The sequence below is a fragment of the Gracilinanus agilis genome, chromosome 4 (genome assembly GCF_016433145.1).
Source record: "Gracilinanus agilis isolate LMUSP501 chromosome 4, AgileGrace, whole genome shotgun sequence".
Taxonomy (NCBI): domain Eukaryota; kingdom Metazoa; phylum Chordata; class Mammalia; order Didelphimorphia; family Didelphidae; genus Gracilinanus; species Gracilinanus agilis.
The window spans coordinates 166,712,437-166,783,151 of record NC_058133.1 but is presented as its reverse complement, the minus strand read 5'-3'; the positions used below and the strand labels follow the sequence as shown (position 1 = coordinate 166,783,151).

The 70,715-nt window shown below is 41.7% G+C and overlaps 4 protein-coding genes across 4 annotated transcripts in view; 3 read left to right on the top strand and 1 right to left on the bottom strand.

Moving 5' to 3' along the window:
* Positions 1 to 20,175: 20,175 nt before the first annotated feature.
* Positions 20,176 to 37,104, top strand: SLC25A44 (solute carrier family 25 member 44). Its single transcript, XM_044673633.1, has 4 exons — positions 20,176 to 20,242; positions 26,087 to 26,724; positions 29,923 to 30,050; positions 34,646 to 37,104. Exons 2-4 carry the CDS (start codon positions 26,100 to 26,102, stop codon positions 34,832 to 34,834), a joined length of 942 nt encoding a protein of 313 aa, XP_044529568.1. The 5' UTR covers positions 20,176 to 20,242; positions 26,087 to 26,099; the 3' UTR covers positions 34,835 to 37,104.
* Positions 35,618 to 58,092, top strand: PMF1 (polyamine modulated factor 1). Its single transcript, XM_044675038.1, has 6 exons — positions 35,618 to 35,643; positions 37,267 to 37,509; positions 43,366 to 43,471; positions 47,358 to 47,458; positions 50,849 to 51,044; positions 58,063 to 58,092. Exons 1-6 carry the CDS (start codon positions 35,618 to 35,620, stop codon positions 58,090 to 58,092), a joined length of 702 nt encoding a protein of 233 aa, XP_044530973.1.
* Positions 58,093 to 66,327: 8,235 nt separating this feature from the next.
* LOC123245749 (bone gamma-carboxyglutamate protein) lies at positions 66,328 to 67,929 on the top strand. The gene is made up of 4 exons (XM_044674754.1): positions 66,328 to 66,427; positions 66,853 to 66,891; positions 67,186 to 67,252; positions 67,612 to 67,929. Exons 1-4 carry the CDS (start codon positions 66,367 to 66,369, stop codon positions 67,739 to 67,741), a joined length of 297 nt encoding a protein of 98 aa, XP_044530689.1. The 5' UTR covers positions 66,328 to 66,366; the 3' UTR covers positions 67,742 to 67,929.
* Positions 67,930 to 68,338: 409 nt separating this feature from the next.
* The window catches only part of PAQR6 (progestin and adipoQ receptor family member 6), a 9,375-nt gene continuing 6,998 nt past the window's right edge, over positions 68,339 to 70,715 (bottom strand). The window contains exons 3-4 of the mRNA XM_044675037.1: positions 69,757 to 69,778; positions 68,339 to 69,619 (exon numbers count right to left, since the gene is read on the bottom strand). Of these exons, the coding sequence (XP_044530972.1) occupies positions 69,345 to 69,619; positions 69,757 to 69,778 (297 nt within the window). The 3' untranslated portion in view covers positions 68,339 to 69,344. The remainder of the gene's footprint in view (positions 69,620 to 69,756; positions 69,779 to 70,715) is intronic.

Below are 70,715 nucleotides of genomic sequence, written 5' to 3'. Positions count from 1 at the left end.
TTTCTTTCTTTCTTTCTTTCTTTCTTTCTTTCTTTCTTTCTTTCTTCCTTCCTTCCTTCCTTCCTTTCCTTCCTTCTTTCTTTCTTTCTTCAAATGGGGTTAAGTGATTTGCCCTGGTTCATACATCTAGGAAGTCTCTGAGGCCAGATTTGAACCCAGGTTCTCCCAACTCAAGACCTGGCACTCTGTCAACTGTGCCACCTAGCTGCCCCCATGCTACTTGGTTTCAACTATTTGGCAATCCTTCTATTCATCCTTCTTCCATTCCTCAGAAAATCCCCTATGGTGGTTTGCTTTAACTCATTTCTACATTCTCCTCCCTTTCAGAAGATGGAAAAGATCAAAGCCATGAGTTATTAATGTCAACAAGCATTTAGTAAGAGTTTGCTATGTACGTGCCAAGCACTGTGCTAAATACTGTGGATACAAAGATAGACAAAAAACATTCTCTGTTCTCAAGGAACTCACTTTCTAATGAGGGAAAACAACATGCAAACAACTATGTACAAATGAGATCTATAGGGGGTAAATTGGAGATAATTTCAAAGTTAAGGCATTCACATTAAGGGAGTTTGGGAAAGGCTTCTCTCAGAAGGTGGGATTTTAGCTGAGTCTCACAAAAGTGAGAAGGCAGAGATAGTGAAGAGAATTCCAGGAATGGGGGTCAGTCAGTAAAAATGTGCAGAGTAGGGGAAAGGAGTGTCTCATAGGAGGAACTGTAAAGAGGCCCAATGTCACTGGAACACAGAGTATTAGAGAAAGGAAGAAAGACCGGAAAGGTAGGAGGAGGGCAAGTTAGAGCTTTAAAAGACAAATGGGATTTTCTATTTGAACCTGGAGGTAATAGGGAGCCACTGGAGTAGCTATTGAATGGAGGGTGGGGGAAAATGACATGGTCAGACCTGAAGTTTAGAAATATCCCTTTCAGAAGTGAGTGAAAGTTGGAATAGAATGGAGAGAAACCTGAAGCCAGAGAGACGACTATTGCAATACTTTAGGTGTAAAGGGGAAAGGACCTGCACCAGGTGCTGGCAGTGTCAGAAGGAAGGGAGGATATTATGAGAGATGTTGGGGAGGCAGAAATCACAGGACTCGCCAACAGATTGGATATGGAAAGGTAAATGAGAGGGAACAATCAAATCTGACACCTATGTTACAAGCCAGGGTGACTGACTATAGGTGTCTTTGATAAACAGGGAATTTTGGAAGAAGGGAGGGTTTGGGGAACAAGGATGATGAGTTTAGTACGGTAGTTCCCACCTTATCCAGGGTTTCACTTTCCATGTGGTCAACCACAAATTATAGGAGGAGGGAAGCTGACCATGGTCTCTCCCAAGGCAGTTCTTTTTTTTTTTTTTAATTTGCATGTGTGTGTGTGTGTGTGTCTTATAGCCATGTGGATGGTTTCAGTCATACACTTACAACATATTCCCTAGGGGCCCTGCCATATTGAACATACAGAGTTTAAGATTTCTAAGGGACATTTAATTTGAGATCTCTAAAAGGCAGCTGGAGATGCAAGACTTGATGTCTGCAGAGAAGTTGGGACTAAAATAAATAGATCTAAGAATAACCTATAGAGATGATAATTGAATCAATGGGTGCTGTAGCAAAACAGCACAGAGGGAGAAGAGAAGAGGGTTCAGGACACAGCCCTGGGAAACACTCAAGATTAATAGGCATAATCTGGATGAAGATTCAGCAAATAAGACTGAGAAGGAGCAATCAGACAGGCAGAAGGAAACCTAGGAGAAAGCAGTATCATCCCTCCATCCTCAAAATGTCTGTCCTTAGGGAGCAGCTAGTGTAGCTTAGTGGATAGAGAGCCTGGTCTGGAGATAGGAGGTCCTGGGTTCAAATGTGACTTCAGATAGCAATTCATCTAACCCTCATTGCCTGCAGGAAGTGTTAAATTTAATGGTTTGGCTAAATATATGAAAATTATAAATCTTTTATTTATAAAGTAGAGAAATACAAAAGGGTAGAGAAGACATTAGCCTATCTAACTAAATATTGTTCCAGCACTTGGCTCAGCCAGGACTTGTTAACCTTCAATCAGAATTAAACTATCTTCAGAAGACAGGAAGGGAAACCAGCTATCCACTCACCCAAGACAATGACTTAAGCTCAAGGTGACTCCTGAGGAGTACTTTCTTCTTTGAGTCAACCTTCTTCTTGAAGCCAACTTCCTTCTTGGAGTGACTCTCTTCTTGGAGTCCACCCTCTACTAGCCTCCTTAACCAGACCTTCACCAGCTTCCTTCCTCAGGGATTTTTATGACTTTTATGTTGGTTTCCTGTCACTGCCCCTTTCACTGGGGGCCAATCAGAGTTTCCAAATTGTCTGAGTTCTCACCTTTGGAACCACCCCTTTCTGAGTGTGTGAATTCTTAAATTTCCCGTTTGTTCTCACCTAGCATCAAGTAAGGTATGAACTCACAGAGAACCAAGAATTCTCTTTCACATTACCCCCTACCAATGAACAAAGAACAAATGCACAGTACTTAGAAGATAAGGGTTTAATTTTTTTCCCCTATCCTTATATTCATCTTTCTCTCCTCCCCTGTCTCAAGGAAATAGTTCTCCTTTAAGTTGGTTAGCCTTTCCACTTATGCTCTGACCCACTCTAGAACTTTGCTCCACCAATTTTCTTCTTTCTCCAGAATCTTTAACCTCATCCTCTGTAAAGGCTCCTCTTCTACCTTCAGACCTACTAAAGTCATGTTGGGTTGCAAAAGAGACTGTAAACATATAGAGACCAATTCACAATATTCCCATTATTTATTTAATAGAGTTCAACTACACACAAGCAAGCATGTGCACACACACACACAATCACAGAATTCTCTAAATGGATCCACTAGAGATAGCTATTTTCCAATAATTAATAATAATAGCCAGAATTTATATAGTCCTTTAAGATTTGCAAAGTGCTATACATATCTCACTAGAGCCTTACCCTATGAGGTTAATGCTATTATTGTACCCATTTTACAGATGAAGAAACTGAAGCTAAGATGAAATGAGTTGCTTAGTGTCATGAAGCTAATTAGTGGGTATTCAGGAAAGGAGAGGTCCAGCTTCAGCCCAATGAGGAGGCTTTATCCAATTCATCTTATTATCTTGTTTTTCTAGAAAGTTTTATCAGTTCTTTTTGTTTTTTATATCATAGTCATTTCCCAGATATGCCCTGCTTCCAGCCCACCCACCCCTCCAAATGGAACACAGGGGAAAAAACAGGGTTAAAGCAAAACCAATCAACACAGCAATTGCATTCAATGGCATATGCAACATTTTGCACCCACAGTCTTCCATCTCTTTCCTGAGACTACTCATCATTATCCCCAAGTTTGGTCTTTAAGTGTTCTCTTCATTTATATTAATGCAGTTATTTCAATTATTCTCCTGGTTGTGCTTATCTCACTCTTTATTAATCCATATACAGTTTCTCATGTTTTTCCGAATTCCTGATAGTCTTTGTTTGCTTTTTGGTTCAGAGCTGGGATTTCACTGGCAAAGGGGCCTTTTGAATAAGGATTCTCTACTTATATGGATGAGCAATATGTCTGTAACTTATAGAATTTGAGAGTTGCTTGGGGTGTAGAGAATGATCCAATTACAATAATAATAGCTAACATTTTGTATCCTTCTTATGCTATATCAGACACTGTGCTAAGTGCTTTATAAATACTGTCTCATTTGATCTTCATATGAGGTAGGTGCTATTATTCCCATTTTAGAGATGAGGAAACTGAAATGGACAGAGGTTAAGTGATTTACCCAGGGTCACACAGCTACCAAGTGTCCAAAGTTAGATTTGAACTCAGATCTTCCTGACTCCAGAAAGTTGGAGGACACTTTATTCAGAGCACCACCTAGCTGTCTATTACCTCAATTTGTTCAGCTAGTCTGCAATTAAAAGGCATCTCCTTCCTCCCTCTCTCCCTCCCTTCTTCTCATTTCTTCTTTTTTCTTCCCCCTCTTCCTCCATTCTTTCTTCCACAGAAAAGTGCTTCTATGAATATTTTGGGGGCGGCTAGATAGCACAATAGAAATAGATTGTTGGACTTGGAGTAAGGAAGACCTCTAAGTTCAAATCCAGCTGCAGATACTTATTGTATGACCCTGGACAAATCACTTAACCCTGTTTGCCTCAGTTTCCTCATCTGTAAAATGAGCTGGGCAAACCCCTTTAGTATCTTTGCCAAAGAAAGTCCCAAATGGGGTCATGAAGAATTGGACATGACTGAACAACATGAATACTTTGGTTCATAAAAGGTCTCTCTGTCTTTGACCTCCTTGGGTTATACACATAGTAGTGAGTTGTCTGAATTCTGCTGTCTGTGCTCTTTTTCTCCATCTTCTTTAGTACTTATTCCTGCAGGATGAAAGTATCTCTCATTGAGTTTGATTTCTAGGTTTCATTGAAGTCTAAAAATTATTTTGGGTTTTTTTCTTTAATGAGTCTTCCTCCTGATCTCTTATCAACCAAGGTGTGTGTGTGTGTGTGTGTGTGTGTGTGTGTGTGTGTGAGAGAGAGAGAGAGAGAGAGAGAGAGAGAGAGAGAGAGAGAGAGAGAGAGAGAGAGAGCGCAAGAGCCATGTGACATAGGTATAGGTTCTGGAGAGAGGAAGAAGGTGAAAGTAAAAGTTGTTCCTTCTTGAAATTCTACTGAATGCAGGGATACACTGGAAATGTTTAACAGCTGTCTCTTGGTAGTGGTAGAGTTGTTTGAAGAACATTTTAAAGTTTAATCTGAATTACTGACATTTTCTTAAACTTAGCCAGTCAACTAAACAATAAGTTAAGTTCCATGATTTGCAGCATTTTACCAATAGTGTAAATGCTCACAATCAAAATTTAATAATCAACTATTCTGAGCTGGTTTGAGATAGGTCTGAGCAGAAGGTTCTTCCTGGTTCAGTGGCCAGTCCTCTAACAGAAGCCCCCTTTCTGTTGTCACAGAGTCTAAGAAACTAACAAGATTACTTTGTTATCCCAAAGCATAAGTCCTTTAGTACAAAGCCATCATCAGAAGTGTACAGAGGAGTCTAGCTCAACTCCAGGCATCATCCAATGGGATGTGTTCTAGCTGAAGCAGATGATAAGCCCCTATTACCCAATCAAGAACCACTTTCTGTACTTCTGCATTATCAGAACTACAACCAGTCACATTTATAACCTAAGTTGCAATGTCTTACAGTGGAAAGAAACCTTAAAAATTATCCTTTTCCCTACCTGAGGCAAAAAATCTCTTCAAGGCATCAGATAAGATGTCCTTCAAATAGCCTCTGTTTGAAACTTCCAGTCATTGGAACTCACTGCTTTCCATCTTGGCTGGGCTTTGGTTGATAAGAAATTCTTCCTTATGTTGAACAAATCTACTTTTCTATAATTTCTGCCCTCTGGAACCAAGCAACTACATATAAACCCTCTTCCATATAACCTACTAAATATTCAAAATAATAATACTTTTCCATTTGGATATGGAGAAAGTACAGTTTACAAAGCACTGTCCTAAGAAGCTTGAGAGGAAGGTAGTACAAAAATTTCCATCTTACACATGAAGAAACTGAGGCTTATAAAATACAAAGCTAGTGTCATGGAGGGATCAGAACCTAGACCTTATAAGTCCAGATCCAGGGCTAGTAGTATTATCTGGAGACAATCATATGCTCCCTAAATCTCCAGAGAAAACATGCTAATTCCTTCAACAGATCCTTATATGACATCACCTTGAGGACTCTTACCTACATCAGGTGACCTCCTCCAGTTTGTCAACACTCTTATGAAAGGTGCCTTGAACTGAACAAAGATAAAAGCATTACCACTCTGGTCATACCATTGCTTTTTGCTTTTATTTTTAAACCCTTACCTTCTTAGTTTCAATTCTAAGACAAAAGAGTGGTAAGAGCTACACAATCAGGGTTGATTGACTTGCCCAGGGTCATACAGCTAGGAAGTGTCTGAGACCATATTTGAACCCAGGACCTCCTGACTCCAGTCCTGGCATTCTATCTACTGTGCTACCTAGCTGTCCCTGGAAGTTATACTATGGTCAATTGTCCTAAGACCAAATTAACTTTTGTGGCTGCCACAGCACACTCTTCCTTAATGACGTCATAGACTTTCCTCAGTCCAATTATAAACCTTATGTAGTTGACTCCCAAATCAATATTTACAGAGTTTCAGCCCTGAAATTCCAACTGCTTACATGTCATCGCAACCCTGAACTTTCTCAGCAGCCTAAAACTGAGTAATTAAAAACACAACTTCTTGTAAAGGTGAGTGTTTTTACCTCCACCCAGTTAAGGTAATCACACATATACACACAAAACAAAATCAGCCAGTTTTATCTGATCTGTCAATCAATTAAGCATGAAGACTGAAAGGGAACAAAAATTCATCATTTGAGGAGGAGTGAAGTGTTTTGATCATTAGATGAAGACAGATGACTTGCATAGGGAATGTCTTGTGATTGGTTGCAAGAATAAGATAAATCCTTGCCCTATCAATAACACAGCAAGCCAATTCTGAATTATGCATTCCAGCATCTGTAAGTTGTTGTTATTGATGTCCAGTTGTGTCTGATTCTTCTTGACCTGTGGGACCCATGGACCATCACACACTAATAACATCTAAGGGGTTTTCTTGGCAAGGATAGTGGAGTGTTTTGCCATTTCCTTCTCCAAAGGCAAACAGAAGTTTACCAACTTGCCCAAGATTACAGTCAGTAAATGTCCCAGGCTAGATTTTAATGCAGGTCTTCCTTGATTCCAGGCCCAATGTTTTATCCACTGATCCATCTAGCTGAGTCTATCAGTGAGTAGAGTGGTGGTTAAATCCAATAGTGAAGAACTCCTGAGAGGGAATCTCCTCCTCCCCAACCCCATTTAACAAGTGACGATCTTGTGTGTATGAACTTGAAAGATGAGAAAATCTGGAATCCCCATGAGTGTTGTTAGGAGTTTCCCCCAGAGTAGAGACGTATCAAGGTCAGACCAGACATAAAGAAGTTCTATGTCTCTAGAATGGCACTGATCTTCAGAGGCTAGAAAAGAAAGAGCTGCACTAAGTGGAGCTTCATGAGACCTTGAAAAGGGGACAAAGGGTCTTCTGGTAAATAGGAAAGGTGAGTTTTCCCTTTGACCACATGTACTTTCTCCTTTTGAGCACTTTTTTCCCCTCTCTCCCCAGGGACTTCATGTATATAGGGGGAAGATGTGTCTCTGATTTAGGTCAATAAACATTGATTAAATGCTTACTATGTGCCAGGATCTGTGCTAAGCAGGAGATAGAAAGAAAGGAAGAAAACAATCCCTGCTTTCAAGAAGCTAACATTTGAATGGGGTAAAACAACTCATTAAAAAAAGAAAAAGCTGAAAGGTGGGAGGAGATTAGGGGAGAGGAAGAGAGAAAGAGGGAAGGTACCTAGCACAGAGGCATGATGCATTCCAAGGGAGTTCAGCTGATTAGGGAGAGAGGGGCTGTTTTTGTAACTGTACATGCCATACTTGCTTAATAAATACCTTCTATAAAAGCTAATTCGATCTGATGATCAATGGAGACTATACTTGTGAGGGCTCATGAGCAACAGTGCAAGAATAACCCCAGATCTTCCAGATTACCCCTAGAATTCTATGGCATGAAGTAGTAAATAGGCACCCTTTGAGCAGTTGGCCTGCCAATATGAATTGAGAGTTGGCGAAGTATTCCTGGAGGAACTGTTATATCATCTTCCTCTGCCCAATCTATGACTAGCAGTTATTTCACACAACTTATTTTTGTCAGGGGTAACAACACTGTCTGGTCATTTGTATTCAAAATGTGAGAATTCAGTCAGAAATAATTTCTTATCCATTATCTCTTGCTGTTACTAATTTTTCAGTTGTGTTCAAGTCTTTGTGACCCCATTTGGGGTTTTCTTGGCAAAGACACTGGAGTGGTTTGCCATTTATTTCTCTAGCTCATTTTACAGATGAACTGAGGTCCTGTTTAGGATTAAATGACTTGCCTACGGTGACACAGTTAGTAAGAGTCTGTGGTCATATTTGAACTCAGGAAGATGTCTTCTGGACTATCCACTGTGCCACCTAGCTGCTCCATTATCTTTTGCAGCACCTCTTAAATTTGTCTCTTCCGTTCCTTTTCTTGGAAATAGAAAGACTTGACTAACATTTACTGGTTTTATGAATTTGAGGAAGTTCCTTGACCTCCCTGGGGCTGTCATAATTTGTAAAATGGTGATAATTCCTGTAGTACTTACCTGACAGGGTTGCTGGGAGGCTCTAATAGGATGTGTATATAAATTGCTTTGGAAGCCTCTTGAAATGTTAGTTATTCTAACTATTTCCCTAAACTACTACTCTACTCCAGGTTTTTTGACCTTACATCTAGGCAATTATTGTCAATGTTTTCTAACTTGTCCCCTCTAGTTTATCCCCACTCCCCATAACCCATCTTAAATTCAACTGGCTAAATAATTTTTCAAAGAGACTAATATCTTCTTGAATAGTGGTGCATAACTATTATTAGTCCTATTTTACAGACTAGAGAACTGAGACTCAGGGAGGCTAACCCAGCTGCCAAGGTCACATAACCTTTATCTTCTGTCTTCATATCAATTCTGAGACAGAAGGGCAAGGGCTAGGCATTCAGGGTTAAGTGACTTGCCCAGGGTCACATAGCTAGTAAGTATCTGAGAATACATTTGAAACCAAATCCTCCCAAACTTCAGGACTGGCCTCTATCCACTGTGCTACCTAGCTGACCAGAAAGCAATAGCAATCTAACTCACACCTTCTGACTCACTACTACATGAGGAGGTTGCCCTTCTTCCTTCAAAGCATAGCTAAAGTTCTACTCCCTCCATGAAGCATTTCCTGATCAGTCTTGTACTGAATGATCACTTCCTTGCCTTAATTCCTATGTTGTATCTCATCATAAATGACACATCAGACATTTCTATAAGTTACTTTCTTTTTCTATATTTTATCTTCTCTGTGTCTTTTATCTTCCAAACTTGACTGTGAATACTGAAGGGTAAGGACAGGTTCTCACATAACTTTGGATTCTCTAGTTTCTAAAGCAGGGCCCTACAGAAAGCATAGTTTTAAACATAACTTCATGTCTAAGTCCTCCCAAACTGAGATCTACAGAGGTGACATCCTGTCCTCTGAACAAACCAGAAAGGGATTACTACCTGTTGCTTTCTTACTCCTTTCTTTGCCTCCTATATTTCCTTTCCTTTTCAGTCTTTCCTATTGCCTAATGTTCACCCCTCTGGTTACATCATTAGCTTCTACAAAATTGAGCAAAATATCCTCTTTAGAGCTGGGCCCCTGATTTTCTCTTCTCCAAATACAGTTCAGTGATGATCCAACAAAAATATGTATTGACTGCCCATCATGTGCCATCCACTGCTTGGGATTTTTCAAACAAAAATGAAAAAATGATGGTTTTTCCCCTTAAAGAGCTTCTAGTCTAACAGGTGAGTATGTGAAATGTGCACAGACAAGTATGATACAAAGCTGATTGCAATGGGGTTAAGTAAAGATCCAGAAAAAGTTTATGGAGACATTTGAAGAGAGTAGGATCACAGAGGGCTTCCTGAGGTTGGTGGCACTTAAGTGCAGCCTTTAAGAAAGTGAAGGATTTCAGTAAGTAGATGAAAATGAATTTGTTGCAGGTATGTGGAATTAGGGCAAGATGTAATTAAGCAGCTGAGACTTTGAGGTGGTGGAGGGGAGGAATATTTACTGGAGAGGTACAGTTTGCTCTCTAGTTCTCCTCTTTGCCTTTTAAAAATATCTAATTTGGGGGGGCAGCTGGGTAGCTGAGTGGATTGAGAGCCAGGCCTAGAGACGGGAGGTCCTAGGTTCAAATCTGGCCTCAGACACTTCCCAACTGTATGACCCTGGGCAAGTCACTTGACCTCCATTGCCTAGCCCTTACCACTCTTCTGCATTGGAACCAATACACAATATTGACTCCAAGACAGAAGGTAAGGGTTTAAAAAAAATAAAAAATAAAAATATCTAGTTTTTATTTAATTTTTTCTCAATTCCACGTGCACATAATTTTTTAATAGCCTTTTAAAAAATTTTCAGTTCTGAATTCTCTCCCTTATTCCTCCCTCCCTACTTTGAGAAAGCAAGCAACTTGATATAAATGTATATGTGCAATCATGCAAAACATTTACATATTAGCCATATTGGAAAAGAAAATGTAGACCAAAAAACCCCAAGAATAATAAAGAAAGTAAAAAAGGATGATATAATCTGCATTCAGATTCCATCAGTTCTTTCTCTGGAAATGAATAGCATTTTTCATCATAAATCTTTCAGAATTGTCTTGGATCCCTGTATTGATGAGAAGAGCTAAGTCATTCACAGTTGATCACTGAACATTACTCCTGTTAGTATGTTTGTCATTTTTATAGTACAATAGCATTTCATCACAATCATATACCACAACTTGTTTAGTCATTCTCCATAGGCTTCCACCCACTTTTTATTATAGTGCATCACTCCTTGAGGTTTTATAGAATATCAGAGATTAGAAGTTCAGTCCCCTCATTTTTCAACCAGGAAAGACTTCTTGTAATAGGTGGGGTTTTAGCTGAGACTTGAAGGAAACCAGAGAGGCCAAGATACAGAGATGAGGAGGGAAAGACTTCCATGAATAGGATGGACAGTCATTAAAAATTCCTAAGGTAATGACTTGTGGGAAGACCACCAAAGAGACCAGTGCCACTGGATCACAGATCATGTGGAACAAAGAAGGATGACTGGAAAGTTAGGAGGGAGGCAGGTCAAGAAGGACTTTAAAAATCAAATAAAAGGGAGTCAAGATGGCAGAGAAAAGGCAATGGTTCACCTGAACTTTCCCCAATTCCCCTCCAAATGTCTTAAAATAATACCTCAAAATGAATTCTGGAATGACAGTAGCCACAATAATATGGGGTGAAAAAATTTTCCATCCCTAAACAATTTAGAAGGTCAGCAGGAAAAATCTGTCACACCATGGTGAGAGTGGAGCACAATCCAGTTCAGGCTGAACTGGGGCAGGTCCTGCCTTAGCAAGTCAGAAGCAGGCCTTGGGGACAATTGAATCAACAGTAGCTGTTTCCAGACCTTTTAGCCCAATGATGGAAATGGGGCCAGACCACTACTCAGAAGGAAATGACAGGGGTTCCTTTGCTGGCACTGAGTACAGGACTCTGTTGCATTCATTGCCCATACTCAGATCTAGGTCAAAGTCCCCAGTCACCGTCCCAAGGTGAGGAGGAACATTAACAGACTAGAGTATTTTGGCAGCAGGGGAGCAGGGATCCTAGTCACAGTTCCAGGATGGAAAAGAGTGTTTATGGTTGCTTACCAGAACACAGACCATGAGAGTGGTAAACAGGCCTTTCCTTAAATCATACCATCTTGGGAGAATTGACAACTTATATACCCCAGAACTAGCTCTAGAAGCAAGCTACACAAAGAACCTGAAGCTTGGGATAGTGCCACCCCGGGATAGAGCCCAACTTTAACAGTTGTTTTTTAGTTGAAGTTCAAGAAATATGAGGGCAGCTAGGTGGCTTAGTGAATTGAGAACCAGGTCTAGAGATGAGAGATCCTGGGTTCAAATCTGGCCTCAGATACTTCCTAGCTGTGTGACCCTGGGCAAGTCACTTAACCCCCATTGCCCAGCCCTCACCATTCTTCTGCCTTAGAACCAATACACAGTATTGATTCTAAGATGGAAGGTAAGAGTTTTTTTAAGAATCAAGAAATAGACTAGGAAAGTGAGAAAACAATAAAAAAAGAAACTGATCATAGAAAGTTACTCTGGTGACAGGGAAGATCAAAACAAAAACTTGGAAGAAGGCAACAAAATCAAAATTGTTATATTTTTTTAAAATGTCAATTTGTATCAGGCACAAAAAAATATTCCTTAAAAAAAAAAACAAAAAGGATTTTAAAAATCGAATGAGAGAGGTAGAGGAAAAATTGGGAAAAGAAATGAGAGTGGAGGCAGTTAGATGGCTCAGTGAATAGAAAGTTGGACTTGGAGATAGGAGGTCCAGGATTTAAATCTGGCTTCAGATACGTCCTCCTTATGTGACCCTAGGCAAGTCATTTAACTCCCATTGCTTAACCCTTACCACTCTTCTGCCTTGGAGCTAATACATAGTACTGATTCTAAGCTGGAAGGGGTTTTAAAAAAAGAAAATAAATAAGTCATTAAAAAAACATAAAAAATAGTTGACAGCTTGTTAAAGGAGGCACAAAAAATACTGAAGACAATAACACCTTACAAGATAGAATTGGTCAAATGGGAAAAGATATCCAAAATTACTGAGAACTCCTTAAAAATGACCAAATGGAAAAGGAGATACAAAAGCTCACTGGTGAAAATAGTTTAAAAAAAACAGAATTAAGTAAAAAGAAGCTAAGACATCAAGAAACAGCAAAGCAAAATCAAAAGAATGAAAAAAAGAAGAAAATGTGAACTATCTCATTGAAAAAATAACTGACTTAGAAAATAGATCCAGGAGAGATAACTTAAGCATTACCAGACTTCCTGAAAACCATGATCAACATAAGAACCTAGATATAATTTTTCAAGAAAGTATCAAGGAAAACTGCCCTGATATTTTAGAAACAGAGAGTAAAACAAAAATTGAAAGAATCCAACAATCACCTCCTGAAAGAAATCCCAAAATAAAAACTCCCAGGAATATCATATCAAAATTTCAAAGCTTCCAGGTCAAGGAGAAAATATTGCAAGCAACCAGAAATAAACAATTCAAATATCATGAAGCTACAGTTGGGATAACACAAGAGTTAGCAGCTTCTACATTAAAGGATTGGAGGGCTGGGAATATGATATTCCAGAGGGCAAAAGAGCTAAGATTACAACAGAGAATTATCTAGCCAGCAAAACTGAGTATATTTTTCTTCATGGGGAAAAAAATAGATATTCAATGAAACAGAGGATTTTCAAGCATTCCTGATGAAAAAAAGACCAGAACTGAATAGAAAATTTGACTTTCAAATATAAGATTCAAGAGAAGCATAAAAAGATAAACAGGGGGGGCAGCTGGGTAGCTCAGTGGAGTGAGAGTCAGACCTAGAGACAGGAGGTCCTGGGTTCAAACCTGGCCTCAGCCACTTCCCAGCTGTGTGACCCTGGGCAAGTCACTTGACCCCCATTGCCCACCCTTACCATTCTTCCACCTATAAGTCAATACACAGAAGTTAAGGGTTTAAAATTAAAAAAAAAAAAAAAAAAAAAAAAAGATAAACAGGAAAAAAAAACCAAGGGATTCAATAAGGTTAAACTGTTCACATTCCTATATTGGAAAATGATACTTATAACTCCTGAGAACTTTATCATTATTAGGGCAATTAAAAGGAGCACCCATAGAAGGCAGGGATATGAATTGAATATGATGGGATATCTAAAAAAATAAAATTAAGGAGTGCCAAAGGGGAATGCATTGGGAGAAGGGGAAAGAAAGAGGTAGAAGAGGGTAAATTATATCACAATAAGAGGCATGAAAGAGCTTTTATAGTGGAGAGGGGAGCACTTAAACCTGATTCATCAGAATTGACTCAAAGAAGTCATAACAAACACTCTCAGCTGGGTATAGAAATCTATTTTACCCTATGGGAAAGTAGGAGGGAAAGGGGAATAAGAAAAGGTGGGAGCATTGTTAGAAGGCTAATGATCTTTTCCTCAAACAGGGGAAAAAATAGGATGGAGGGAAATACACAGTAGTCATAACTGTGAAAAAAATTTCCCAGCATGTTTCTCTGACAAAGGTATCATTTGTCAAATATATAGAGAAGTGAGTCAAATTTATAAGAATACAAGTCATTTCCCAGTGGATAAATGGTCTAAGGATATGAATAGTCAATTCTATGAAGAAATAATAAAAAATATCTATAAACATATAAAAAATGCTCTAAGTCATTATTGACTAAAGAAATGAAAATTAAAACAACTCTGAGATACCACTCCATAACTATCAGATTGGATAATATGACAGAAAATAAAATTACAAATGTGGGAGGGGATGTGGGAAAATTGAGACACTACTGCACTGTTGGTGGAATGAATGGATTTAATCATTCTGGAGATTAGTTTAGAACTCTGTCCAAAGGGCTATCAAATTGTGCATACCCTTTAACACAGCAATGCCAATCCCAAGTCTACATCCCAAAGAGATAAAAAAAAAAAAGGGGAAAGGACCTATATGTACAAAAATATTTATAGTAGTTCTTTTTGTGGTAGCAAAGAATTGGAAATTGAGGGAATGCCCATTAAGTTGGTAGTGGCTAAATAAGTTGTGGTATATGATTGTGATGGAATATTATTATGCTAGAAGAAATGGTAAACAAGATGCTTTCAGAAAAACCTGAGAAGACTTACATAAATTGATGCAAGAAACAGAACAAGGAGAATATTATATACAATAACAGTAATATTGTACAATAATCAACTGTGAATGACTTCGCTATTCTCAGAAATTCAATGATCCAAGACAATTTTGAAAGATTTACAATAAAAAATGTTATAAACTTTCAGAGAAACAACTGATGGAGCCTGAATCAAAATCAAAGCATAATTTTTAAAACTTCCTTTATTTGGGGGAGGGGAGGAGTTTGTATTTTCTTTTATAACATGACTATTATAGGAATATGTTTTGCTCGAGTGGGAATGACCATTCCCATCAGGGCCAAGCCCAAGCAGAGTGACTCTTCTTGTTTCCAAAAGCCTTTCCCACTGTATCACACCCTACTTTCGAGGATTGAACTCAGGATCTTCATTTTACTTACAAGACAGACCAGTGCTGCCACTTTAATGGCTTCTTGGAGTTGTCATCTAGCTTGGTGGCACTCCCAGTAGTCTGGTGACGGGAGCTACCAGAGTCTGGGACTCTATGTGGGTTGATAGTGCTCAGCTCTTCGAGGAGGCCTAATTTTAGTGCTAAACTCCTTTCCTTAGTTAAAGAGTGGTTTTTCTGACTATTTAATAGTTCTGTATTTTTTTCCCAGTTGACAACCTTTAGATCTAACAATAGGTGGGTAGATCTATAGCTATTTCTCTATCTATCTATAGATATGTGATATAGTTATCTCTTTATATCTCTCTATAATTATCCATTTAGATAGACATGTCTATATAACTAACTTTAGAGAGATCTCTAAAGATTTAGACATAGACACAGATATAGGGAAGATATGATGATAGGATTGAAAACATTTACCAAGAGATTAAATATTGGGGGGTGAGTGAGAGAGTGAGGAGTACAAGATGATACCTAGGGGACTGGGAGGATGGTGATGCTTTTAACAATAACAGAGAAGTTTTGAAGAGGAAAAGATTTGGGGGGACGGGGAAGATACAGTGGATTCAGTATTTGAGTTTATGATGATTATTGAGTATTGAGTTTAAGATGTCTGAGGAGGATCCAATTGGAGATGTATAATGGACAATGGAGATGGAGATATAAGACTGGAGGTCAGGAAAGAGGTTATAGTTGGATAAGCACATCTGAGAATGATCAGTCTAGAGATGACAGCTGAATCTTTGGAGCTGATGAGATAAACAAATGAAAAAGTATAGAGGGAAAAGAAAAGAGAACTCAAGACAGGTTTGGGGGACACCAGCAAATAAGGAATTCTGATAGAAGGAAAATTAGAAGAAAGCAGTGTGAAGGAGAGGGTCATAAATTATCAAAGACTGCTTGTAAAAAAAAAAAAAAAAAGAATGAGGATTGAAAAAAAGGCCGTTAGATTTGGAAATGAAGAAATCATTGGTTTCTTCAGAAAAAAGAATTTTACTTGGATAATGAGTTTTGAAGCCAGATTGTAGAGAGTGAAGAGGGCAAGAAAAGCAAGTGGGAACAGTGACTGTAGATGGCCTTCTCAAGGTTATCCATGAAAGAAAGGACAGATATAGACCATTGCTAGCAGGGAGAGTAACATCACGTGAGGTTTGATTTTTTTTTTTTAAGTTGGAGACATGGGTATGTTTGTAGGCAACAGAGAAGCAGATTATAAATAAGGAGAGATTAAAGATTAGTGAAAAAGTAGAGATGATAGAGGGGACAATCTTCTAGTAAAGACTAGATTGAATGGGATCACTTCTATATATAAAGATTTCTGCTTTGGCAAAGAGAAGGCTTTATATGAAACTGGAGGAAGAAATTGTACAGAAAATGTCTGGGTGACATGAGATGAATATGAGGGGGAAAATGGGGAGCTTTTGACAAATTGCTTCAATTTTATAAGTCAAATATAAAGCAAGATTCTCAGCTGAGAGGGTCTGAGGTGGGGGATTGAGGAGGCATGAAATAATAAATTGATTAGGAAGGCATAAAAAATTGCTTTGCTATAAGGAAAATCCAGGTGAGAATATAACAGAAATCTGTAATGAAGCCAATTGGCATAATTTCATGGTTTTCTCCAGACCTGTTTAGTAGTATCAGTATTGGAAAAGGTGACCAGGTATGCAAAGTCATCAGGAGGGAGTCAGGGCTCAGGCAATGTCAGAAAATGGAAGGATCGAGGAAGAAAAAGGTTTATAGCTACAAAGAAAGCAAGTTTATTCATTATGGAACAGGTATTCCAGAAAGCACAGTGGAAGAGATGGAATTGATGGGGGTGGGATATTTTGAGTTGGGTTGGAGAGGGATGGGAGTACGGAAAGAGGCAGTTGGGGACAGAGAAGAGACTTTGGCACTGTACTTTGGCAGCTGGAGGGCCCAGAATCAGCAGGATGAGGAGAATGTTAACCATTGACAAAGGAGTCCAGATAGAATACCAGTTATTGGAGAGAGGTCTATTGAAGAAGGCACGGGGTGAGATGGTTCTAGGTTCTCATGGCAGGTGGTGACATTAGATTCTACAAAGGCTTGGGAGGCCAATCTCACAGCAGTCAAAGGTGAGTCTAGTATGGCCCAGGAAAGTCCAGGTAGGAGACAAGAAGTGGAAATGGGAGGTGGGTCAGGTACTAAGATGGCCCCTGGGGCAATGCAAATGTCCCTAGAGCACAGTCAGTGGTCTGAAACTGAAAAAAGGCCCTTTGAGAAACCCCAAGGGAAGGGACCTTTAGGTGAATAGCTTAAATCTTGGGCCAACACAGAATCCTCTGAATTGAATGACACTGTTGCTATCCTTTTCTGGATACTCTCTCCACTATGGATTTTTATGACATTACTTTCTCCTGACTCTCTTACCAGTCTTCAGTTTCCTTTGCTGGTTTATCATCCATAACCTGCCCATTAATTGTGGGTATTCCCAAGTCCTAAGTGTGTCAACTCCCCGTAGATGACTATGTCTAAAAATATATAACATACATATACCTAGACATGGACACATACATACACATATGCACACATGTACATATGCACCGCTTAGAAAGAACCTAGGTATCTCTCCTGGGCTTCAGTTCTGCATTGCAACATTGTCTATTGGATATCTTGTAGGTAACTCAAATCCAATATTTCCAAAACTGAATTCATTACCTCGCCTCAAACCTTCTTTTAAACTTCCCTATTTCTGGTATCAAGTGATAATACATGTATAACCCATTGGAATTGCTTGTCAGCTCCAGGAGGGGGCAGGGAAGAAGGGAGGGAAAGAACATGAATCATGTAACCATGGCAAAACCTTTTAAAATAAATAAATAAATGAATATAAGAAACTGATGGAAAAAAATAAAATAAACTTCCCTATTTCTGTTACAGGCACCATCATTCTTCAGATCTCCCAGATTTAAATTGTTCTCACCCCATAGATGCTATCAATCGCCAAATCTTGTTTCTACCTCCAAAACACATCTTGTATCCATATCCTTCTTTCTACTCACACAGCAATCACCTTAGTTTAGGCCCTTAATCCCTCTCACCTAGATGATTACAAAAGCCTCCTAATTGGCCTCCCTCTGCCTGCAGTCTCTCACCACACTAGTCCATCTTAACCACTGCTGCCAAAATAATTTTCCTTAAGCTGTAGATTTGACTGTGTGATTTCTCAATCAACTTTAGTGTCACCTTGTTGCCTTTAGGATAAAATATATACATTTCCATTTGGTCGTTAAAGCCCTTCATAGCCTGACCCCAATCTATCTTTTAGTCTTGTTGGACATTATTGCCCCTTCTGTTTTCTTCTCCCGCCAACTGGTCTCCTCTGTATCTCATACATAGCTCTGCACTGTCTGTCTGTCCTTCATAACTGGAATGTACTTTCTTTCTACCTCATCTCCATAGAGTCTTTCTCTTTCTTTTAATTTGCAGCTCAGATATCATCTTCTGCATGAAACTTTTCCTGATCTTCCCCAACTTCTCCTGAACTACCTTGTACTTAACTCCTTTGTATATAGTGTTTTCCCAAAGTCTTAGAGGAGTTTTAAGCTTTAGCTATTACATTAGCAGTTTAAAACTGCTCTGGACTTTTTTTTTTTAAACCCTTGTACTTCGGTGTATTGTTTCATAGGTGGAAGAGTGGTAAGGGTGGGCAATGGGGGTCAAGTGACTTGCCCAGGGTCACACAGCTGGGAAGCGGCTGAGGCCGGGTTTGAACCTAGGACCTCCTATCTCTAGGCCTGACTCTCATTCCACTGAGCTACCCAGCTGCCCCTGCTCTGGACTTTTGAAACATTCTGCATTTGTATTTTTTCTCTTTGTATTTACAAATTTTGTATATATTTATAAACATTCTTGTCTTTCTCTTTAGAGTATAAGGTCCTTGTTTCGTTCTTTTGTTCTTATATTCCCAAGCTTGCACAATGCCTGGCACACAGCAGGTACTTAAATATTTGCTGATTGATTGAACCAGTCTATAAGCAGACTGATGACTGAGCATTTGCCATCTCACAAAGTAGTAAAGATTTGCATGTGGAACTGAGACTGACTGCCAGCATGGCAGAGAGGATAGATGGAATACATGACTTGGTCAGGAAAAAACCAGCTGATTCTATTCACATACAGGCTTATAAAATACTTTGCATATATTATCTCATCTGAGCCTCACAGCTACTCTGTGAAGCTGGAACTATAAGCATTATACCCATTTTACAGATGAGGAAAGGAGGGCTCAGATATTCTAATGATTTGTCTATGACTACACACAACTTCTGAGGGCCAGAGACAGTTCTTCTTGACTTTATGTCCAATACTCTGGTCACTACATCACTGCCATTCTTTTAAGAAAACCTGGTTTCAGATCCCACTTCTAACCCTAATTAGCCTTGTGACTTCATTCCTTTGACCTTGGTTTCTTCATCTGTAAAATGGGCACCTGTAATACCTGTCCTCTCCTTCCTTGTTGCAGAGACCTCATTATCTTTACCACTTGTTTGCCCTTTGATTTCTGTGACTACAGCAACTGAGCAACGAACAGAAATCACTGGTCAAAGACCAACTGTTGTTGCTGTTGTTGAGGCTGCTAGGTAGATAGAGTACCCCGCTTGGAGGCAAGAAAGACTTGAGTTCAAATCCTGCCTCAGACATGTATTAGTTGTGTGACCCTGGGCAAGTCCCTTAACCTTGTTTGCTTCAGTTCCTCATCTGTAAAATGAGGTGGGTAAGGAAATGGCAAACCACTCCAGTATTTTTGCCAATGAAACCCCAAATGAGGTCACGAAGAGTTGTTCACGGCTGAACAACAACAAAAGCACCTTTTAGTGTCAATCTTTGTTATTTTAAATTAATTGGCAAAAAAAACCCCACAACCCAAAGCACTCTTTCAGAAGCAGGATTCGAACCTCTAATTGTTCAAGTCACAAGGTGACCCACGAGCAAGAGGCTTTTTAAGAAACGTTCCATGACTCGACCTCCGAACTGGAAACGAGCAAAACGAATAAGAAAGGCAGATGCAGTTGGAGCTCGCTGAAGCGGAAGGGGGCGTGGCTTATGCCCTCTCCCAAGATGGCCTCTGAATCTCCCCATCAACACTGTCCTTGGAACCACGCCCGAACTCATCGACTGCATATAAACTTCAGCACACATTGGCTACGTCATCCGTCAATCAGCCCCACCTCTTTTCACTCACGGCAGTGGGCGGAGAAGGTCGATGACAGCTTAACTTCCGGTTCCGGCGGTGTGGGGAGCCGGGCCGATATGGAGGAAGATGCTGCCAGGTCCCGGCTGCCGGGAGCTGAAGCCAAGGCAGGAGCAACAGCCTAGGAGTGCCGGCCGGCAGGACGCCTGTACTGTCGACGGGCTGTCCGGAGTTCAGGAGGTAGGAAGCGGCTAGTGTACTGGAGCCAAGGCTGCGGGTGAGAGAGTTGGGGGAAGGGCGGGCTGTCTCTGAGGGCGGGGCGAGCGCCTGGGGCGGGGATAGGTGGAAGGCGGAGCCTTTGGGTTCCTAGGGGGTTGCCTTTGGGGCGCTAAGAGGGTATAGGGGGGGTTGAATCTGGGGTGTCAAGCACGGTATATATCTTTTGAGGGAGGGTGGCTGGACAGGATTCAGCTTTCCGGTCAGTATGAGGTCGGAAAAGGTGGATTTGGGGAAGTCGTGTGGCCCCTGCAGAGCAGGGTCATTTGGCATTTGTTTTGTGGAGCGGGGTCTCGGACGGGTGGGGGGTGGGGACGAAGAGCATGTTAAGAGCTGCGTTGCATTGTATATAGGTAATATTAGAGGAGAGAAGTTTGCATGGATGGTGTATTACTGAAGAGCTTGCATAAGGTAGTTATATAAGGGCTAACAGAGAGGCAGAAGCCTACTCATAAGGGTAAATGAGGTCATCTAGAATCAATCAATCCCTTGTGTGCCCATAACTGACTTTGTTGTTGGACTAGTAGAGGTTGGTGGAAGGAATTCGAGCCCCCTCACCATATTCCCCAGTTCCAGGTGTCTAGGGGAGACCGGTCATCAAAGAGAAGTTATGACTTGTGAGGCGATTTGAGAACTCTGCCCCAGTCAGTGACATCAAAAGGACTGAAGTTATAGACCTGGGCAATGATGATTTCCCCTGGGACCAGTCCTAATGAAATTAGGATGGAGTCAGCCATATCCTTTTGGTAGACTTTACTGGGTGGTTTGACTTTGCCACTCTTCTAGAGTATGACTTCCCAGGGCCAGAACCTTACCTATTCTGGGCTTTCCATTTCAGCTATCAACTTTTGTGCTTCTCCATAATGTGGAGAAATTGGAAGGCATTAGGCCATGCACACTATTAAAGAACCAGGAAAGAAACAAAGTAATTGGGTTGGTTGAATTTGGAAGATAAGGTTGAAGGGGAGTGGCTCTTTTAAGGGAAGTTCCATAAAGGAAAGTATTGGGGGCACCATCATAGCAGAAAGTATGGAGGTTTGACAGAAGGAAGAGATAATTCAGATACAACTGATTAACAATCACTGCCTGAAGGAACTGGGGGTGCTGGGTGCTCTGTGTGTCCCTCATTTTCTTCATATTCTTCTTCCCAAAATATTGAATCACCTCTGAGGAAAATCCTTTAGCTGCCTGTTAGCTTGGAAATAGTGTGAATCAGTAGCCTTAGGGTTCCCTTCTCTTTCAGAGAATTTAAAATAGACAAATGCAGGTGAAAGTGAAAGAGGAAAAAAGTGAGACCATAAGACCAGGAAACATAGGAACTTTGAGAAAGGTAAATTAATTAAGATAGTCTGGTGGTCTGTGATTTGTCATAAAGATTTTCAGGGCCAATTCCTCCTTTATCTACCTCTCCTTCTAAAATTGAACTCTTGAACTGATCTCACCCTCAGCCAGATTCTCCTTATCTCCTTTAACACTTTGTTCCTATCCCTCCCAGTGCATTGTGAGGTTTGCATAATTATAGCAGGAGGCCTGTCTTCCAGGAACCATGTTGATTTGTCCTAGGGAAACAGCATATTCAGCTACTCAGAAATTGGATTGAAAAAGCAGAAAAAGGTATTGATTTTTCCAGGGCAAACTGAAGCAGTGCCTGAGCATCTAGCTAGTCATCAGGGTCACTAAAACCTGGTGGCCCAAAGATGGAATTTCCACTCTTGTGCTTCCTGTTCTTGAAAAGGAACTCACAGTAAACATAGCATTGGGTGAACTATTGTGGAATCACCCACTCCCCAGCACAAAAAATCCTAACTCCTAAGGTTAGAAATGTATTGGGCACATTCCTGTGTCTATAATCAGGAAAATGGTAATGGCCTCCTTCTCTTCACACTCAGAATAGAAGACACTAAAACCAGGATGGGTGAATATCCACTCCAGAGAAGGAAGAAGAAAAAAGGAAGTGCCCTTCACCCTTCCCAGGCCCTGTCTCAGTATTGCTGTTTCTGTATTATCAATTTCAAGTAGTTATTCTCTTTGATCTCAAAGTCTTACCAATCTTATTTCTTATGACTTGCTACTCTAGCCAAGCCAGCCTGTTTCCTATGTTTTCATAGTCTTCTATTGCCAAATTTTTATTTAGGACAGTGATGGCAAACCTATGACGCATGTCAGCACTGACATGCATGGCCATTTTCACTTACAGAGAAGTATGGGGCCGAATGCCAAGGATGAAGCATTTGCTGTAGTGTAGTATAGACACTCTGTGCACTATAGATGACAATTCTACCTATGTTAATTTACCTATTTTGGTTTATTAAATACAGTTATATATTACAAGTATACAGTTTTGTTATTTAAACTATAAATATTGCAAAATTATGTTTTTTTCCCCGAAATGACACATCACCTGAGTTATGCTTGTTTTTTTTGACGAATTTTGACACAAGTTCAAAAGATTGCCAATCACTGATTTAGGCTGTTCTCCACTTAGAAAGGAATGGAAAGGGTGTTTTTGTCAAACCATGCCCCAATCCTGTGTTCAAAGTCTGCTTTATATCCTTTTCTTCCAAGGAAGAAAAGTATCCTGATGGAAATAACCCTTACCATTCATTTACTTTAAATAATTGACTCAACTCTCAACTCTTATGTACTCAGTTTGCTCTACAAGTATCCTTTGTTTCATGAAAGATTTGTTTCGTTAAGTTAAGTGAATTTCTCTAAATTGACTGTTACTTTAGTACAAAGTGACTTCTATTATAAAATCAAAAAGTTGTCCTCTGAAAAACATCTGCCAGGGGATAGTGTTGAAACCTTTAGACAAAGAAGAGATAAAGATACAGATCAGGCATTTGTAGTACTGGATGTTATAATACTGAGGATGTTTTTGCAACATTTGTCATTTTTTCAGCAGTCTGGATCTTCCCATTCATGTTGCCACTCCCTTTCCATAAAGCTTAAGAATTTTCCCCATTCCTCAGGATCCCCTGATTTCATAGTCAACTTAGTGTACAGGTATTTACAGTGCTAGAGTACTATTACATTATGACATAGAGCTATTAGAGATTATTGTATAATCTGTGATAGACCTCAGCCTAAAAATTCCTCAGACCAGAATTTCAGTCAAACCTACCTAATATACTTTAAGAGTCGGTTGTGTGTGGGGCAACTAGGAGGCACAGTGGATAGAGTGCCAGGCTTGGAGTCAGGAGAACCTGGGTTCAAATCTAGTATTAGACACTTCCTGATGGTGTGACCCTAGGCAAGTCACTTAACCTTATTTGCCTGGCCCTTACTTTTCTGTCCTAAAGCTACAACTAAGACAGAAAGTAAGACTTTTTTTTTTTTTTTAAAGAAAATCTACTGTGTGCCAGGCACTGTGCACTATAAGCTCTGGGAATTAAAAAAAAAAAAAAAAAAAAGCAAAAGACAGTCCTTTTATTCAAGAAGTTCACAGTCTAATGGGGAAGGGAGAGGAATCATACAAACAACTATTTACAAATAAGCTATATACAGAATAAATTAGAAGTAACCAATAAAAGGAAGGCATAGGAATTAAGAGGGGTTGGAAAAAGCTTCCTACCAGAGGTGAGATTTTAGCTGGACCTTGATGGAAAGTAAGAAAGTCAGGAGTCAGAGATGAGATAGGAGAGGCAATAGCCAGAGAAAATGTCTTGTTCAAGGAACAGCAGGGAAGTCAGTGCCACTGTATTAGAATGTATTTAGGAAACATGTAAGAAGTTAGAAGACTGGGAAAGTAGAGGGGAGTTGTTTACGAAGGGCTTTGAATAAATAGGATTTCATATTTGATCCTAGAAGTGATGGGGACCCTCAGATGTTTACTGTGTAGTTGGATGACCCTTTAAGAAAATCACTTTAGCTGCTAAATGGAGGATAGAGTAGAGTGGGGAGAGATTTGTGGCAGGTGGACTAATGAACAGGCTGTTGCAGTAGCACAGATGTGAGGAGCTGAAGTTCTGTCTGCACCAGGGTGATGGTAGTGTCAGAAGAGAGAAGAAGGAATATTTGAGGGATGTCATTCATTTGTTTTAGTTGTTTCCAATTCTTTGTGATCCCATTTGGCAAAGATACTGGAGTGGTTTGTCATTTCCTTTTTTGGTTCTTTTGACAGATGAGGAAACTGAAACAAACATGGTTAAGTGACTTGACCAGGATCATACAGGTAGTACATGTGTGAAGCCAAATTTGAATTTAAGTTTTTCAGGACCCAGGCTTGGCATTCTATCCATTGCACCACCTACCTGCCCTCTTAGAGATGTTACAAAGATGAAATAAGTCTTGGCAGTAGGCTCAATATGGACGTGAGAGATAGCAAAGAGTTAAGAATGGTACCTAGGTTGTGAGCCTGGGAGACTGTCAGGATGCAGTTATGCATAACAGTAATAGAGAAATTTAAAAAGAAGGAGGGGGGGCAGATAGGGAAAATAAGTTCATTTTTAAACATGTTGAATTTAAAATATCTATAGGATAACTAGTTCTAGATGTCTTATAGGCAGTTGGAGATGTTAGACTAGTCTGGATAAGTAGGTTTGAGAATAGTCAGCATCAAAGATGCTAATTGAATCCAAGGGAGCTGATGAGATCACCAAATGAAGTGATAGAGAGAAGATAAGAGTACCTAAGTACCTGGGACAGGGAAAAGCACACACAATGGGTTTTCAGGCCTGGGAACTTGGGAGTGAGAGTCTGACAAAACTTTAAGGAAACCTAGTCAACCTTCTCAAATAGGTGCTCTTTTCTTCCTTTTCCTGAAATGTATTCTCATAATTAAAGGGACATTTACCTTTGGCCTAGCTTTGTTCCTCCTGACTATCCAAGAAAATCTCTAATCAACTTGTCCTGTCAGTGGTGAGGATGTATGTGAGTGTGTGCTTTTGTGGGTGTTTTTCCGATTCTGTGTGCGTAGTACACTTTACCCCCCCCCCCCCCACCTCCAGCCCTCATTATTGAGAGAAAATGTGATCGATCCACTGAGTGATGTGGTGATTAAAAAGCAGGAAGAGGAAAACAGGATATGAGGATTCAGAAGGATTGGCATAAGGGACTGGAAATGGAGAGGTTTACTTATCAAAGAGGAAGAACTGACACTCCAGTCGTGAGGGAAAAGAGAGAGCATCATGCCAGATGGACCATTTAGCTTTCAGGAGGTAACTACGATAGGAGGAGCAATGACTTTGGGTCTCTGTATTTCCCTGTCTTGCTCAAGGCCGTGGGACAAATAGAAATTGAACATCTTTTGCCAGTCCCTAGAGACCTCACCCACTGGCAAATAGCCAGTCTGCTTCATTTTGGACCTTACTGGGAAGACTGAGGAGAAAATTACACAGCCCCTGACCAGGAATATGCTACCAGAGTCCAGGCAGAAATAAGGCAAATTATTCATGTATTTGGAGCTTCAGATCTAAGAGCTGCTTGTGGGCAGAATTAGAAGTGAAGCCAAGTGAAACAATTTAAGAACTTCTTAAAGTACAGGAATGTTTAAATTATTTGGAAGGGGCAGGGTGGGCAAACATGAGAGTATCAGGAATCTCTGTGGTTGGAAGGTTCAACCATTGTGAAGATTCAGAGAGTGGAAATGGACAGGGATGAACCTAAGACAGGGAGAAGTTTATCAGGCTAAAGTGGTGTTTGACTGGGATTCCTAGAAGGTGAAGGATTAGCTGGGATGCCTGGGGATATAATCTCAGAACTCAAATTGAAGAGATATTGGGCAGAGGAGTGCTGACCTTTCCCTTTGTACTGTTTCTCTTCCTCTTTTTCTCCACCTTGTTCCACTCCACTCCCTGCATTGCCTAGGCATTCAGGCACAATGGAGGATAAACGCAACATCCCAATCATTGAGTGGGAGCATCTGGACAAGAAGAAGTTCTACGTCTTTGGTTTGGCAATGACAATGATTATCCGAATCAGTGTCTATCCCTTCACCCTCATCCGCACTCGACTTCAGGTACAGAAGGGCAAGAGCCATTATCAAGGAACTTTTGATGCCTTTGTCAAGATTCTGCGGACAGATGGGGTGTTGGGCTTCTATCGGGGTTTCATGGTCAACACACTCACTCTGGTCTCTGGCCAATGTTATGTTACTACCTATGAGCTCACCCGAAGGTTTGTGTCGAAGTACAGCCAGAACAACACTGTGAAGTCCCTAGTGGCTGGTAGCTCAGCTTCACTGGTGGCCCAGAGTATAACAGTGCCCATTGATGTGGTCTCCCAGCACCTGATGATGCAACGCAAGGGTGAGAGCATGGGCCGATTCATGGTGTCTCAGCGTTCAGATGGCCGGGGTATACTGGCTTTTGGCCAAACCAGGTATATCATTCAGAAGATCCTGCAAGTCGATGGAATCCGGGGCTTCTACCGAGGTTATGTGGCTTCTCTGCTCACCTACATACCCAACAGTGCTTTATGGTGGCCCTTCTACCACTTTTATGCAGGTAGGCAAGGGTGAGGTGGGTAGTTGGTGAAGAGTGTAATACTGAACAGTGGTTGTAGTCACCAACAGTATGTGGGAACAGAATCAGAATTAGCTAGTGGAATGGGACATTGGAATGAGAAAGAAGCAATTAACTGTCCAGGGAAGGAATATTGAAAATAGGTTATAAATCCGGTGTAAGAGGGGAATTGCAAGAGATCCCCTGAGTTCTTTAGAGATCAGAGATCTTAGATATAAAGATGACAGGGATTTTAAAGAGCATTTAGTTGAAGCTCCTCCTCACCTCCCCCCACCCCCCCAATTGAAAATGGAAGCCTAGAGAGGTGGCAGAGCCTGAATTTAAACTCAGGTTCTCTGATTCCAAGTCCAGGACTCTTGATGCCTTCTTAGGGTAGGTATCTATATTTAGCATTGCTTCTGTTGTGAGATTTTAGGTGAAACTGAACCCTCAGAATCTCTTAATTTCTCTCTTTAAGGTGTAAGAAGTGTTTCTTTCCTAGCCTATAATTGCTTCCTTCCAATTAAGCTTCTGCTTTCCTTGCTGTATTGGAACAAATCTCAGAAGTTACCAGTGACATTCTGACCATTAGATTCAGTTACCTTTTCTCAGTTCTCCTCTTTGACCTGCCTGTAGCATTTGACACTGACCCACCCATTCCTTCTTAAAAGAAAACTTCTTCAAATGTTACCCCTTCCTTCATTTATCATTTTTCCTCTTTCTTTCTTTCCTTCTACTGCAAAATTTCTAGTGAGAAAAGTGGACAGCATACAAAGGATTCCTACAATACACAGAAAGTTGGATAAGATGATTTTTAACATATTGCCAACTCTTTAGATTCTAAAAACAGTCTTTATTCATTGCCTTCTTTACCTTCTTGAAATTTGTTTTTTTCATTGGCTTCCATAATCATGCACTGTTCTGTTTTTTCTCCCAATTTTCTACTTGTTACTTTTGTTGGTTTCTTCACACTCTATTTGTGAATGATCCTCAAAGTTCTGTCCTTGGTCCTTCTCAGTTTATTATTGTATTCCTTGGTAATTTCATTTAATCTCACATATCAATGACCTCCCAATCTATATTTTCAGTCTGGACCTCTCCATCTGTATGTCTTGCTGACTTTTTAAACTCAACAGGTCCAAAACTGAACCAATCAACAAAGCTATTTCTATACATGGAACTCTCTCTATGGAACTATCTGGGTGTGAATTCTCAGAGACATCTTTGGCTCCTTCCTGACATCCAATTGTCAAGACCTATCAGTACTACTATCTCTGTAGTATTTCAAGTACTTGTCCCTACTATCACATTTTCAGGATCATCTGAACTTCATTATCTTTTCCTAGACTCTCCTAACTCATATTAGTCAAAATTCCATTAAATCCAACCTGCACACTACTGCCGAATTAGTCTTCCTAAAGGGAAGGATTATGTCTCTTCATGGATCAGGAGACTTCTTTAAAAAAAATAATAATAAAATAAAAAAGCCTGTTCCCCTTCACTTAATTCCACACACCAGCCAAACAAGATATTTTCTGTGCTTTCCCACATCAGTGTGTTTGTGCAGTACCCACTACCTTAAATTCCATTTTTTCTGATTGCCAAAGTCTTGTTTCAAAGCCCATTTTAAATGCTACCTTCTCTATGAAACCTTTCCTGATTCCTCTTTGCCCAACTAGAAGTAGCTTCTCTGTCTTGTGAATGGTCCTGTATTCATGCCTCTCATAGTATCATTTTGAAGATGATTACTTCTTTTTCAGGGGTGTCATGTGCTCCTTAAATACAAGTATTCTTTTATTTTTGTATCTCCCTCAGTGCCTGGACATAACAGGTACTTAATAAATATGTCTTGAATGGATGAAATTGGATGGTTGCTTCGATTTTTGCCACCTTCTACTGCTTCCTTTCCATTGTTTCCCCTTTCCTTTCCTCACTCTCTATCAAAGTGAGAAATTGGACCTAGTTCATGTTGTAGCTTGCAGGTTTAGGGGCCAGTCCAGACAAGTCCATTTTGCTTGGTGTTGCCAATCTCAACATGTTCTGCCAGTTGCATAATTTCTATCCTCTGCCTTTTGGAGAGAAATAGAACATTCAGAAAGGAGATAGTGTTGCCAATCCAGTTTGCTTTTGTTGTCTCACCTTCAGCCAGAACTTTGGATTATCTACTGTGCTTTTGGGGAAAAGAGAATTAGAAACTGGAGAACCGAATTATAGGAATTTTGCCATATCAGTTGTGGTTTGTTTACAATGTCCTCAGGACTTCTCTTGGTCTTAAGTAGTATAAGAACAAATCACCAAAACTAAGAGAGGGAGATGAGAGGCAACAGGTGGTACCTTTTTTAGAAGTAATAGAGATTAGGGGGCCACTGGGTAGCTTAGCAGATTGAGAGCCAGACCTAGAGACAGGAGGTCCTAGGTTCAAATGTGACCTCAGACACTTTTTAGCTATGTGACCCTGGGCAAGTCACTTAACCCCCATTGCCTAGTCCTTACTAGTCTTCAGCCTTGGAACCAATACATAGTATTGATTCTAAGGTGGAAAATAAGGGTTTTAAAAAAAAGTAATAGAAATTGTGGCAAATCAGTCTGAAGAAGAAAATAGTGAAGGAAACTGACTCCATGTAGGAGATGAGCCCTCATTTTTTTTTTAATCTCTATTGAAGATATACTAAAGGAAATAGCAGCTTTTACAATGAGAGTGTGTGTGTGGGGAGATTGAGGCTAGATTCCAGGAAGACTTTCCTAACAATCTAGAAATATGTGTACTGAATAAGTGACACCATATTCTTTCTTAGTACTTTTGAAGAATAAGCTTCCATTGGCCTGGGCTTTGAGAAGAAGGTTTACTAGTTTTTCAGAGGAATGATTTTTCAGCTTAATTTGGGAATGGGAGGTATTCCAATAAAAGAAGCATAGGGTTAACATATCAGGAAGAACTCCCCATCTATCACATGAGAATAAATAAACAAGATGATAGAATCTGTTTCTCCAAAGGGGACATCTTCCATTCAAATTAGGTGATGTGATTTAAATGACATTTAGCAAGGATGGTATGGCAGAAGACAAGGAGAAGGTGGGGATGATTAAATGAAACGTGACCAACAGTGGAGTGGAGGATAGTCATCTTCAGGCAATTAGAAGCTAGGAGCAAAAGGGAGCTACTTGCAGGTCTTTATGTATTTGCTTTTATCCCCACTTCAGAGCAGCTCTCCCACATCTGTCCTAAAGACTGCCCCCACATAATCTTCCAAGCCATTTCTGGGCCCCTCGCTGCTGCTACTGCCTGTGTCATCACCAACCCAATGGACATCGTCCGAGCCAGGGTACAGGTAAGAAGTCTCTTTATCATTGATAAATCCTATCCTGAGTATGACCTCCCAGGCCAGTACTCTTCCAACTCCCATCTTCAATATCTGTCTTAATGTTTCTGCTCTTTTTTGGTTTTCATTCCTTTTTATTTTTCAAAATTACATGTTGATACAATTTTTTAATAATCATCTTCTGACATTTTATGATCCATATTCTCTCCCTCCCACCCTTCTCTTCTCCCCAAGACAGCAGGTAATATGATATAGGTTGTGCACGTGTTATCATACAATACATATTTTAATGTTCGTCATGTTGTGAAAGAAGACACATAATCGCTTACACTAGAGAAAATTTCATGGAGGAAATAAAGTGAAGAATAGCATGCTTCAATCTGCATTCAGACTCCATCAGATCCTTCTATGGCAGTGGATAGATTTTTTTCATCATGAGTCCCTTGGAGTTGTCTTGGATCCTTGCATTGCTGATTATAGTTAAGTCATTCACAGTTGATCATCGTACATTATTGCTGTTACTGTGTACAATGTTCTGTTCACCTGGTTCTGTTCATTTCACTTTTCATCACTTCATATAAGTCTTTACAGGGTTTTTTTTGTGATCATCTTGATCACTACTTACAGCGCAATGGTATTCCATTACAATCATATACCACAACTTGTTCAGCCATTCCCCAATTGATGGACACCCCTTCAGCTTCTAGTTCTTTGTCACCACAAAAAGAGCTAATATTTTTGTACAAGTAGGTTCTTTTTCCCTATCTTTGATCTTTTTGGAATACAGACCAAGTAGTGGTATTGTTGGGTCACAGGTTTGATGGCCCTCATGTTTCTATTTTGGCCCATTTCCCCATACCTGTTTTATCTTTATTCCTCCATTTTAGTCAGATCCCTTCTTGTAGTGCTTCACATTCACAGCCCATTCTACATTTGGATAGTTCTAATTATTAACAAATATTTCTTAGATGAAGCTTAAATCCATTTTACAGTGTTTTTTTTTTTTAAACCCTTAACTTCTGTGTATTGGCTCCTAGGTGGAAGAGTGGTAAGGGTGGGCAATGGGGGTCAAGTGACTTGCCCAGGGTCACACAGCTGGGAAGTGTCTGAGGCTGGATTTGAACCTAGGACCTCCCATCCCTGACTCTCAATCCACTGAGCTACCCAGCTGCCCCCCATTTTACAGTTTTGATGTTTTGTTTAATTTTGTCCTCTGGGGCCAGTCAGAAGTATAATCTTTCTTCCATGTGATAGTCTTTCAAGTACATGAAGATCCTCTTAACCTTCCTAACTTTGTTCTTTAGGTTAAACATTTCTACTTTTTAATTTCTTCCCTTGGTCTTATCTCAAGACCTTTCATTATCCTCATTTCCCTCCTAGGGCTGCTCTCTGGTGTATTGATGTCTTCTTAAAAAAGTGGTATCCAGAATTGAACACAAAAGTACTGATGTGGCCTGACTGTGGTAAAGGACAGCAAGTTATATCCCAAGTCTTAGTGACTAGGGAGTCTTTCAAAGGCAGACTAAGGTCACAGTAGCTTTTTCTGAATGCTATATTATACTGCAGGCTTTCATTGAGCCTGCATTCCACTGAAATCTTCAGATCACTGGCAAATGAACTGCTCTCTGACCTACATTACCTCAATCTACTTATGAAGTTAATTTTTTAAACTCATTTGTAAGATTTTACATTGATCCCAATTAAATTTCATTCAGCCAGCATTCTAGCTATCAAGGGTCTTGGCGGGGGCAGGGAGCAGACCTTTTTTTAATTTTATATATTTGTTTATGTTAAAGTTCCCAGGTATTTCCCACCTTCCCCTCCCTGCACTATTTTATTAAAAAAATATGTATAAGTAAAACTATGACTTGCTTGTTTCAGTTTATCAGTTCTTTCTCTGGAGGTGAATATGAACAAGATATTCTTCAAACAATATTTCTGCTGTTATATATATTCTATTGGCTCTGTTTGTTTTGCTCTTTATGTAGGTTTTTCCATGTTTTTAAAAAAATTAACATGCTCGTCATTTTTTATAGTGTGGTATTATTCCATCACAGTCATATGCTACAACTTGTTTATCCATTCCCCAGCTGATGGGCATTCCCCCAATTTCTTGTTCTTTGTTACCACAAAGAGAGCTGCTATAAATATTTTAGAACATTATAGATTCTTTTCCTTTTTCTCTGATCACCTTAGGAAACAAAAATAATAGTGGATTCTGATTCTATTATCTAACATGTTAGCTGTCCTTCCTAGCTATGTATCATCTACATATGTGAGGAACTATATCCAAGTCATCAATAAAAATGTTAGCTAAAAAAAAAAGTAAAAATGTTAATTAGCACAGATTGAATCACAAATCCCTGGGATGCTCCACTAGAGAGCTCCCTCAGGCTGACTTGGTGGTGGTGGTGGTGATCGTTGTTTAGTCATTTTAGTTTTTAGTGTTTGGTTTTTGTTTTAGTTCTGTCTGAGTCTTTGTGACCCATTTGTAGTTTTCTTGGCAAAGATACTGGATAAATTTGCCATTCCCTTCTCTATCTCATTTTACAGATGAGGAAACTGAGGCAAATGGGCTAGTAAGTGTCTGAGGCCAGATTTGAACTCAAATGATGAGCCTGGCACTCTCTTCACTATGCCACTTAGCTGATATTCATCCTTGAATAACACCTCTGGGTTCAGTCAGCCTGCCCCTCTGTCTACCTGAACTCCTCTGGGATATGGATCTTGCCCCAGATGCTGGGAGTTGGTCCAGAGAGTATAGGCTTCTACCTTCAAGGATTCCCCAGTTTGATGAGAGAAACAGGTCAGATACAGAGACTTGGCAGATGATTAAGAGGAAAGATATTTGGGGAAAGTTGAAGGGAACAGAATCAAAGCAAGTTATAGAAAAGATTTCTGTAGAGAGGGAACTGTGGAACAGGGTTCCACATTTATATTTACATAGCACTTTAAGGTTTGCAAAACATTTTCCTCACTGAAACCTTGGAGGAGGTAGGAAGTTGAAGTATCTCCATTTTATAGATGAGACAACTGAAACTGAACATTTAAGTGACTGGACCATGGTCCCATAGCTAGCAGGTGTCAGAAATGAGACTTGGCTAAATATCTGTGGACTCTTTTCCATTGTACCACAGGTTAAGAAAGTCAGGGATAGAGTTGGGTAGAGAGGAATCTAGAAGTTCTGCTTGAGGCTAAGAAGACATCTTCTGTGAAGACTTAGGTATAGGTATAGAAGGCCCAGAACTTTAGGAGTTTATTTGCTAGCATATCCAAATGCTGTAATCTGTAATAAATCTAGTTAGATTGAAAAAATTCTATCCTATACTCTAACTATGAATTATGATTATAAGAGAAAAAGAAACTTTGGCTCCACGAGCCTTAAGCATATTGTAGAATGTGTAGAAACAGATTGCCCCATGTTTTACTTCTGATGTCCTCCCTGATGGGGAAAAATCCCTTACCTGCGATTTATGTCCTCCCTGATGGAGACAACTCTACTTCCAAATGTATGAGCTCCACTACTGATGGTCACTCAGGGCCCCTGTCTGGGTGCCAAATGATAGAGCCCCTTTTGGGGGGCAGAACGGGAACCCAAAGTTCCTCGAGTAAGGGTGATGGAAAAGAAGATAGACAAGACAAAGTTTGGGATTGGAAGGGCCTCAGTTGCTGTTTATTGAATGAATATACAAGCTTTTAAAGGTAAAAACCACAAAGAATTTTTCTCATGAAAATTCAAGTAACTTTCTCAAAACAAGGTAGCCTTGAGAGATGAGCCTTGAGCAAGGAACTGAAGATGTGGGAAACCAGGGACATAATAGGAACTAAGAAAGGGGGAGAAGCAGGTGCTGATAAAACATGTTTTTATGACTGGGAAAGGGAGCCTGGGAAAAGAAGCATGGAAAAGGATTATTGCCTCAAATCAGCAACTTATAGAGAAATGTGGAAACTGAGGGAATCAGCTATTTTGTTGGTGGTAAATGTAGAAACTGAGGGATCTCAGGTCTTAGTCAGACCCTGGACCTCACCTGACATCAGGGGTCAACAGACCTTTGCCTTTTCAGACCCTGAGACCTAAGTCCCTAACACTTAGGTAGGAGAGAATGAAGTATGGAGAAGAAAGGGTTTTGTCTTCCTATAGGTCACCCTAAACCATAGATAGTGTCTCCTAAAGATAGAGTTGCTGCTGAGGAGATATCCAGAAAAAGAATAGAAAAGGTTCCTCGCTTTCTAAAGTCTCTAGAGGGAATTTTTAGGAGAGAAGGAAAAAAGAATGGAGGAACCAGCCAGCCAGAGTTCTGATGTTAGTGGGGGTGAGGATAGTGAAGTCTTTTAAAAGAAAACAAACAATATAGCTTCATTGATATGGCATAGTGGATAGAATTCTAGGCTTGGAGTCAAATGGCCTCAGTTCATGTCTGGCTCTCTTCTGAGCCTCAGTTTCTTCATCAGTAAAGCAGGGATAATGGTACCTGTTCTGTGTCATATAAGGCTACTGTGAGGATCAAAGGAGATATTATTTGTAAAGCACTCTGCACATTTTAAAGAGCTATATATCTTTTATTATTAATATACTGATTCTTTCTCCCTGTTGGTTTTTGCAGGTGGAGGGCAAGAGCTCAATCATATTGACCTTCAAGCAGCTATTGGCAGAGGAGGGGCCCTGGGGCTTCATGAAGGGTCTCTCTGCCAGGATTATTTCAGCCACACCCTCCACCATTTTCATAGTGATTGGCTATGAGAGTCTCAAGAAGTTCAGCCTTCGGCCAGAACTAGTAGACTCTACTCACTAGAAATAGGTGATAGGGAGAAGAGCCTGCCATGCCTCGAAGAGAGGGACAGAGAGAAAAGAGACAATACCCTCCCCTGACCATGCACACAGTTCTCAGCTGTACTAGCTGCCTGGAAAGGGGACAACAAACTGCCCTCATTGAATAGGCTTTGAGCTTGGATCCCTAGCTTATCCTGTTTTTAACTCTCTGGCTAAACTGAGCCCCCTTATCCAGGCTTCCTTTTTCAACCCTTAACCAATCCCTTTTTTAAAAGGGATGAGTAAAGGAACCTTTCTCAGCTTCCCTCCATCATCATCCTTAGGATGTACATAATTTACTTTTCACTCTTCTTTCCCCTTTGACTGCTTTTCCAGCCTTCAAGGGACCATGCCCTGGCTTCCTATCTTAAGTCAGCTGATTCTTAATTCTTTTAGGATGGAGCTGCCAAGAAAATTGTAATGTCTTTCCCTCACCATGGAGGGAGCAGCAGAGAACCTCTGGTTGTCTGGAAAATTCTTCCCTCTTTGGGGAAGTTGATAGTTTGGGATGAGGGAATGGGAAGAAATTCTATGGATTCAATATGTTTGTTTAAAATTTGTGAACCAGCCTATTGTCTTAAGTCCTGCTAGAACATCATTCCTGCAACTGGACCCCATAGCAGTTAGAATATGTACCTTTTACCCCACCCCTTATTCCTTATAGCCCCTCATATTCCCTTAGTCTAGTTCCCAGTGGGCTTTAGACAGCACCTTTGACTACTGGTTCCCCACCCCATCCCCCCAAACATTTTCAGTAGTAGGCATGATGCCTGCAAAACTGATGCTGGCTAAGTAGAGCAGGCCTAAAGTAGCACTCAAAACAGTTAGATTGATCATGTCGAGGGTTTGAAAAAAGAGAGGAGGAAGAATACTAATAAAAAGGAGGGGAAAGCCTGTCATGACAGGTCATCTTCAGCTCTGGACACTTCCAGCCATTGATACATTTCTTTCAGCAATGACAGCAGATACCATCTATCCCCTAATGAGCACCTCAGCTGAAGAATAGTAATCTTTATAGGGTGTTGATATCAGTTCACACCCAGAGGTATTGGAAATTACCTGAGGCACTAAACCTAGAAGTATGGTGATGGTGGGGAGCAGCCCCATAAACCCAACTACCCAAGAACCAGTTCTTAGAAGGGGGAAGGGTTCCTCTCCATTCACAGCTACTGACATTTTACCAGCATGATACTGCCAAAATTTCCTGTTGAAGCCCTCCAAAACCCTGGGAAATTGAACCGTCATTCCTCACTGCAACTCACAGAGTAAATCAGTTAGTCAACCTTGCTAATTTTCTGGTGGGGCTACTGAGTTGGTTCCTGGCATAGGTGCCTTGGGTAGGACCTCTTCTCCCCATCCCTAGGAAAGGCTAGGTGCCTTTCCATTGAAAGGTGCTAGCTTCCCAAATAAACTTGATATTTCTTGTCCTCTATACCCCTACCCTGCCCCCAGGTATTTTGGAAATAACCTCTATATTTTACTTTCTCTGTATCACCTCTGATTTCCATATGCATATTTGTGTCTTTAAATCTGTCTTCTTTTAGTCTCTCATTTTCCCTTCTTCTCAGGTCCTTTTCCCCATCTCTCAATGGAATCTGCTTCATTCTCTTTACCATCAGTATAAAACCCTGGCTTCTCTTGGTTCCAGGCCTCTGTCCTGCAAGACTTTAATTTCAGGTACCCTCCTCTATTGTAGGGATTGAGTAGAAGTACTGTAGGAATTTAGAGGTGATTGCACTCCCCTTCAATACCTCCCCAGTGATGACTCTTCTGCTTACCTAGACCCCTTGTGTCTTGCTATTTTCTAGTACGCGTAACCTCATCTTGCTCCACAACTGTTGCTCCTGACTTTTAAGGTATAAGGTAGTGTCTTAAAAGGGACTTAGACCCACTCATAGATTTTATTTGTAGCTTAGGGATTGGGTAGTGACCCCCTCCCCCCCAAACCCTGAGTCCAGCAGTGGCAGGAGAGAAGAGGGCTATTGGAATATTAAATATTAAATCCATTAGGAAAAAAATAAATTGGGGCAGGCTGGAGTGTCTGTGTTAATCTGTCAGAGCTAAAGTTCTCGAGGGAGGGAAGCAGGAAACCACGTGGTTTGGTTGTGAAGGCTTGGGCAGAGAAGATGCAGAAACGCACGGACTGTTCTTTGACCATTTATACTAAGTGACACATTGTGATTATTCAAACAGGTTTCACTGTTGCACTGTAATTAAGTCTTTGACGTAGAATTAAAAATTTTTATTGTTTGAGCCCCTCGGTGTTGTCATATGCCCTGCTTGCGGAAGTCTGAGACGAGAACCAAAGACAAAAGTTTTAAGTCTTTACCACCACCGGGCGTGGCTAACAGCCGGGCGCTGATCACTAGGGGTGGCTGGGTGCCGGTAACAGTCATTCCACTGCCTCCAATCGAGGGGACGAGGTCGTGGGATCGACCAATTGTGTTGCGAGGCGGGCGGGGCCGTTGCATTTTGGCGGTTAGACTTTAACATGGCGAACGCGAGCGGCAGTAACGGCGGCGGCGGGAGCAGCAGCGGCGAGGTAATGGGAGGCGAGGAGCCGTCACTGGCGGAGGAGTCTGCCACTCACATACCGAAGGTAAAGCTTCTGGACACCGTGGTAGACACTTTTCTTCAGAAGCTAGTGTCCGCCGGAAGGTAAGGCGAAGCTAAATGAATGCATTCTGAATTCTCGCGAGTGCTCTAATCTCGGGAACCCAGGGGAGGGAAGATTAAAGTCCAAATCTCGCGAGATTTTAGCTTCCTGACTACTCACGTGGTTGCCCCCTGGTTGAGCTCAAGCTTTTTAACCTGTAGGGGGCGGTAGGTCCAAGTTATATGAGAGGCATTCAAATAGCGAAGCAGATATGTTAAGTGATTGTAACTGCGCGTTTAGTTTCTGTAGTGGAATGGGGACCGAACTCCGCAGCAAGTGGTTAAGTTCCCGTAAGTCCGCCTTTGAATCAGAAGTTCGAGGTCGACCTCAGACAGGGCGCAGAGGCGCTGGCCCCGGGCGGTTTTCTAGATGACGAATGGCCGAAGGTATACAATAGTGTTGGAAACTTTTTGCACTCGGAGCTCCACACCCGCAGGGAGCCACGGGCTGAGACCATAAAAATGTGCAAGGCCGTAAGGAAACACATGTTTCCCCGTCTTTAACAGCTTTTCCCAGAACCACATACTTCTGTCAGTTCAATTCGACGTACACCAAGCTTCTGCTATGTGCGGGGCAACACAGAAGCAAAAATGAAATAGCCGTACCCATTAAGAAGTTTGCAAAATAAGTTTATATTCTCCTTTTTATCCGCTTTTTAAAAATTCTGCTTTTTATCTTTTTTTTCCCCAGGCAGCTTACCTGCTCCATAATTCTCTTTGCTGGGCAGTGCTTACTCTGTGCTAGGCAGTCTGCTTAGAGGCAGAGCACAAAGAAAAGGCAAAATCCGCCCCTGCCCTCCAGGAGATTACATTCTAATAGGGGAGCTGTAACCCATATAGGAATATGCTATATATATATATAAACTGGACTATATATGTGTATGATATATACACACACACACAAGTAGAAGAGAAGGCCTTCTGTAGAAGGTGTCATTTGAGCTTAATCATGAAGGAAAACATTTTTTAAGAGGCAGAGGTCAGGAGAGAGGCCATTCCAGGCATGGAGAAAGTACAAAGGAATAGTGTTTGGACTGAGAAAAAGCAAGTAGGTCAGTGTGACTAAACCATAGAGAGCATAAAAGGGAGTAATATCTAATAAGTGGAGGAAGGTAAGTTGGGAATAGATTGTGAAGAGCTTTAAATGCCAAACAGGAGTCTATTTGACAGGAAGCCACAGAAGTTTGTTGAGGAGAGGTGACATAATGAGAATTGTCCATTAGAAAAATCTGTAAGAGTTGGAGAAAAGAAAGAGGGAGAGACCAAATAGAGGCCACTGAAAAAAGTACAGATAGGAGGCCTTAAAAGCCAGAATTAGAGCAGCTGCCATGAGCAGAGAGGAGATAAAGGACACAAAATATATTGTGGAAGTAGAAATAAGATTTGGCAAGAAATTTGAAAGAATTTTTGGGGTGAGGGAAGTTGAGAGAAGTTGAGGATGATGCTGAAGGGTCCCTGTCACCTCTGTAATAAAATACAGACTTCTTGGCATGTCATTTAAAGCCCTCTACAACTCACTTATCCTTTTAGCCTTATTTCACCTCATTTCCCTCATCCAGTCTTTGTTCTAGCCAAACTGACTTATTCTCTATTCCTTGTGTATATATGAAATTGTGTATATATGAAATATACACAATATTTCATCTCCCACCTTTGCCTTTGTTCTAGGCTTCCCTTCCTTCTCTCCATCTTTTAGGATACCTAGTTTCAAACCTTCAGGGCTTAGTTTAAGTACCTCTCCTATTCAAAGCCACCTTTGATTTTTCTAGTTGTCTGTGACCTCTCCCTCCCCAAAATACCATACATTTATTTATGTTCACATTGTACCCTCTCAGAAGAGTGTCACCTCTTGGAGGACAGAGACCATTTTATTTTTTGCTTAAAGGAATACAATGTTTTCCTCTTTCCATCTGTTCAAAGATATATACAATATAATACATGTCCCTAGCACTTTACACAGAATTCAACAAACATTTAAGTACCTGTCCTGTGAAAGGGGAATTAAGCTTATTCCAACTGACTCTAGAAGATGAACCAGGACAAGTAGGTGGAATAATAATAATGATGATGATAGTCAACATTTATATAGCATTTACAAAGCACCTTACATATATTATCTCATTGGATCCTTAGAACAACCCTGTGAAGCAAGTGCTATCAAAGAGACAAACTGAGGACTGATCTATCAGAAAACTTCCTGGCAATGGGAGCTGTCAAAAAGCAGAATGAGCTGCCTTAGGAATTAGTATATTTCCCCTTACTAGAAGTCTTCTAGCAAAGACTGAATGATCACTTTTCAGGTATGTTGCAGGCAGTCAGGTAGAATATATGGATAGAGCTTTGGGCCTGGAGTCAGGAGGATCCTTCCTCAAACATTTCCTTGCTGTGTAACATTGGGCAAAAGTATTTAACTTCTGCCTCAGTTCCCTCATCTGTAAAATGGAGCTAAAAATAACACCTACCTACCAGGGTTGATCAAATGAGCTAATATTTGTAACTTGGCACACAGTAGACACTTTATAATTGCTCATGATAATATGTGTATAACCTAGCTCGAATTGCTTGCCAGCTCCAAGAGAGGAAAGAAGGGAGACAATTTGAATCATATAACTTCAAAAAACTAATGTAGAAATTTGTTATTACGTATAATTGGTAAAAAAGAATGGCAATAAATAAGTAACTTAATAATTGTTCATTCCCTTGTTCCTCTCCCTAGTTCTTGTTAAGCTCCAGGTTAAAGCAGATGTCAGGATGCTAAAGTGACTAGATTTACTTATAGTCGCACAGATAGTTATTGTCAGAGCCAGTGCTGCAGCCTCACTCTCCTGACTGCCAAATGAAATACTCTTTTACCCTTTTCTTTAGCCTTTTTTAACCAAAGCTATTCATGAGGAGCAAAATGGACTCTGGAGCTTCACTGTTCTCTTGTCCTCTCTCTGCCCCCTGCTGGGTTTGCTCGGTAGTAAAAGGGAAAGAGGAGGGAGAAGTCAAAGAGCCTAGTTAATGGGCAAAATGAATACTTTAGCCCCCAAGTTAATAGCACAAGTCTTCATGCAAGTAAATATATCTAGATAGAAATCAGCATATTGGCACATAGGAACCACTAAAGTACAAGAAAAGCTTAAATAATGGGCCTAAAAATAATAATTTTTAAAACAACATTTTGGGTTTTTTTAAAGCTTCCAAAAACAACGCTTATGTTAATGGTGAAATAAATGCATTGAATTTTTAAAAATGGTTTAGATCAAATTTTTTTTTGCTTTAGTTGCTTAAATTCAATAAATGTGGTTTTTAAAAAACCACTTATTGTTTAGGGCTTAAGTCAAGCTTTTCCTTACACTGTTCAATTTACAGGCATATGTCCTTATTCTGGTTTCTTACTATCACTAGATCAGTAAGAATCCAGACCTGAGAGGCCCCATGTAGAGGTAAGGGAGAGACAGTAGAACCTCAACCATGAACCTTGGCAGAGATGAACTTGGGTTCACCTAAAGGGGAAACCTAAAGCCTTACCTTTATGCTTTTAGTACCTGATGACCTGATGTAAAAGGATGACTGGGCAGAAGAGTAACAGAGTGAGTTCTTCCCATCATATAATCAGGCAACTCTTTCCACAGCCCTGGAGGCCATGCCATTCCAATTCATTTAGTAACTCACCTTTGACATCTGTGCCAACTGTGACCCTCCCCTGCTCCGATCTATTTACATGCCTAGCTCAGTGCTGAACTCTGTGGATACAGCAAAGAGATTAAGGACATAGTCCTTACCTATAAGGAGTTCACACTACTCCAGCAAAGAAGGTAGGATGGATATTCTTGGGGGAAAGAAGAAGCCTGAAGATTTCCCAGAATGTATTATTTCCCTTTCCCCATCTATTCAAAGAATTAAAAATGGAACTTCAATCTTTTTCCCATTTTCTGTTGCCTCTTGAGGAATTGCCTCCTTTTCATACCCGTTTACATTTGTTTTCCAAATTTGTGTGTCTCCCCTGATTGAAGCTCAATTCTCCTCAGCAGTATAGATAGCTAGTCTAACCCTGTGAGCTGGAGAGATAGGAAGAGTATTTATTCTGTGTCATTCTCTGTTCATACCCCATCCATGCACATGTGTGTATGTGTAGGCTTAAAAATATGCATTTATATACCACACATATTCTCTCCTCTCTCTTTCCTGTTTGTCTCTCTCTCTCTCTCTTTCTCTCTCTCTCTCTCTCTCTCTCTCTCTCTCTCTCAGCAATTCTCTGAGGGATGTATGGCTGAGAAGAAAACACAAGGTAGCTCAAGCTCTCTGCTGCCAATCCTGAGAAAGGATGAGGAAGGACAGAAGTTGACCAAACCAGACATCCAAAAGCCAAACCAGACATCAGGCCACAATTACCCCTGATGAGATGTCCTCATCTTCTCTTCACCATAACTCTGTAGCCACGGACTTGGCCTTTCGAGGGGAACCAGTTGCAAGCAACAATTTGGTTGTATTGGTTGTTTGGGCTTTTGCTTGAGTCAACAGGATACTACTTCTCTAGCCAGAAAGTGGGGGTTTTGTATCCCATATCCTGTATATTGTTCTTTTTTTTATTTTAAGCATTGAGTGAGCTCCACAGGGGGAAAAACATAGATGTAATTCTAGATAATCCTTAGAGGATCATCTTGTCCTAACCCTTTATTTTACAGATCAAAAAACTGACATTCAAAGGAAAGGAACTTGCTTAAGGTCGAACATTCAGGTAGTAGGAAGTGCCAATACTAAAACTCAGTCTCATAATTTTCCCACTTAAAACACACTCTAGTGTAGGATCGCTGATCCTATCATTCTTATTTCTTACACCTCCTAGGGAATTTGAAATAGGGTTGAGAAATGGTTTGATGTAGCAGAGGGAACAAGGTGAGAGATCCATGCAGGGTTATCCTGAAGTGTTGTGTGTGCTGTTATCCCACCCAACTCATTTCAGCATCAGGTTGTAGAGTAGGGATTGTTTGCCTTTCAGTGAATCTCATGAGTATTGGTTTGTTTGTGTGGACTTGGACACTCAGGCACTTATAAGGGGGCTAGAGTACAAAATGTTCTCCTTGTTCCCTCCAGCAGCTTGGGCTCTTCTGGGGGCAGTGCTAGGCTCCCAAGTTGCATCTTCTCCTCCCAGCCCCAGGTGCTTTTCCTAACTAAATTGGAATGTGTCTTGAGGTCGTCTGGGTGGGTGGTATGAAAATGTAGGATGTGTGGTATTAGGCAGTGGAGTAAGAAAAGAGAACACAAAGCAGAGGAGGAAGCAGCCAAGATAACTCATTTAATTGACTCCTTGTATCTGAGAAAAAAAGAGAGCTAGAAATAGACTTTATTTTGGGGAGTGAGGGAAGGGCTCTTCCAACTCTCTCTTTAAAAAAACAACACAAAAAACTCTTCCCTTTTGTCTCAGAATGATACTAAGTATTCAGTCCAAGGCAGAAGAGAGGTAAGGGCTAGACAATTAATGGTTAAATGACTTGACCAGGGTCATACAGTTAGGAAGTGTCTGAGGACACTGAACCCAGGACCTCCTTTCTCCAAGCCTGGCACTCTTATCTACTGAGCCACCAAGTTCCTGCAGCCCAAATTTTGATAAGACAACTACAGATAATTGAAATGTATAAAGAAATAATTTTCTTCAATCCAAGACCCCATCCTGACCTTTGCTCAGAGCAAATACATTTAAATTTAGAGCAGAGACCAGGAAAAGTGAGAGCCTGGATTACCTACCAGAATTCTCAGCCTTGAGATGGTTATGGATAGAGTCGTTCATCTTTCCGGAGGAGGTAATCAAATGAGTAGGTGGGCAGATTCTTGTCATGGTGATTTAATTCTTTATTTTCTCATCCCTTTGTCCAGTTATGAGCGATTTACCAAGTGTTACAAGCGCTTCTACAAACTCCAACCTGAAATGACACGACTAATCTATGACCAGTTTATAACTCAGTTGCAAACATCCATCCGGGTAAGTAGACAAAAAACCCAGCAAATTCTCTTGGCTTTCTGATTCAGCCCCTACATTTTAAGTCTCTCAAGGTTAGGAATTATATCCTGTTTATTTTAAACCCTTATCTTACACCTTAGAATTACTACCATGTATTGGTTCCAAGGCAGAAGAGCAGTAAGCGCTAGGCAATGGGGGTCAAGTGACTTGCCGAGAAGTGTCTGAGGCCAGATTTGAACGTAGGACTGCCCATCTCTATATACTCTATTTATTACTAGTGTCTAGTGCTTAGTAGATAACTATGAATATTAGTTGGATGAGGATGAGGAAGGTTTATACATCTGAGGCAGTATGGTATAGGAGAAAAGAAACCTCTGCAACCTTGGGCTAGTCCTTTTAACTTGTTAGACTTTAACCTTCTCTTCTGTAAAATTTGAAACTTTGTGGGTATGGAAAAAACTCTAAACATTAGTTGCTAAGAGATTGGAAGCAGTAGTACTTTCTGACATATAATTGTTGTTTTTTTTAACTTTTATGTTTATTTAATTAATTTTGAGTGTTTTCCCATGGTTACACAAATCATGTTTTTTTCCCTCCCCTCCTCCCACCTCCCTCCCGTAGCCAATGGATTTTCCACATGTCATTGATCAAGATCTATTTCCATATTATTAATATTTGTACTAGGGTGATCATTTAGAGTCTACATTCCCAATCATATCCCCATCAAAGCGTGTGATCAAGCAGCTGTTTTTCTTCTGTGTTTCTACTCCCACAGTTCTTTCTCTGGGTGTGGATAGAGTTCTTTCTCTTAAGTCCCTCAGAATTGTCCTGGATCATTGCATTGCTGCTAGTAGAGAAGTCTATTATATTCGATTGTACCACAGTGTATCAGTCTCTGTGTACAATATTCTCCTGGTTCTGCTCCTTTCATTCTGCATCAATTCCTGGAGGTCTTTTCAGTTCACATGGAATTCCTCCAGTTCATTATTTCTTATAGCACAATAGTATTCTATCACCAACAGATACCACAATTCCACAATTTGTTCAACTGTTCCCCAATAGAAAGGCTTTTCCAATTTTTTGCTCATTTTTCAATTTTTTGCCACTACAAAGAGCTCAGCTATAAATATTTTTGTACAAGTCTAACATATAATTTAATTGAGCAGGTATTTATAGAGTCCTTACTATATTTCCAGTCCTGGGTTAAATATTAAGTATTATGGGGAATACAAAAATATATGACATGATGTACTTCCTAAAGTACACTTAAGCTTTCACTTAAGTAGACATGGAATAATTAAAACAAGAAAGAACATTTAAATAACAAAATATCTGGTGTGGACAGTATTTTTTTTAAATTTATTTAAGTATTTTTCCATGGTTCCGTGATTCATGTTCTTTTACTCCCCTCCCCACCCCCAAGAACTGACAAGCAGTTTTTCTGGGTTATACCTGTATTATCACTCAATACCTATTTCCATATTATTCATTTTTGTAATAATCTTTTAAAAGCCAAATCTTGTGGACAGTATTTTTTGAATTTTATTGATTTTTTTTCCAGTTATACATAGAAACAATTTTTGACAATTGCTTTCTGACGTTTTGTGGTTCAGATTCCCTCCTTCTGCCCTTCCCTGAGGTGGTAAATAGTCTGATATGGGTTATATTAGTGCTTTCATACAAGATATATTTCCGTATTCCTCATGTCATAACTGAAGACACTTTATATTATTATGGGGAAAACCAGGGGAGTTAAATATTATTTGTGGGCTCAATGGGGTGGATAGGAGACAGGAAGGGACAATGGGTAAGACTTTACAAGCCAGGGAACCAGGTTTAACTATAAGGGGAATAACCATTGACAGAAATGGCAGTTAAGCCTGCCTAATTGTCACCCTGCCCCACCCAGCCTGGAATAACTTCAGAGTATTACATACACACAATGAGGACTTTAAAGTACTAGAAAACACACAGTGAAACAGTTTAATTATAATTTGAGGATAGGAAAGGGGGTTAGGTGAAGCTATGACTAACTCCCCAGGACTGGAGTCAAAGGGATAAGTTCCTTAGCCAACCTGGCTTCTGCCAGATTTTGACAGCTTGGCTAAGGACCTGAGGAAGAGGGCTTGAATTTGGGTTCTCACAACTGTTCCAGAGATGTTTTCAGGATACCAGGAACCAACTCCTCCACAGCCAATGATCCAAAGTAACCAAGTAGGGAGAGATGTCTGCAAACTGTCCACTAGATCACAGGCCACTTCCCTACTCAGAGTTGACTTGCTGGATTGATGTCTTCTGCCATTTCAACCTTCACCACTCTCCAAGATTCCAGGTCAAAAAGGGACTGCAGATTGCACTTCTGCTCTGAACCCCTCACAGCTCAGCAACCTGTCAGTTGGCCCAGCACTCTCCTCCCTACCCCCTGCATTCCATTCAGAATGTCCATGACTTCCAGAAAAGGCTTACACAAATCTGCTTTTAAACTTTTACAGCCTATACCTATTACAATATAGACAACCAAAAACTCATGAAGGAAATAAAGTGAAAGATGGTATGCTTTGATCTGCAATTAGATTCTAATAGTTCCTTCTTTGGCTGTGGATAACATTTTTTTTATCAAGTCCCTTAGGATTATCTTGGAATCTTGGTCTGCTGATAACATTTTAGTCCTTTACAGTTCATTATTGTATAATATTTCTGTTACTGTATACACTGTTCTTATGGTTCTGCTCACTTCACTTTGCATTAGTTCTTATGAGTCTTTCCAAGTTTTTCCAAACTCATCCTATTCATCATTTCTTATGGCACAGTAGTTTTCCATTACAACCATATACCACAGCTTATTCAGCCCTTCTCCAATTGATGGATACCCCATAGATTTTCAATTCTTTGTTATTTCAAAAAGCTGCTAACCCTAAATTCTTTGTGACTTCAAAAAGCTGTAAAACTATTTTTGTACAAATAAGTCCTTTTCCCTTATGTCTGATCTCTGGGATATAAAGTATTGGTTATTGCTGGATCAAAGGATATATGCATAGTTTTAAGACCCTTAAGAATGGGATTTGAATGAGTGGCACAGTGGAAGTGAAGTCAGAAAGACCTGAATTTAAGTCAAGCCTCAGACACTTAGTAGCTATGTAACCCTAGGCAAGTCACTTAACCCTGTTGGCTTCAGTTTCTTTATCAGTAAAATGAGCTGGAGAAGAAAATGGCTAATCACTCTAGTATTTGTGTCAAATAGGGTCATAAATTTAGACATGATTGAATAACAACAAAAAGGATTCGAATAGGCAGAGAAGGAAAAAGAAGTTGTAATAAGTGGAGAAGGAGGAATCATGTCTCAGAATCAGAAGGGGCCTTAAAGGTCATCCAGATAACTTGTATTTGAATAAGAATGATCTTATGGCATCCCAGAGAACTGTTCATCCAGCCTCTGCACAAATAAGAATGAGAAGCTCACTGCCTTCAGGGATAGCTTATCTGCTTTGGACAGCTCTACTTCTTACTGTGGTTTTTCCTTTCTGTCTGTTTTTTCACATTTTCTACCCATTCTACCTGGTTCTGCTTCTTTCCTCTACACCAAAGACATTCAGATTCTTGAAGACAGTTTTGTCACTAAGTTTAACTTCTCCAATATTCCTATTTCTTTGAAGTGATCTTCATATATAGCATCATGATCAGTCTCCTCTGGAGGTGCTGAAATTTATCAGTGTCCTTCTAGAATGTGGAAAAAAGCTATTCTGGCAAGTGAGAGGAATGTGTTGCTAAATTGGTGGTAATAAGATTAAAAAGATAGTGAACCTTAACTGTCAATAATCTGCAGATTTTGTTCCAACAAGCAGCAAGAAGCCAGTGGAGACTTTTGTATACTTCCTACATATTGTTCTCCTTTCTCTTTTATGCTCAGGAAGAAATTTCCACAATCAAGGAAGAAGGGAACCTAGAAGCTGTTTTGAATTCCCTTGATAAGATTGTGGAGGAGGCTGATGACCGAAAGGAACCAGCATGGTAAGAATGGATGGCATGGAAAAGAAAGGGAACTGAACACTTCCTTGTGTGGTCATTTACAGGAAATGTCTGGATCCTCTTCCAAATAGTTATACCTCATAGGAAAGGGTAACACAGTAGGCTTAATCATTATGTAAGAGTTAAATTATGTTTTGACTCAATATGAGAGTTATAAAAGTGGTCACCATTTATAAAATATTAGCCCCTAAGTCAAGATGACTTTTAGCAACTTTTATTTATAACAGGGTAGAGATAGTGAAAATGGGAACTATAGGAAGGAGACAAAGCCTGATCTAGCCTACCAGCCCCCAGTGAAGTCCAGCTTACCCCCCAGCAGGGACTGCCTCAAGTCCCAATCTCCATGTGGAAGTCCTGGTAGTCCTCAGCTAGAAGTCATGGTGGTGTTTTCCGCCAGAGTTTCACCAATGCAGAATGACTCCAAGGAAAAGCGTGTCTCTACAGCTCTACTCACCAACACAGAATCCAAGGGAAGAGTCTCTCCAAAAACCAAGGAAGGAAAAGAGAGCAGACCATGTTGGTCTCTTCTTTAGTACCCCTTTTTCCACATCACTTCCTATCTCTCCCCCTCCTTACAGGAACTAATTGTAGTCTTTCAATTTGCCGAGTAGGGGTACTTTAAGTTCTTGATTTGATAAACTAAAAATAGACAAAGGGTGAGTTAATTCTATCTTCACAATTATTATAGTCAATAATCATTATAAAGCTTTTATATGTGGTGCTTGACAGGTAGTTATTTTGCCATGGTCCCTGCTCCTTGAGAAACATACTGTAATAATTAAAAATTATGAGGCTGAGGGGGCAGCTGGCTGCCATTATGGGGCTCCTTAATACACTTTGACACACATCTAATCTGCTCCTTCACAAGCATGCCCAAGACCCCCAGTTCCTCCATGAGTTGGCTTATAAACTTTTTTCTCCACCCACTAATTCTCACAGGTCATATCTCAGGAACCAGCTAAGTTTCTTAATTTGCCTGGGCGGCAGTGCTTGTGGCTGTCTCGAGATATTTTTTGTCTCTCATTGCTTCCTGTCTCATTGGTTCTTAATTTCCCTTTTTCCAGTAGCCCAGTTATCTCAACTCACTCGTTAGTATTTGATCTCCAGATGACTTCACGTGAGGGACATGGGGAAAAGGAGAAATTTACTTTAGATAATACTGATGTAGAAAGAGCAGAGACCCTACAGTAAGAATAGTAAACTAATATTTAGCTTAACATTTAAGTATTTTCATCATACAGGGTATCCCAAAAGTCTTAATGAGGTTTTAAACTTTATTTGAGAAGTATAAATGCTATAAACTTACAAAAATCATCACTTGAAAGCTTAATTATTTAAATTTCTTTTATACTAATTTAGTTTTGTGAATATTATTTAATAAGTTTTAAATTTTAATTTAACTTTCTGTATGATACTTTCTCGGACCAGTGGAATGATAAAGGGGTTCCTCTTGCTTAGCCACTGTATTTATCTAATCTGCCTCCATTAAACTTGTGGGACCCCATCAAAACTATTGTATATGCATCAATCAAAACCTTGTTTTTCAGATGATCTTAAGGTTATAGGATTACAAATGCAGTCCCTGAGCAGCAACTAATGAAAAATTTTTACAAAGTTCAAAAATAGACTAGAGGAGAGGTGTCAAACACCTGGCCCCTGAACCAGCTTAAAATATACTTGGGAGATATTTACCAAATAAACAAATACAGTAAAACATAGATAATATTATATGTGGTTTTTTTAAGTCAGTTTGCAGCCCACAGGAATCTTTATGTACAATTTAGTGGACTTTGGTTCTATTTGAATTTGACTCTTTTTTTTTTTTTTTTTTAAACCCTTACCTTCTGTCTTGGAGCCAATACTGTGTATTGGCTCCAAGGCAGAAGAGTGGTAAGGGTGGGCAATGGGGGTCAAGTGACTTGTCCAGGGTCACACAGCTGGGAAGTGTCTGAGGCCAGATTTGAATCCAGGACCTCCTATCTCTAGGCCTGGCTCTCAATCCACTGAGCTACCCAGCTGCCCCCTGACTCCTTTCTTCTAAAGAAATATATGGCACAAGATGGAGATTATGTTGAATTTTTTTTGTTGATTTGTTTTGTTTTGTTTTTTAAACCCTTAACTTCTGTGTATTGGCTCCTTGGTGGAAGAGTGGTAAGGGTGGGCAATGGGGTCAAGTGACTTGCCCATGGTCACACAACTGGGAAGTGTCTGAGGCCAGATTTGAGCCTAGGACCTCCCGACTCTCGGCCTGACTCTCAAACCACTGAGCTACCCAGCTGCCCTTGAATTTTTAAAAGTCAGTATTTTAAAGATTTAAATAATTAACCTTTCAAACTCTTTTTTTGTAAGTACGTTTATATTTCTCAGGTTATTAAAATTCATAACTTTGGGGATATTTTATATATGTGTGAAAGGAAAGAACAAGTTTGAAGGGGAGAGCTTTGAGTGCTACCCTTTGTGGAGGTAAAGCAAAGGGAGTAGCTAGAGAAGTATTGTCAAGAGAATGAAATCTATTATGATCAGTTTAGGATGCTGTCCCAGAGCCCTGGCAGGATTTCAGGAGGACTTGTGAGATAAAGAGATGGTCAAGTGAATGATGATGGGAATATTAACAGTGAGGCTTGGGATCATTTATGGACAGGGCTGACCTAGATGTCCTGGACTAAGGAGTAGTTTTTGTGAAACCAACCACCTCTTCTGCCAGGGAAGAGAGAGAAGATACAAGTTGGTTCCATAATCCTCTTAATTTAGACCCTAAAATGAGTACTAGAAATATAAATAATCAACCAGACAGCCTCTCCTGTCTGGGGTATCCTCTTTAGATAGACAGCTTTGTTGTAAATAATTAGGGAAGATCTAGAAGGAGGAAGAAACATGGTTCTACCTCTTAGGAGCTCCAAGTTTGATGAGAGAGACAGGATATACCTCAGGGACTGATGGACAAGACTCTTGTCTTGAGCATATGAGACAACCAGTCAGAGCTCCAAATACTAGTCGGGGTGGAGGAAGAAGAGGGAAGAGTGGCAGGGAAGGGCAGTGTGGCGGAACTTGGAGAGAAAAAAGGGAAAAATCTGATCAGCCCTAAAGGAGAGGAGGGAGGGTTAGAATTGGGAAGAACATAATGGTAGGTTTCATAAGGGGGAGAAGAAGAATTTCCTGGGTAGGATGGTACAAGCTAAGGGCCAGTAGGCCCAGGGGGAATAGTCCTTTGTGCGGTGGTTAGAAATAACAGATAGAAGAAGGCAATAAAAGAAACCTGAAAATCCGAGTTGAGTTAGGATTGGACATGGGAAGTAATTAGTCATTAGGAAAAGGCAACATCCTCCCGGCCATCCCACCTTCATCCCTGATCTCCTTGCCCTCTGTGTCTAGGCGCCCCAGTGGGATTCCCGAAGATGATGTGCGCAGTGCTCTGATGCCCTACTTCTTACAGCAGAAGTCATCCCTGAAGCGCCTGGTCCAGGAGCAGGAAAGGGAGAATGTCAAACTGGCTGAAATGGTCCTGGAAGGGCGGAAGCAGGTGCTGGAGCTACAACAACAGATCCAGGCCCGGAAGCAGGCTTGGCAGGCAAGTGCCCTCCTTCCTCCTTTCTGCCAACTGTGGCCTGTGGCATTCCCAAATCAATGATGTTCTGATGATGATGATGATGATGATGATGATAGTAACAAGTGCTTATCTCATCTGATCCTCAAAATAACCCTAGAAAGTAGCTGCTGTTATTGTTTCCATTTTACATTTGAGGAAACTAAGGCCAAGAGAGGCTAAATCATTTGCCTAGGGTCTCATAGTCAGCACATGTCCAAGACTATATTTGGAACTCAGGTTTTCCCTTCTCCAAATCCAGCACTCTTTCTCTACCATGCCACCAAAGCAGAGCCTGCATTCTAGGAAAGAAGGAGAGCAGTTATATATCGTGGCAAGAATGCCACCAGAGGACTTACTACCAGTGCCCCTTCCTTCCCTGCCCCCTTCAGTCGTCGGGCCTTTATTCTTAAATGTTTACGTGGGAGGCCTCAGGAAAGCTGAAAACCAACAACAATGTATGTATGTGTCTCTGATGGCAGAAGGAAGGACTGATGGGCTCCTGTGGTAGGGATGGAGCATGCTGCCTCTTCCTCACATAGGGGAAGAAGGAAAAGGAAATCATTTTTCCCAACACAGATCAGATTCAAGCCTAGAGACCTTTGTGAGAGGAATGAGGGGAGAATTCTAAAAAACCAACTCTACAAATACAAGGTGGAGAAGGCAAAGATGAACAGCAAGTTGCTGAACACAGTCTTGGGGTATGAATGACTAAAAGTTCAAGAGGAGTCTAGAGTGTGACCCAGTGGCCAACAAAGTGACCCTCACCTTGGGCTGCCTTTGGAGGCTGAAGTGGTCAGTGTTCAGCCACATTTGCAGTCTTCTATTAGGCTCCAGTCCCTGCCCATCAGGAGGGACATTGATAAACTAGAGAGTGTTCAGGAAGGGGCAGCCAGAATGATAAAGATGGTGCCAGAGTAGTCCAGTCAGTAAGCCTTTCTCAAACACCTGAGATGTGCCGAGAGCTGTTTGGCCCTGAGTTCACAAAGACAAAAATGAAATGGTGCAGGGCAGCTAGGTATCTCAGTGGTTAGACTCCAGGCCTGGACTTAGGAGGTTCTGGGCTCATATCTGACCTCAGACACTTCCTAGCAATGTGACCCTGGGCAAGTCACTTAATCCTCATTGCCTATCCCTTGCTGCTCCAATGCCTAAGAATTAATATTAAGACAGAAGGTAAAGGTTTAAGAAAAATAAAATGTTCTCAAGGAGCTTCCACTGTATTGTTTTGGGCGTGAAGAAAGAAGGGAGAGGAATTATGTACAACTATAAGTATATGCAAAAGAAATATAAGGTAACTGGGGAGGAAGCCCCTGCAACTGGGGATGGGGCTTCCTGGAGAAAGTGGTACTTGAGCTGAGCTTTGAAGGAAACTAGGGATTCTCAGAGACAGAAAGAACAGATAGTGCATTTAAAGAATACAGGGTAGTCTGGGCAAAGGCTGGGAAGATGTACTGGTCATGTACAGCAGAAACAGCAGAAGTCAAATTTGGATCACATTTGGAGCATAGGAAGTAGAGGAGTCTATCCTGAGATTGGAAAGGCAAGATAGAGCTGGACTAGAAAAGACTCTGTGTGCAAAATAGGAGTTGGTACTTGATTCTAAAGGCACCTAGGACTTATTGGGCAAGAGAATGACATCGTTAAATGTATGCCTTAGAGAAATCACTTTGGCAAGAATGTAGAGGGTGGATTGAAGAAGGGAAGCAAGAAAGATAAAAGAAACCAAATAGAAGACTACTGAAATAGTCCCAAGTGAGAGGCAATGAAGGCCTGAACTGTGGTAATGATTTTGTGAATAGAGAGAAGGGAATGACTGCAGAAGTAGAAATAAAAATTAGCAACTAATAGGATCTATGGGGTAAAGGAGAATGAAGAATTGAAAATGACTGAGGTTTTGAAACTGAGTGACTAGATGACTGTTGCTTCCCTGAACAAAACCTTGGGAGTTTGGTAGGGGGAGTAGAAAGGATAATTAGTTGTTTTAGACATGTTGAATTGGAGATGTCTAGTAGACTTTTAGGCCAGGATGTCAGAGACATTTGATGATATGAGACTAGAGCTTAGAAGAGAGACTTGAACTAAGATATATAGATTTGGGAGTCATTTGCAAGAGCTGATAGCCAAACCAATGGGAATTGATGAGTCCACCAAAAAAAGGGAACAGAGAGAAAGAAGAGAGTCCAGGACAGAACTTTAGGGTATGTCCATTGGTAGGGCAGGATATGAATGATGCTTGTAGAAAATATAGGTAACGGAGGGCACCAGGGATGTTAAAATAAATCTAAATGATTGTAGGTACACACACTGGGGTTTAGGAGAGACCAGACCAGGTTAGGGAGACCAGAGGTCAGCTATGCTGCTGTTAACTGACAAAATAGCTGTTGATCAACTGTCACCCTTGGGCCAGAGGCTTTGAATCCAACAGGCAAGGTAAAAGGGGTTCAACAGCTTTAATTATGTTTAACTAAAAGGTGGGAAAGGGATTTCTATACTTAAAATCTAAAGGGCAAAACCACAGGGCAAGGGGAGGACTTATTTCTACACTAAGTGATCTAACAGGCAGGGCCCAAGAAGCAGAGCAGTCTCTGGGAGCTGATTCAAGCCTGGTACCAGCCAGACTTGAACAGCACAGCTATGGATCAGAGAGGTGGCTTTGAGGGTTCTCACAGTTTTCCAAAGAGGTTCACAGGATGCCAAAATCCTAGGTAGTCCAAGATACCAAGAAGAGTGAGTGAACTTGAGGTGCTGTCCACCAGGTCTCAAACTCCTCCTCTGCTTGGTTCTGCTCTGTTGGTCTTCTCCTCTTGCTGGAAATCCACCTCCACTCAGGATCCCAAGGAAATCAGGAAGCAGGGTCTGAGATCTCCCTGGGCTGGCAACAGTTTTGCCCACCACTAATGGAGTCTGTCTCTCAGGGCACACACATTTCCTCCTCCTTCATTCTATTCTAGAATGCTCCAGGCTTCCTGCTAGGTCAAACTTAATACTTAATCAATTAACTAATCTTCCTCACAACATGCTCCAACAAAGGAAACTAAGGAGCTTCAGTTAGATGGAAGAAAAGAGGCAAAAGAGAATTGTGTCATTGAAACCCAAAGAAGAAAGAATGTCCACGAAGAAAGGGTAGAGTCATGGTCAGTCATTACAGTGGCCAGAATTTGTAAGTCTTTGTTTGGTAACAGTTTCTGTTGAATAAGATCAAAAACTATTGCAGAGGGTTGAAAAATATGTGAGAAAAGAGGAAGGGACAATAAAGAATATAAGAGCTCTTTAAAGAGTTTGGCTATGAACATGATGAGAGATATAGGATGATAGCTTGAGGGGATGGTAGGATCAAGTGAGGGTTTTTTCACAATAGGAGAAACCTAGATGTGGTCATAGAGAGTAGAGAAGAACTTATAGGAAAGAGGGAGAAAATGAAGATTAGGGAGGAAGAGAATAATTTACCTGATATATCAGATATAACAGAATGATATACCAGAAGAGAAGGGAGGGAATGGGGTCATGGATACATGTAATGGGAGTAATGGCCAAGAGGAGTCCCTCTTCATCAGACAATGGAGTAAAGGAAAAAAGAATGGGGAGTGTCAAGGGATTTTAAGATGTAGAGAAAGTAGCACCTTTCTTCTTAGAAGTATGAGGCAAGATCCTCAGGTGATGAGTGTGGGAAGAAAAGAATATGGGAGGGCTTAGATAAGAGGCTTGAATTGCTTCTGTCCGGAGTTCATTAGAAGGTCAATTAGAGGGGGTATCTGGGGACCTCAGTAGATTGAGAGTTAGGCCTAGAGATGGGAAGTCCTAGGTTCAAATCTGGCCTCAGAAACTTCTTAGCTGTGTGACCCTGGGCAAGTCCCTTAACCCCCATTGCCTAGCCTTTACTGCTCTTCTGTCTTAGAACCAATACATAGTATTGATTCTAAGATGGAAGATAAGGATTTTTTTTTTTAAAGTCAATTAGAGAAACTCATAGAACTCATAGAAAACTCCATTTTCTAAGGCTGTGGAGTGTCTTATTATGATCTATGCTAATGAGCCCTGTGGTCCAGCACCTCTCCCTGGAGCTGCTGACCACTGGCTGCCGCTCAGTGCCTGATGGGTTACTTGGGAGCCACTATTAAGATTGTCATTATTAGAAGTAAGGATATGCAAAATAGAAGTAATTCTGACCTTCACGTAGAGTAACCCATGACTGCTGCTGGAGATAGCCGAGTATCACTTCCAGCAATTGCTCCTATATAAGTGCTGCATGCAGCAGAGAAGTGACCCCTACCATCTTGGCCCTCCAAAATCAGATCCAGACTTCTTTGGGAAGTCAATTTGTCCATTCATGAAAACTACATTGGAACACCCAGAGCACCCAGGTTGCTCATGACACCCATGCCTGAGTAGGTGGTATATCATCAAGCCCAATAAAACCAGCCCTGGCCCCTCTCCTAAAATGGTAACACTCTCCCTGCTGCTCCCCTGCTCCTGACATAAGCTAGGCTCAGAGTCCATTTCCCCCTTCCTTCTCCCCCTGGCCCCTTTGATTAAGGAAGCTGCTTGAACTTAAAAGAAGTTCTGATGTGTATGTGTGTATGTTTTAAAAGGAAAATAAAGTGAAATACCAAAACTGAAGGCAAGGATCCATACTTTTTAACTGTTCCCTTTGTGCTTTCTAGCAGCCTCAGTAACCTTGTTTACTCTATATTCATTGAAAACTAATAAACTTTGAGCAGCTTTTTTTTTAAAAGAAAATCATTTAGTTTAGGAGTAAAAGGATTGCCTTGTTGCAGTGAAATTAGATAACATAAATTTATAGTGGGCCCAGGCTGCATGGTTGGGTGATGTTCTCTGGGTATGGAGGAGGTAGATGAGAATAATATAGGATAGGGATTTGTAAGGCATCAGGAGCAATAGGACAAGGGAGCAAGGGTTTCAGGAGCAGAAGGCAGTTTGATGTTGGGCTGGTTAAATATAGATTACGAAAGGGAAGCTGAAACAGAAGTGATGGCCTAAGAGGGCCCTCAGAGATAGAGCAGCTGGAGATTATAGTTAAGATCAAGGATGTCATTAATAGGACTGAAGCATAGGGAGGAATAGGATGATATAATGATTAATTGGATAAGGGAATTTTAGAATTCTTGGTCATGGAAATGGAATAATCACTTGTAGGTGATAACAAGATTAAGGGTATGCTATCCTTGTGTGCAGAAGACTTGGAATAGAAGAGTAGATCACAAGAGTTGAGAGTGAGGAAGTGAGAAGTTAAGGTGTTTGAAATAACATCATGTGTGTTCAGATCTCCAAGTATAAGGACAGGAATTGGAGTGGAGGGAAAGACTTGGAGCCATGTACTGAACTTCATGAAAGTCAGGAGAATGACCTGGAGGCAGGAGATAACTGTCCCCAGGATCTGAATTGAGCAATATATTTGAATAGAATGAAGCTCAAAGGAGGAGAAGCTGCTGAGTTTCTGTGTCAGAGGGAAAGTTTGGAAGTGGCAATGGGGAGTAAGAAATACTTCAGTTCCTTGAGAACCAGTATGTTGGGGGCTGGGTATGAGAGAAGATGCAGCCAGTACCAGAAAAATAGTCTAGAGTTCAGTATCATGTGCTGTGAGTTCTAGAAGATAGGAGCACAAGAGGAAGAGGTATAAAATGAAAGGATGTTTATTAATGCTGTAACTCAGGTTCCAAATGGCACAGTGGAAGGGGAGGGAAGAGCTGGGCTGGAAAATAAGAGGGATAGAGTTAAGGTGGATGGGTAGACAAGTGGGGGAGTAGAGATCAACCCTTGGGCGGCCAACTATTTAGATGTGTTCCGGAGAGTAAGAAATTGTAAGAACTTGTTGGCTATGGGGGACAAGACCAAGAAGTAGATCCTAGCACTTTTACTGATGACAACAAATGACTGCTATGTCTGGATTGGCTCTGCCAGATGGGAATCAGTTGAAGAAATTTGGGGATGAGAAGGGAACGAGGCCTAAAGAAGAGAAGATTTGGGAGTAAAGGGAAATGTGGTAGCTGTCTTCAAGGATCTGAATGAAGGTTTGTCATCTGAAAGAGGGAGTGTGCTTATTCTATCAAATCTAGAGGACAGAACCAGGAATAAAGAGGTACATTTATGCTTGAGGTCAGGAAGAACTCTTAACACCCAAAAGTTTCCCAAAGTGGGTTGGGCTGGGGTGCTCAATACATAGTGAGCTCCTAGGCCAGGTATGTTGTAGAAGGGTTCCTATTAAGGAATGGATTCCAGTGATGGGCAAACTTTTTAAAGAGGGGGCCAAAGGAAAGGAAATGCTCATCTGTCAGTCTGTTTCTAAGGCAACTCTTTCGAATTTTCATTGTATTGTATCCTACTCATGGTATTCATCAGATTAGGAATAATGTCACTGAATAGAAACATTTCAGAGGGCTGCATCTGGCCCTCGGGACATAGTTTGCTCATCACTGGTCTAGGAGATCTGGAGTTTAAAAATTGTTTCCTGAAGCAGCAGAGAGAAGCCCAGGGATGCTTATCCAGATGGGATAAAGAAGACCTTTTGTTGGTAAATGAAGATAGAGGAACTTGGGGCAGAAACAGTTCCAGAGGTGGAGCTGGTTGTGATTGACAGTGACAGCTGAGGAAACAAGCAGCTGCTCATAACTCACAGCCCTGGCTCAAGTCATTCCTCTTTCTAATTTCTCTGGTGGCAGGTGGCAGGACCTATTGCCACCCATTCCTCTTAGAAAATTTTCTCTGTCATTCTATTGAAGGAACTTGTTTTCCTTTGGTTTATGGGGTAGGAGTGATCTTATTGAATATAGGTGCCAAGGGAGAAGAGTAGCAGGAGTACAACAAACTCCCTCAAGAAAAACCCTTACCAACATATCTAGAAAGTCTACCAGACTAAATCCTGATCAGGAAAAACAAGAAAGAAAATCACAAGGAATTTTTCCAGTCAGTGTCTGCAGAGAGGTCTGTGGGTATTGTAGATGGGGTCTGGCACACTGGCTAAAGCACTTCCACACACCGAGAGGCTATGCATAGGGAAAAGAGAAGGTTGTAGATCCATCACAGAAGGCCTTAAATTTGTTCATGGTGCAAGAACAGGTGCTAATGGACAGTTCTGTCACTGCTCTGGTCCAAGTCACAGATCCAGGGCAGACTGAGGAAGGGACCTACACCTAGGAGTGACATTCCAGGGTGAGAAACAGTTATGAGTCCTAGGCTGTGTAGCAAGAGCAGAATGAAATCAGAAGTAAGCACAGACCCCAAGAGCAGAGCAGGGTCTCAATTCTAGCCTTTAGCTAGAATCAGTCTGAAGCCTACAGCAGAATAACCAGGGCACTAATCCCAGACCAAAGGGGAGTTTCAGTTTTGTCCCTAATCAGCAGTTTTCCATCTGGTTTATAGTGGCTGAGTCCAAAAACTCCAGACAGGATGAACCCACAGATCTGTTGATCAGCCCCAAACCCCAGGTCAGAAGCTTGCAGAGCTCAAACCAGAGATCAGACCTTGTCCTCATTCAGACCACTTTGGAAGCCCTGAAAACTTGCAGGTCCATAGCCTGGGCTATTCCTGAGATCCTGAAATAACACAGTACTCAGTTTACCTAGAAAACCAGCCCAGACATTTTATTCAGAAGTACACAGAAGGAGGCAGCTGGGTAGCTCAGTATATTGAGAGTCAGGCCCAGAGACAAGAGGTCCTGGGTTCAAATCTGACCTCAGACACTTCCAAGCTGTGTGATCCTGGACAAGTCACTTAACCTCCATTGCCTAGACCGGTGATGGCAAACCTATGACTCGCGTGTCAGCATTGAAACGTGTAGCTGTAGCCATTTTCGATGACATATGACTGCATACAGAGAAGTATGGGGCCGCATTTGCTGTAGTGTAGTGTAGACACTCTGCACTATAGATGACAATTCTACCTATATTCATTTACCTATTTTGGTTTATTAAATATAGTTATATTTTACAACTATACATTTTTGTTATTTAAACTATAAATATCGCAAAGTTATGGTTTTTTCCCCGAAATGACACACCACCTGAGTTATGCTCATTTTTTTGGCGAATTTTGACACACCAAGCTCAAAAGGTTGCCCATCTCTGGCCTATCCCTTACCACTCTTCTACCTTGGAACCAATACATAGTATTAATTCTAAGATGAAAGAAAAGGGTTAAAAAAAAAAGAAGTAGTACACAAGAGCCTGGCTCTAACATAAAGTCTGAAGTAAGGCAGTAGGCTAGAAGAACGAGCAAACAAAAACAAATCCCATCATAAAAAGCTTTTATGGTGACACAAACCCAAAAGAAAAGAATGACTCCAAAATATCCACAAAGTCTCAAAGGAAAATGAAGTTTAGGCATAAATTCAACTAGAATTCCTGAGAGAGATGAAATAAGTTGTTTTTTAGAGAGTTTAAATAATTTTTTTAATAGAAAGTGAGTACTTGAGGAAAAATTAGAAAAGAAATGAGGTGGAAAAAAATTATAAAGAGAATTAGAGTGGTCTAAATAGAAGCTAATGACTCCATGAGACAACATATTAAAACAGAGTCAAAACTGAAAAAAATAGAAGAAAGTATAAAGTGTCTTTTAGCAAAAACAACTGATTTTTTTGTTTTTAATTTAATTTATTAAATTATAACATTTCTCCATGGTTATAGGATTCAGGTACTATTCCTCCCCTCCTCTCACCCCCTCCCATAGCCCACACACAATTCCACTGGATTTTACATGTGTCATTGATCATGACCAATTTCCATATTATTGATATTTGCATTAGGGTGTTCACTTTGACAATATCCCTCATTATATCCCCATCCACCTGTGTGATTAGGCAGTTTCTACTTCTACAGTTCTTCCTCTCAATATGAATAGCGTTCTTTCTCATCATTCCCTCAGAGTTGTCCTGGATCATTAAAAACAACTGATTTTAAAAACAGATTGTGAAAAAAAATTTAAGAATTGTTAGGTCCCTTGCTAGCCATGGCCAAAAAAAGCCTAGACATTATATTTCAAGAAATCTTTAAAAATTGCCCAGATCTTTTAGAATCAGAGGGCAAAGTGGAATTTAGAGAATTTAGAACTGATCACTACTGAAAAGAACCTAGGTCAAAGAAAAAAAATACTGCTAGCAGATAGAACTAAAGAATTCAACTACCAAGAAGCCAGTTAGGGTCATGCAGGCTTAAGCAGTCATGACTATAAAGATCTGAAAGCTTGGAATATGATATTCCAGAAGGTAAAGGATATAGACTTGCAACCAAGAATAATATACCCAGCAAAACTGAATATAAATGCTACCTTTAATGAAATAGAGAACTTCCAAGCATTCCTGATAAGACCAAAGCTGTGTAGAAACTTTGAAGTACAAACACAGAAGTCAAAGGAAATATAAAAAGGTAAACTACTTCAGATACAGGGAGATGATACATGTGTCCCTTCTGAACCCTTATCAGAGATGGTAGAATGGAAATGGAGAAAAAGAGAATTTGGTAAGGGAGAAAAAAGAGAAGGTTAGAGGAAACCATTCCATGTAATTAGAGTGTATAAGTAAAAGTCTACACAAACAAGGAAGAAGGTTTGGAGGGAACAGTTGGCACTTGAAGTTAACATTAACTTCAACTAGTCAAGGGAGGGAAAATACACATACAATTGGGGTACAGAAATACATTTCACTCAGCAGAGAAAGGGGAGAAGGAAGAAGGTAAAATTAGAGGGATTTGCTAAAGGAAGTCCTAAGTGAAACAAATTCTAAGGAAATACAAAAATATTTGTAGCTCTTTTTTTCTCTGACAAAAAATTGGAATCCGAAGGGATTACCCTTAATTGGGGAATGGTGGAACAACCTATGGTATGTGACCGTGACAATACTATTTTGCTGTAAGAAGGAAATGGTTTCAGTGATATTTGGTAAGACTTGTATGAACCAACGCAAAATAAAGTGAGCAAAACTGGGAGAATAATTTATACACTAATATTGTAAAAACAAACATTTTGGGAAGGCTTAGGAACTCAGATCAGTGTAATAGCCAACTATAATTCCAGAGAACTAATTTTGAGACATGCTGCCACCCTCCTGATAAAGAGATGAAAGACTCAAAGACAAAGGCAGGGAGGGGAGCTAGCCAAGGCAGAATTTTGTTTGGCTTGCTTACATAGGGATATGTTTATAAAAGAGATTTTGTTTTTGTTGCTTTTTTCAGTGGGGTGGGGGTGGGGTGGGGGTGGGAGGGAAAGAAGGCAGATTTTGCTGATTGAAAAAAGATTGATTTAGAATTAACACAAAAAGGAATGATTTTGAAGCACCAGTTCTCCTACTTTTTATTAGTATGGTACAGTTAAATGGGTTTTGTTTTTTAATTCTGGTGATTTGCTTAGACTGTGGAGTAGAATCTGTTCTGGTTGGGTGCACACAATCCCAAAATAGAGAGTATTGCCCATTAAAAAAATCACTAATATGATTACTAAGTATCAGTTATTAAGGCTTTACTTAAGAGAGTCATAGAGTCTAAGACTAGACAGGTGATATATCCCTCTACAATCTGCCATTGTCAGACTATATTGTATTCATGGACACCATATTCTGGGGAAACATTGGTAAACTGCAGTGTCCAGAGGAGGGCAACCGGAATGGGTAAAGGTCTTAAGATTATGGCCTAAGAAGATCAGCTGAAGAAAGTAGGGATGTTTAGCCTGGGGAAGAGTTCGATTGTGAGGAACATAATAATTATCTTCGGTTATTTTCAGGGTAGTTACCTGCAAGAGAGAGCATATAGATTTGATTTGAGTTGGTCCAAAAAGACAGAATTAAGAGCAGTGGGTAGAAGAAATTGCAAAGAGGCAGGTACAGGTTGATGTATCAGAATATTTCATAACAGAGCTGCCTGAGATGGGGATGAGCTACTTCAGAGGTGATGAGTTCCCATTCACTGGGGGCTTTCAAGCAAAGGCTGGAGGAGACTCATTGGATAGGTGCTAGAAGAGAAAGCTCAGGTCTGATTTGGAGCAAATGACCTTCCAACTCTCAACAGTTCCATGATTCTATGAAATCTTTTCCTCTTTCTTTTTTTCTTAACATCACATTCATATCCAAATATATCCTTCCTTCAAAAGTACAGAGTCTGGCCCTAATGTAATGTCTGAAGTAAGGAAGTAGGCTGGAAGAATGAGCAAACAAAAACAAATTTCATCATAAAAAGCTGTTATAGTGACACAAACTCAGAAGAAAAGAATGACTTCAGAACTTCTACAATCAAAGCCTCAAAGGAAAACTCAACTTGGGGCAATTGCCCAACTTCCACCTTGAGCCTTCCTTTGTGGCAAAGGCTAAAAAAAGAAAAAGAAAACAGTTCAGTTTTTTCATGCAGTATTGCATGAAGCCAATCGACACATTCGTTTCAGGCAATATTGTGTTTTTTAAACTTCTCTGGGACCAAGCTCTGTCATTATAATGACAGAGTTTGCTTTCATCTTATTCATTTTAATGGTTGTAGTCATCATGTATATTGTTTTGCTTTCATCACTTTGCATCCTGTCATGTGGATCTTTCTATTCGTTTTTTCTGAATTTTTTGAATTCATAATTTTTTATATCTCAGAAAGATTCCATTACCTCCATGAGATTCTCTATATTGTAGTAAACAAAAACATAATATCCTATAGTTGGAATAAAAAAAAAAAAACAGCTGCCCAAGTTGAGGATGGGAGAGAATGTGACTAGGAAAGAGTTCATGTGAGAAAGATGAAGGGGTTGTTGTGCTCTGTGAGCTTAGTAGTGTTGGGATATGGCAGGTGACTTTGTGCAGCACTGCCTCATTTAAATCCAATTCATGCCCAAGTTAAGACATCACCTCGTGCTAGCACTGGTCCTGTCAAAAACAAAGGTTGAACAGCAGTGGTTTGTAATGACACCCAGAATGATCTCTTTCCTATGGAGGTGATCGGGATAGGTCCTTTGCTATCTAAGAAGCTCATAAAGGAAAAAGATATTGCTTTTTCCATCTCTTGTGTTGTTTTTCTCTTTTTCCATACCCAGGCTCTTAGCAAAAAACAGAGAGAGCTGGCAACAGTGCTGGAAGACCCAGAGTGAGAAGGCCAGCCAGCTGAACCGCACCCTCCTGATCCTCGCTCGCAAGGCTCCTTGTCTCTGGCTTGGGAGGGACCATCTATTCTGGACAAATTAAGCTTAGTGAGGACCCCTGGAGACAGAATCCACAGGGGCTGAACCCACGGGGTACTTTGGGAGGGGAAGGCGGTTAAGAAAAGGGCTCTAAAGCCCATTGGTCCCAGAGCAGTGAAGGGATCAGCAGAAGATGGAGATGAAGTCCTCTTCTCCGTGTGTTTTGGGCTTTCCAGGTGCCACTCGTCCTGCTTGTCCACCCCATTTGCGATTCCCTTCTGTTTCCACGCTACTTTGGAGGGTGAGGAGTTTTCACTCATCCTGTTTATTCTCATCTTGTGTTGGATTTTAATATCTCTTTCTTCCCTGGGCCCAGCACACAGTTTCCCCTTCTCACATGCCTCAGTCCAGACTGCCCCAGCCACAGAGTTCTTGAATCCTCTAATCATAGAATCTGTTTCCAATCTCCACTGATTGCTGCCTTACTGGCCAGGCTGATGCCCTGTCATGTTCTGCCCACATCTGTAAATACACTTCCTATACTACACTGTCATCTCTCCGCTCCCAACATGTTTGTGCCTTTGGCCTCAGCTGCCCCAGACAGGGTCCCGAGGCAAGCATGGAGCACTTGCATGCTCAGCCTGGAGTTGCTTTTGCAAGTAGGACAGCCCGACTCCGGTCGGCTTTCTCAGTCTATAGAACCTAAAGCCTCTGGGGCCGAGATGGGACGCACCTTAACTCTCACCCTGATCCTAGAACCTCTGGGATTCTCTCAGCCTCGCTCTCTATCCCAGTGACTAGAGGCAGGTCAGTTTGTCATCTTGTCCTACCTCGACCCTCACCCTCTTTTCTTATTTAATGTCTGGGCTGCTTCAGAATAAATCTATATAACTTACGTATCTCATTGTAGTCGCTCTTGTGTATACAGATTAAAATAAGTTGATGGTCTCTAAAAAGTGTCTTTCTCTGTCATTTTAAGTGCTCCTCACCGTCATTCCCCAAAATAAGAAGCTATAGGATACCAGCATGGCAGAAGAATAGATCGATTTACCCATTTATTAAGAATAGCCTACGCATAAATAAAAAGCAACACAGTCTCTCCAAAGAGCTTTACAGCTGAGTAGGAAGAAATAATGTGAAGCTAGAGAAAGAAAGTTTAGATAGGAGGAAGGACTTCCACAGAAGAGCCTGGAGAAATCATGGGAAAACTAGGCTCAGGTTGGAGTGGAGCTCCACCACCATCTAGTTTCTTCCGCAGCCCCCCAGCCCCGAGGCCCAGGGGATGTGTTTGTTTTCTTGGTGGTTTTCAGCCCAGACTGTCCAGCCTTCCCCTCCGGCTGCCCAGAACTCAGTCCAGACAGAGGAGGCCCATGTAGCCTCCCTCTGCCTGGCAGACCAGGTCTGTATTGGGAGGGGAAGTCAGGCATTTCAGTGCACAATGTTTTGAAACTGCTTTCTAACCCAACCCCACCTTTTTTTAACCCTCCCCTTCTGTCTTGATAGGAAGTATCAAGTATTTCCAAGACAGAAGAGGGGCAAGGACTAGGCAATGGGGGTTAAGTGACTTGCCCAGGATCACACAGTGGGGCGGGTAGTGGTGGTGGTAGATGTCTAAGGACAGATTTGAACCCAGGACCTTTCGTCTCCAGGCCTGGTGCTCTATCCACTGTAGGATCCAGCTGCCCCTCTATTCCCTTTGAGGATCCATCTTCATGAAACTTAAGGAGAAGATACTTAATTCTTGTTTAATTCTAGGTACCATGTATCAGGAAAATGATCCATGAGGAGTTGCAGAAGAAAGTGGGGGTGTCTCCCCTTGAGTAGGCTCTCACGTAGAAGGATTAGATTTTGCTTTATTTAACTCCCAAAGTCAAAAAGAAGCAGGAGTAATGGGTAGAAGTGTTGGAGAAACTTCCCAAGTATTAAAGCCCTTCAATGGAGCAGACTGCTTGGATGGAGTGGGTTTTGTCCTCACCAGAGGTCTGTCTTGCCCAGGGTCACACAGCTAGGAAGTGAGGCTAGATCGAAACCCAGGACCTCCCGTCTCTAGTCCTGGCTCTGCATCCACTGAGCCACCCAGCTGCCCCCAGGGACCTGTCTTCAAGGAAAGCCTGGACTGCCACTTGTCAGGTGTGCCACAGGCCATCGGAGGGTCCAGGCAGCCAGCAGAGTCCCTTCTGTCTGAGATTCTCTGAGGGGGCAGGGCCCTGCCCAGGCCCTCATGGACTAAGTAGTGGGCGGGCCTCAGGGGCACCGTCCCCAGCCTCCTCCTCCTCCCTCCCACTCTGCCAGGGGATTCTGATGTCTCCTTCCAGGACCCTCAGACACCAGGAAGTCTTTCTCGTTGCAGTGGGAGCACCTTCCGATGCCTCAGTCTATGGAGATGGCGCACTCACTAGTCCCATTTTTAGTCATAGCAGCGCCCACCCTCTATCCCCATCTGAACTGGAACATTCTCTTCCTCCACGTTCTCCCCAGGCCCTTTACCCTGCTCCTCAGCTCAAGCCTCCACTCAGGGCCTCAGGCAAATCACACCCTGACTTTTGGCATCTAAAGGGGTCACAGGACTGGGGTAACCGAGGGCATTGCCTGGCATTCTTTCTCTGGGGTTTGGCATCTTTTCACAGGGCCTGAGCCACTAGGATCGGATTCATGGAAATCATAGGCTAGGAGAGGAAACAAAGCTAACTCTGCTCATTGACCTATTTAAAACCCATCATCCTGAATTCCCTTCTTCCTCCCCTGGCTCCCCATTATGCCTAGTTAAGTTTCCACTACACTTAGCCCCGACGAAGGGGGAGGGTCCCCAGCCCCTTCCTCATCTCCACTATGTTTCAACGTTCGTCTGCCTAGAGAATCACTGAGCTAGGGCCCGAGCGGCTCAGAATGGGGGCACAGGGGAAGAGAACAGCTGTACCCACTGGAATCTCCAGGTCCTTATCCTCCCATCCCTTGGACACTCGGGCCTCCCCAAACCACAACATCCTTTGAGGTTTGGGCTTGTTGATGCTAAGCTGGATAGCCTTCAAATAGAGCTGGCGAGATTGAGCTCAGGCCCACCCTTCTGTGGTCACCCAGAGGTATACCCCTCCCCTGGGGGGCCAGGAAGCTCAGAGGGTATAAATGATGCCCTGAAAAAGAGGGTGAAGACACACAGGACCAGGCTGGACTGAACTGAACGTGAGCTCCTGCCGGAAAGAGCTGCACCATGAAGATAGTCCTCCTCCTCTCCTTGCTGACCCTGGCCACCCTCTGTCTTTGCAAGCAAGGTGAGTGAGGGTCTTTGTGGAAGGAGTGGGGGGCCTGTGCTCCTCCTCACCCCTGGTCCTCTTCTTTGATTCCTCCCAGAGCATCCATTTGGGGAGGCTTCCCCCAACAATCTATCTTGTGCCACTAGGACCACCTTCTAGGGGTCAGAGGGCAGGTTGATCTAATCCCTTGAGTCACCGTCCTCTTCATCCTCTTGTCTCTAAAGGCTGCTCAACCACTTGCCAGTCTAGCCTAACCAGCGTCCATCCATTTTCCTCAAGATTTCCAAGGAGAAGATGGTTATTACCATTGGGAATTCTGTGTTGTAGCTTACTTCATGCCTCCTAGTGGTTTTCTCCTTTGGTTTGTTCTATGTGAAAAAGGAACAGCCAAAGGGAAAGAATGAAAAGGATCCTATAAGAAAAATGTTCTTATTATCTTTTAGATGCTCAAGCTGGGCCCCAAGACTCTGGCAAAAAAACTGGTAAGTAATGGGCACTTCTGGGAGGGAGGCTAATTTTCATAATGTGGTGGTTCATGATGAAATGCAAAGGTCCCCGAGCGCCCCTCTCTTTCCCACTGTCACCTCAAGGTCCCCCCCAGCTCCTGCCCCTCTCCCGCCTCCAGTCCTCTGCCCACTCTTGGGGAGCCGGCTCCAAGGCTCCATCCCTAGGCTTGATTGGGCTGGGGGGGGGGCGGGGATTTGGTCACAGACATCCTTCCCACCAGGCTAGCCTGGTATGGGCAGCCTGCCACTGACCTCTCTCCTGCTCCCCAGCATTTGCCTCCAAACGAGACAGCAGCGAACTGGTGAGACCAAAGCGTTACCTGTACAACTGGCAAGGGTAAGTGACAGCCCGAGGAAGATGCTGTGGAGCGTAAAAGAGGAGGTGCTGGCCTCAGCTTTAGCTTTTAGGGTCTCAGAGAATGGGACTGGGGAAGGAGAATGAAAACCTCTTTGAGCCTAGGAGGGTGTCGAACCATTGGATTCTTCCCTCTGACTCTGTGCTGGGTGACCCCTTTGTCATAAAATGCCCAAAGCAAGAAGGGACTCCCTAGAGAGGCCCCTTCCTCGTTCCATTAACCCATCTTTGGATTCCTGAGCAAGCCCAGCGGGGAAGCGGTGGAGGCCAGACCCTCCTAAAAGTCTCCGAGGTTGGAGAGGGCAGGGGGAAGGGTAGGCTAATCCATCCCTCTCCCCTAGGCTTCCCGCTCCCTACCCTGACCCCTTGGAGCAGAAACGAGAGGTGTGTGAGCTCAACCCTGATTGTGACGAGCTGGCTGACCACATCGGCTTCAGCGAGGCATATCGGCGATTCTACGGGACGGCCTAGACCCCCAGACGCCCGCTCCCTTCCTCCAGTTTGCTTGCCGTGCTTGTACGTCCTGGCTCTGCCCTCCCTCTGAGACCCCCGACCTACTTCCCTGCCCTCAAGCTACAAAGCTGTTCCCCGACCCCCTACCTGTTCCCTGATGCTCCCCCCATTCACACAGCCAGTCCATTGCCAGCTCCGAAGTTCCTCCCTTCTGGCTTTTTCAGAAATAAATCTGAGGAGAGGAATCTGCTGGTCTGTCATTCTTGTGTCTGTATGTGTTTAGGCCCAGGAACTTCCAGGGATTTTTGAGCTACGCCTCTGACTCTAGGCAAACCTGGACTTGCCCATCTTCTGCTCCCAAGGGAGGGTGTTTCCTATCTTGGCACACACCCTCCCTCCAAGAGAATCCTTCCTCAGCACTGACTGCAATCCTGCCCTTCTGAGCATCATCCCTTTCTTTCTTTGCTCCATCCCCTCCATGGAGGAGGAAGCAACGATGCTCCCTCTATACAATGTGACTGAGCAGTCTGTCTCTGACACGCAAAGAAGGGCCCTCTCCACGGGGTTTCTTTTGCAAGAGGTTTCCCAGCTCTGCAGACCCCCATAAACTGCATCTTAGATAGAGAAAATCTTTATTGGCAAATAGTTGCTAGTAAAGCAGATACACACACCAAGAGGGGTGTAACCATTTCAATCCAGTTTTTCCCAGGAATCAGTCAATTCCTTCACCCATCTCAGCTGCCATCTTGGCTTGGAGATGATCTAATTCTGGGAGTTTCTTCATTCTAGAGGGCCAGGTGAGGCAGGTACTTTGTGTCCCTCTCCCCTCTTGAATTTGGTCCCAATGATTGGGGTTAAAGGGTGGCCCCTTTGGTGAAGTCTAAATTAATGGTGTTAGTTTCCTCAGGAAGAGGAGATTATAGAGTACCAGGACTCCAAGGCTCCCTACAAAGAGTTATTTCCTTATCTGCATGATCCTGAAGGGGGACCCCAAGAAGACACCTCAATCTCTGACACCCAATATTGCATCTATAATACTTCCTCTAGATTGTTCTAACCTAGGCCCAGATAATAACCTAATAATGTGGCCCCTATCAGAACTCCTAATATCCCTAATGGCTTACTCTGGCCCCATTTGTGGTCCTTAGACCCCAGGATCTCTCCCATACAGCTCAAGCTGATTCAATTTGAATCCATCAAGGATCCTTCCTATCCCCTTGAGCTTATACACCCTTTGAGAACTTGAGAGATCCCCCCAGCTTTCTCCCACTAGCCAGTCCCATCTCTCACCCTTAGCACCTGCCTCTACTCCAAACAAGAGGTCTCCTGCTCCATCTCCTCCCCTGCCTTTCATCCCGGTTCCTCTGACCCCTCCGTTCCCCACTTCCCCTTCAATCTTCTCTTGTCCTCTCTCAGCATCTCTTTCTTACAGCCTCAGGACTTTGTGCCTCAGCTCCCCAGGGCTGAAGATCGGGGTACCTAGGTCTCTGTTCTATTTCTCAGCTAGAGATGAAAAAACTATGGAGAAGAAGGGTGGCAGCAGACTGAGCCACAAGCTGAGGAGATAGCTAGATGGTGTGGTCTCTGGGGAGAAAGACACCTTCTGAGGTTCCTCCTCTCCTTATTCTCCCTTGGCCTTGCCTACCGACTCAGACTGGGCCCCTTGCAGGAGGGGACAGACCTGGGGGGCACGAAGCAGGGCAATCGTGAAGATGGCAATAATGAGCACGTTCCCTGTCACGGCGAGGCCCATGGTGGCCACCGTGGCTGCCAGGGACAAGGGAGGGCTGTGGGCTGACAGCCAGGCCCGCCGTGCCCCCATGTCGGCCAGCACTGCCTCCAGTTGGAAGTGAGTGCCCAGCACCGCACAGATGTGGAACAGCTGGTGACTGTGGCCTGTGAGACAAGAGAAAAGCGTCACGGCTCCATCCTCTGGTCTTCTCCCTCCTAGAAACATGACCCAGCCACGTCCCTGCTCCTGCACTAGGAGGAATCATAGAAAAAAGGACAACAGCCAGCCCTGGGAGTTTTACAGAACCTGTGGGTTCCTGCTCCCTGGGAAAAGCACCAAGAGCTTCAGGTGCTGACCCCAAGGGCAGACTCCTGAGCCGGACCTTCTTGCTGGGGTGGTGGCGCCCAGATGTCCAGATACCTCTGCCCGCATGGTTTCTAACTTCATTACACTTTGCCACCCTGCCTGATAATCCCTCATTTCAGGTTCCACGGGATTACCCAGCCTCTTCTTTTAAAATGTTGGTGCTGGGGCAGTTGGGTGGTTGTTCAGTAGATTGAGAGCCAGGCCTAGAGATAGGAGGTCCTAGGTTCAAATATGACCTTAGACACTTCCCAGCTGTGTGACCCTGGGCAAGTCACTTAACCCCCATTGCCTACCCTTACCACTCTTCTGCCTTAGAACCAGTACCAAGTATTGATTCTAAGATGGAAGGTAAAGGTTTAAATAAATAAATAAAATAAATGTTGATGCCTTTGGGTGTATAAAGGGGATATTCTTTAAGCCTGGGTGATAGGGAAACTGCTTTGTAAACTTTTAAGGGTCACAGATGGAAGTCACTGCTCTTATGGGGAGGAGAAGTGATGGCATCAGGACTCTGCTGCCTTTCACACTGGGCTGAGATGAGCAACAAACTGAAGAACAAACTGCTTTTCTTATGTGAATGAAGAGGTAATCCTGGAGGGCGATAATAGGTGTGAGTGGATGGAAGAGGAAGGCTGGTCAGGAAGTGATAGCTTCATTGGTATCCATAGAATTCCAAATGACTTTGAGGAAGCCCTCGAACTGGTTGAATGGACCTTCAGCTGACTGGCTCCCAACATCATCATTCAACCAAAACTGCTTTTTCCAAAGTTACCAATGATCGACCTCTCTCTCTCTCTCCCTCCCTCTCTTTTTTCTCTCCCTTCCTTTCTCTCTCTCTCTCTTTCTCTCTCTCTCTCTCTCTCTCTCTCTCTCTCTCTCTCTCTCTCTCTCTCT

Bases quoted from the DNA above. Each gene is read 5' to 3' on its own strand.
- LOC123245749 (XM_044674754.1), top strand. From the start codon at position 66,367: ATGAAGATAGTCCTCCTCCTCTCCTTGCTGACCCTGGCCACCCTCTGT. The intron at 66,892-67,185 runs GTAAGTAATGGG...CCTGCTCCCCAG, and splicing joins AGACTCTGGCAAAAAAACTG to CATTTGCCTCCAAACGAGAC. The intron at 67,253-67,611 runs GTAAGTGACAGC...CCTCTCCCCTAG, and splicing joins TACCTGTACAACTGGCAAGG to GCTTCCCGCTCCCTACCCTG.
- PMF1 (XM_044675038.1), top strand. From the start codon at position 35,618: ATGCCTGCAAAACTGATGCTGGCTAA. The intron at 35,644-37,266 runs GTAGAGCAGGCC...CCTCCAATCGAG, and splicing joins GCAAAACTGATGCTGGCTAA to GGGACGAGGTCGTGGGATCG. The intron at 51,045-58,062 runs GCAAGTGCCCTC...ACACACCGAGAG, and splicing joins CCCGGAAGCAGGCTTGGCAG to GCTATGCATAGGGAAAAGAG.
- SLC25A44 (XM_044673633.1), top strand. From the start codon at position 26,100: ATGGAGGATAAACGCAACATCCCAATCATTGAGTGGGAGCATCTGGAC. The intron at 26,725-29,922 runs GTAGGCAAGGGT...TCCCCACTTCAG, and splicing joins CTTCTACCACTTTTATGCAG to AGCAGCTCTCCCACATCTGT. The intron at 30,051-34,645 runs GTAAGAAGTCTC...TGGTTTTTGCAG, and splicing joins TCGTCCGAGCCAGGGTACAG to GTGGAGGGCAAGAGCTCAAT.